This window comes from Notechis scutatus, chromosome 10 (assembly GCF_049901735.1).
Source record: "Notechis scutatus isolate UNSWTSFEM ecotype Mainland chromosome 10, rNotScu1.2, whole genome shotgun sequence".
NCBI lineage: Eukaryota > Metazoa > Chordata > Lepidosauria > Squamata > Elapidae > Notechis > Notechis scutatus.
Window position 1 is genome coordinate 9,661,540 of NC_142018.1, and position 61,902 is coordinate 9,723,441.

The following is a 61,902-nucleotide window of genomic DNA, read 5'->3' on the forward strand; positions in this document are numbered from 1 at the left end:
GCACATTCACACTTAGTTCGGACCAGCAACATAAATACATACCTAAGTGCTGGGGGCCCCCCGGAAAAACTTATTCAGCAGGTCCTACCTCTCTCAGAATCATACCTTCCAAAAAGTGGTGGGATTCAATTGTTCTTTATACTACCGGTTTGTGGGTGTGGCTTGGTGGGCGTGGCAGGGGAAGGGTACCGTAAAGGCTCCAGTCAGAGGTGGTATTGGCCGGTTCTCCAAATTACTCCAAATTTCCTCTACCGGTTCTCCAGAACTGGTCAGAACTTGCTGAATAACACCTCTGCTTCCAAAAGACAGCCTGGGAGGCAGGCAGGATTGGAGCTTACCAACTTTTTGGGAGGGGGGGGGAGGTGCTGTTCCCAAAAGAAGGAGCACCATAGGGTCCTTAGTGCTCTCAGCTTGGTTGTTTTCTTGCAGACATTTCATGACCAAACCAGGTAACATCATCAGGGCACCCAAACTAGTTAACACCCATCAGGGCATCAGCACTGATGATGTTGCCTGGTTTGGTCATGAAATGTCTTCAAATTAATAATAATAATAATAATAATAATAATAATAATAATAATAATAATAATAATAATAAATAATAATAAATAATAATAATAAATAAATAAATAAATAAATAATAATAATAATAATAATAATAATAATAATAATAATAATAATAATAATAATAATAATAATAATAATAATAATAAAAGTTCAGAGAGCACCTAAGACCTCATCAGTCCTGAACTATATTCACTTCTATCAGGAGCAGTAACAGAGGGGAGACACACTTTCTGGCTTCTGCCAGATGATGGGACCTGACCCATGTCCATCTAGAAAAATGGAGAAAGTGATGATAACTACTAGCAGGAACCCTCAAGGTTTCCTAAAACAATCTTGGCCTTATGCCCTACTTGCCTTTCTTTGTAGAATTCCTACAATCCACTGAGATTGTAAGGTAGGTTATTTGTACCTGCTTATTGATACCTAAGCCCAGTGGTGGGATTCAATTTGTTTTTTACTACCGGTTCTGCAGGTGTAGCTTGGTGGGCGTGGCAGGGGAAGGATACTGTAAAATCCCCATTCTCTCCCCACCCCGCTAACCTGCTTTCCAGCTCCATTCTCCTGTGCAGGGCAACCAAAGGAGACCCAGCCGATCAGCTGGGACTCAATGGGAGGCGGAGAAGAGATGGGGTTGGCGGGGCCAGTCAGAGGTGGGATTTGCTGGTTCTCTGAACTACTCAAAGTTTCTGCGACCAATTCTCCAGAACTGTCAATACCACCTCTGCCTAAGCCATGTTTTTTTTTTCCACCTTGTTTTCCAGCTTTATGCAATATCCTAACCCAGTGTTTGTCCACCGTTTAAAACTTTAAGCAAGACTTCAACTCTGGGTATTGAAGTGCACACATCTGCCAAAGTTGAGAAACATTGCCCCAAACTACGAACACACAGACTGGGTTTGCGCAATGTGTGACGGGATTGGCTACTTTGTGTGTTCTGCAAATGGAGCTGTAGAGAAATAGACGGGAGACAAAAGTTGCTTCTTTATGTGGAAATAAAACAAAACCACAGGGAGTGAAGGAATGTCTCTTGGGATTACAATACACCAATTCTTGGTTACATCAAATTGTTCACTGACCAAAAGGCTGAAGATCCAGAAATGGAGCATGTGCTCTAGTGCAGCGTTTCTCAACCTTTAGACCACTTTAAGTTGTGTGCACACAACTCATGTTGGCTGTGGAATTCTGGGAGTTGAAGTCCACATATCTTAAAATGGCTAAGGTTGAGAAACATTGCCCTGTTGGTCTCTTGCAAAGGAGTAAGCAACTGAGAAGCCATAAACTTGCAGAAAATGTGATATCCTACACCTGCAATGCAAAAATTGGAACGCTGCAGATGATAGGTTATGCTGAGATTTTTTAAAATTAAATTTATATGCCGCCCATGTCGCTGTCTGAAGCAATTTAAGTTAACTATTATTTGTAGAGCAAGCCAATCGGTGTTCATACCATGCAGTAAAACCCACAATTACTGTACATGCAGCACTTTAAACCAATTTCAAAGATCTCGTTTGGATGTACTGAATTCTATGAATCATACCTCCGGATGAAGTACATGCCTGGGTGCCATCTTACGTGTGCAGTTTGTTGGACAGCACACACTTGATTTTACATGCTCTGAACAAAATACAAAACAAACTACATTAGTCTGGTATGCCAATCCAGTCAATGTTAACTTACTTACTTAAGGGTGAAATGAATCATGGTTTAATGCAGCATTTCTTAAAACGTGGTCCTAGGACCATCGGGATGCCCTAAGAACCTCTCAGGCCACCTCAAAATCAAAATTACTTGCCAAGCTCTGTTGCAAATAATGCAGCATTAAAATCCCTGCAGACAATCATCACTAGTGGCAGCAAAATCGTTCCATTTTATTATTTTAATATGATAAATATTGACCAACAGACCATATACAAACAAAAGCTCTTGCGGGATGGGGTCCCCTATAATTTTCCAAAGGGGGAAGCAAAAAGTTCAGGAAACACTAATTTAACCCCCAAAGCTCAAATTCAACTAGGCTTCGATTAGGCAAAGCCACAATAAACCAGGTGGTGTATATTTGGAGCATTTTGTCCTTGTAAGCTTGTCTCCCTCCTCCCCCCCCCCTCTTTCTGTATATGTATGTGTGTGTATACACACACACACACATATCTCCCTATCCCTATCTCTGGAGATTTTAAAGAAGAAATTGGACAACCGTTTGTCTGGAATGGTCTAAGGTTTCCTGCTTAAGCAGCGGGGGTTGGACTAGAAGACCTCCAAGGGCCATTCCAACTTTGTTGTTCTGTTTAGTCCAGCCCTTTCCCCAGCCAGGTGCCAACGGGGATGCTAATTCCGGAAGATGGGAATTGCAGCCTGGCAGGGCGGTTGGCTTGGTTCTCGGCCTGAAAGGGGCCAGGGTTGGACTAGAAGACCTCTAAAGTTCCCTTCCAACCTTGTTGTTCGGTTCTGTTGAGTCCAGCCCTTTCCCCAGCCTGGTTGTGTGAACGGGGAGGCGGGGGGATGCTAATTCCAGAAGATAGGAGTTGCAACCTGCCGCATCTCTCCAAAGGCGGGGCCGGCTGGCTTGGCTCTCGGCCTGGAAAGAGGCTGGGGTTGGAGCGCTGGCGAAGCGAATCCCTCCCTCTATCCCATCCGCCGTCTTCGCGGGTTTACTCCGGATCGCAGCCCCCGCTCCCTTTACGGGGGCTTCCTCCGCCCCGCCTTTTGCCACGGCGCGTTTAGGAGACTTGCTCCGCCCGAATCTTCCGGGCTGGGCAGATTGAGAGAGAGAGAGAGAGAGAGAGAAAGAGGCAGCGCGCGAGGCTCAGGAGGTGGAGCGCTCGGCCCGCTGGACCTCGCCCGGTTCTGCTCCGGTTCTCCAGCCTCCCCCCCGCTACCCCACCGTCGCTTGGCCTGTCTGGCGAGGAAGCGCCCTTGCTGGGTCTCCCAGGATGGTGATCAAAGTCTACATCGCCTCTTCCTCCGGCTCCACCAAGGTAAGGGGGACGCCGCCCCCGCCGCTGCCTCCCAACTTTCTTCGCCTTTGTTCCGGAGGAAAGTTGCAACGGCAGCCCCTCCCCCGCCCAGCCCCCTCCCCTCCCCGTAGAGAGAAGACCCCCTCCCGCGTGGAAAGAGCCCCCTTCCCTCCCTTCCCCTTTGCACCGACCCCTCCTCCCAATCCCCCAAATGAGAGCAGGGCTCAAGGTGAGCAAGGCTGGTGCTTTGTGGCTGCAGCCCCTTCACCTGGGACCTAATTCTCTCCCCCCCACACACACCCCACTTCCCACCTTGTGGCAGAGGGTTTCTGGGTTTGGGGCCATGGAGAAAAAATGTGCATGGTCAGCTCCCATGCATTGGAATGGAACTGGGAGCCTATCAGGGTAAAATGAATACAGGCTTGTCTTGCTAACTGAAGGTAGGAGGTGGTGCTTAGGATGTGGCTGTGGCCTCTTCGTTTCCATGAGCAGGCTGGATGGCTGGTCTCCTCTGTAGTAAGGCCCACCTGGTCAGTGCAGTTTACTCCTGGATAAATAAGAATGGCTTTGTGCCTTAGTTTCCCCCTCTGGATATAATAGTCCAGTATATCTTCATTGGATTGATGTCCTTTCCTGCTCAGGGCTGGACCGCAACCATTTCCCGTCTCCTAGGTCCTTGCTTGAGGCTTCACAACTGTGTGCAACCCTTTTTTTTAATTTAGAGAAAGCTTTGATCTAAACTAGCTTTCTGCTTGTCTGGAGAGCATCTGGCTCTGAAGATGTTCGGATTCTTTCTCTGTGCAAGAATTCTTTTTTCTTTTCTTTTCTTAGTGCCTTCTGGGCTCCGGTTGGTATTGCTATTGCTACATAAGAGCTGTAGTGGTATAGTGGTTAGAATACAGTGTTGCAGGCTAATTCTACCAGCTACCAGCAGTTCAATCCTGACCAGCTCAAACTTGACTCAGCCTTCCATCCTTCTGAGGTGGTAAAATGAGGACCCAGATTGGTTTGGGGGCAATATGGTGACTCTAAACTGCTTAGAGAGGGCTGTATATATACCACAAGTTTGCCTGGGAGGAATCAAGTTGCCAGCTTGTCATTTTCCTTGTTTGCACATTCACCTTAAAAAAGAAAAAAAGATTACTAACCAGAGATTATCTTAAACAATAAGCATCCATTTAATCCACTTAGCACCCTGCTTTCACCATTCCAAGCAAAGGTCCTGCTGTTTGAAACACAAAACTCTGGTTTTTGTTTTGATTCAAAGACAAAAGTGTTTGGTGCCCCCACCTCCCACCCCAAGTTGCTTTGCTGTTTGTTCCAAATTTTATTTTCACTTCGAGGTTTTCCCCAAGCATTCTGTCCCGCAGACTGGAGTGTTTTACAGATTTCTCACCTTTCCATTCTGTGTTTTCATCCAAAACGCCTCAGCTATAATTCAGTGAGTACATTAAGTGAGATCTCTGTGACTCAGCATTGATGAGGGACTTGCAAAGCTAGGGAAAGACCGAGGACTATTTCCCGAAAATGCACAGGGCTGACCAAAATACTGCATTGAGCAATAGGGTGATGTACTTAGGGGAGTGGGACGCGATGGCTCCCTGGCTAAGACGCTGAGCTTGTCAATCAGAAAGGTCGGCGGTTTGAATCCCTAGCGCCTCATAATGGAGTGAGCTCCCGTTACTTGTCCCAGCTTCTGCCAGCCTAGCAGTTCGAAAGCACGTAAAAAATGACAGTAGAAAAATAGGGACCACTTTGGTTGGAAGGTCACAGCGTTCTGTGCACCTTTGGCGTTTAGTCCTGCCGGCCACATGACCACGGAGACGTCTTCGGACAGCGCTGGCTCTCTTTGGCTTTGTAACGGAGATGAGCACCACCCTCTAGAGCCGGGAACAACTAGCATGTATGTGCGAGGGGAACCTTTACCTTTACCTTTTACTTAGGGGAGATCTTGATGCAGAAGCTCTGCTTGGTCATCAGACTTACTGAGTTGGTATTTGTCAATTGTCTGACTCACCTGATCTATCTCTCGGGGTCAGTAAGAGCAATGCTATGTGTGAATGACCTTGGGAGACAGGAGAGAGAGCTGCAGACTAGACAAGCAGCAAGCAAAAGACGCCCCTGGCCCACAGAAGGGGGAGAAGGCATGCGAAACATTTCAGAAAAGACCCTCACTGGTTTTCTGGAGAGTAAAAGGAAGGGAGGGAGAAGTGAATTCAGTCTTGCAAGAATCTGTTAATGTTACACTTAACAATAAAGATAAAGTTAGCACTCTCCTGTTTGTGCTTCTTGTCGAGACCATCTGGGCAGGACTATCGTCGCTAAGAAAATAAAGCGAGGAAAACCTTTGCAAAATCCCCGGTTCTTACACTTTAAAGAAAGCAATTGTGTGTTGTTGTTGGACAGACGTTTTAAAGGCCAACTGAAAATGGTAAATCAGCACCACCACGTTCTCACTTGAGAAACAAGCCTTAAAATGAATCTTGGGAGCTGCTTAATACTTTCTGGAGTCAATCGTTTTGAGTCACTCGGCCTCCTCTTGCGTTGGTGACCTTTTCCAAGTAGGGGGTTGACTCTTAAAAGTTCACATGGAAAACTCTTATTGAGCTGCAGCTTAGCTGAAGGCCTTGCGGAGGAGGTTTGAACTCACTGATGGGATTCAGCCAGTTTGCACCACTTCAGGAGAACTGGTTGTTAACTTTCTGAGCAGTTTGGAGAACTGTTTGTTGAAAGAAATCATTAGGGCAGAGAACCGGTTGTTAAATTATTAGAATCTCACCACTGTCTGAATTCCCAGAGGCTAACCTTTGCTCCAGGAAACCAACATAAAGGCCTTCGTGCTGAATTTCTCTTTGTGCATAATTACACACTTATTAGGTTCACACACAGAGTAGTACGCCGATGGATGCGTGCATGTGTGAATGTATCATGGGTGCTCTTACGAGTGGAGGGTTAGTGGGGAGACATCAGTGCTACTGCTTTAAAATGTAACCTGTTTGGGGCAAAGCCTATAATTACAAAAAGCTGTTTTTAAGCCAGGCTGAGACAATGGTATAGGCCAGGGGTCTCCAACAGAGGTGGTATTCAGCCAGTTCGGACTGGTTCCGGAGAACTGGTAGCAGAAATTTTGAGTAGTTCGGAGAACCGGCAAAAACCGCCTCTGACTGGCCCCACCAACCCCATCTCTTCTCTGCCTCCCGAGTCCCAGCTGATCGGCTGGGTCTTCTTTGGTTGCCCTGCCCAGGAGAATGGAGCTGGAAAGCAGGTTAGTGGGGTGGGGAGAGAATCGGGATTTTGCAGTATCCTTCCCCTGCCACGCCCACCAAGCCACTCACCAAGCCATGCCCTCAGAACCCGTAGTAAAAAAATTTGAATCCCACCACTGGTCTCCAACCTTGGCAACTTGAAGACTTGTGGACTTCAACTCCCAGTGTTCCTCAGCCAGAAAAGCTATAATACTTACCTGTATTATATATTTTTCTTTCTTTCCTCTTCAATTGATCACCATTCTGGGGCCAATGTACACGAGCGTATTTTTTCCCCTTTGGGAAGTGACCCATACGGTCATTAAATGAATCCAGTTTCCCTCTCATTGACTTCGCTTGTTGGAAGCCAATGGGAAAAGTTGGAAATGTGATGATCACATGGTCCTGGCTGCAACCATCATAAATAGAGGCTGGCTGTCAAGGGCCCCAGTTTTGATCGTGTGGCCGTAGGGATGCGGCAGTGGTTGTAGCTCTGAGAACCAGTCATAAGTCCCCTTTTTCTTTAGTGCTGTTGTAACTTTGAATGGTTGTAAATCAAGGGCTATCTAGAAGAGCCTGCAAATGGAATGGAACGGGACAACTTGCCACAACTCGCTGCAGCCAACTCTCCAGGACAATTTAACAATTCTATTTAATGATTTAAAATAAAATAAAAAATATTTAATGTTTTCATTCACATTTCATTCTAAGAGCCACAGTGGCGCAGAGTGCAGTACTGCAGGCGACTTCTGCTGCCTGCCGGCTGCCTGCAATTTGGCAGTTCAAATCTCACCAGGCTCAAGGTTGACTCAGCCTTCCATCCTTCTGAGGTGGGTAAAATGAGGACCCCGATTGTTGGGAGCAAGAGGCTGACTCTGTAAATTGCTTAGAGACGGCTGTAAAGCACTGTGAAGCGGTATATAAATCTAAGTGGTATTGCTATTGCTACATAAGAGCTGTAGTGGTATAGTGGTTAGAATACAGTGTTGCAGGCTAATTCTACCGGCTACCAGCAGTTCAATCCTGACCAGCTCAAGGTTGACTCAGCCTTCCACCCTTCTGAGGTGCTAAAATGAGGACCCAGATTGGTTTTGGGGCAATATGGTGACTCTAAACTGCTTAGAGAAGGCTGTATAAGCACGGTGAAGTGTGAATGAAATGTGAATGGCAAACATTAAATAAAGTATTTTTTATTTTATTTTAAATCATTAAATAGAATTGTTAAATTGTATAGGTCTATGTGCTATTGCTATTCTGTCTCTCCTTTTGCACCCTTTAATGTTTCTATTCCCCCATTTCTTTGATATTAGTCGAACTCTTGTCCCACAGTGAATTGTCCTGTGGCAAGTTAGCCGTAGCGATTTGTCTCGTAGCAAGTTGGCTGCAATGAATTGTCCTAAACCCAAAATGAACGCATGCCGAGGTTCCAGCTAGTGCAGATCTTCCTATTATTAGCCTGTAGAAGTCTGATTTTTTCCTTCTTTTCTGCAGAGACTGGCTTGGCCAGTCCTAGGTATTGCCTAGAAGAGAACATCGTAAGAGTCATTTACAGGCTGGATTCACACCCATCTGTTTCCTAGGGCCTCGGTGTGTTTTATGAACTCAAGCGTCATGGTTTGTGTACAGCGTGATTCATCGTTGATTGCAGGCCTGGATGGTTGGGGATCAAACTGAATATTTTTTGAGGACTGGAAATGTGCGGATGAGGCCTGAATGTCCAGTCTTCCTGATGTTAAGATTCTTTTCTTGGTTCTTTTAAATATTGCTTTTAGCTTTATTTTAGGCCTCGTACTAGTGGTTTTCAACCCAACCATTCATCTAGTGGCCATTAAAAGGTATTTATTTCTGGGAACAATTTTAAAGGGAGGGTAAAAAGATCAGTGGGTGAGATCAAGTGTAGTTGAAATGGTTAAGGGTCCAGATTAGCAACTTGTAGAAAGACGTTGAGTTCTAGACCTGCTTTGAGCACCAAGCCAGTTGGGTGACCTTGGGCCGGTCACTCACTCTCAGCCCTAGGAGGGAGTCAATGACAAGCCATTCCCCACCCCCCCCAAAAAAAAAACATTGCCAAGAAAAACTGCAGGGACTTGTTCAGACAGTCACTAAGAATAAGACAGGATTCAACAGAAGGTGGGGGAAAGGCTTAATCCAAGAGTTACCAACTCTTTAAGAGGTTTCCAGGTCTCTGGTTTGCTAATTATATGTTGGAAGTTCCTGCTTCATATGTTTTTGGTTGTATAAGTGAGTTTGGATTTGTGCACGTTGTAGTGAAAGTGGTTGTGCATGGCTAAATGGCTAAAATCTGCCTTGAGCCTGCCTTTTAATGATCATACAAGACAGGAAATCTAATCATGGCACTACTGGATAGCATGAAAGTCTATGAGAGGATGGATGTCATCTTTAAAAGGATGGGTTAGATTTGTATAATAAGTTATAATTGGCAACATCTGTTGTTCCAAACCAAGCTGGAAAATTCAACTGAAAAAGAAAAGCATAGCGAGCGGTCTTTAGGGAGACATAATTCTTTAATTCTGTGGTTTCCGGGCAAGCTTCACCAAGCAGACTTTCTGAGAACCACCTTAAAAACATGAACTTGTCAATTGTTACTGTAGGAAGACTCAGAATCAGTGGCGTTTTAATGGCACAAACAAGTGGAAAGAAAAGTTTGTGTTTCAACCAAACAGCTGCTAGAACATCAACGAAAGGAAATGGGCGGAAAGGTGAATGAAGCTAGCTGGAATATCTTACAGAGGGTCTTTTGGTCGTCTTAAGGACTAGCACAGGGGTCGCCAACCTTTTGGACCTCAGGGACCACCAAACTCATAATTTTAAACCCCAGGAACCACTAACTGGTTCTGTGGGCATGGCCTAATTTGTGGGTGTGGCTTGGTGGTCATGTGACTGGCTGGGCATGGCTTGTATGTAAATATTATAAATATTTATATAAATATTGATTTTTTTTTTACAAAAAAGAGCAACTTTTACCCAAAATCAGGCAAAGCAGGCAGGCAGATTGAGTTGCTCACAGAATCACAGATTCATTCGGAGATCTGTCTATCTGCCATCGGCTAGGTCAGTCTGTCACATAAAATTTGCTTGCAAGCAAACTCACAAAATTAACTCGCAACACACCATGTATGTAAATATTGAATTTTTTTTATTTAAAAAAGAGCAATTTTTACCCCAAATCAGGCAAAGTAGGCAAGCAGATTGAGTTGCTCACAGAATCATTCAGTGATCTATCTGCCATCGGCTAGGTCAGTCTGTCACATAAAATTTCCTTGCCATGAGTCTGCACTGAGTAATAGAACCTTCAGTCCTAAGGGAGGTTCGGCTGTGCTTAAAAGCAGAGCCAAAGATCTAAAGACTAGCTAGAAAGCAAAAAATCCAACCATTTCCTGCTTCCTTGCTAATCTAAATCTCCTGGCACAGCAGAACAGCTGATGGTCAGAAAAAAGAAAAATAGCAATTTAGTAGGCAAGTTTTCTGGGTAAGGAGTGAGTGGGCAGGGAGGGTTCCTGCGAGCCATGTGGGCGGTGCAGCCTTGTGTTTCTGCACAGCCTGGATTAATTGCTTTGGGGGGGCTGCTCTGGGGGTGAGATTTCTCTGTGGCCCACCAAAAAAATTTTGGGGCCCACCAGTGGGCCGTGGCCACCCGGTTGGCGACCACTGGACTAGCAAGTTAATTTTTAACTGCAGAAAAAACAATTACTACCAACCTGCCTTCAATCGAGGACCTGTGTACTGCATGAGTCAAAAAGAAAATATCTACAGACCCCTCACATCCTGGACATAAACTGTTTCAATTCCTTCCCTCAAAACGATGCTATAGAGCACTGCATATCAGAACAACTAGACACAAGGACAGTTTTTTCCCAAACGCCATCACTCTTCTAAACAAATAATTTCCTCAACACTGTTCAACTATTACACAGTCTGCACTACTATTACTGTTAATCTTCTCATCACTCCTTATCACCCATCCCTTCCCACTTGTGACTGTATGACTGTAACTTTGTCAGATGTATCCTTACGAATTATATGGACTGTTTCCTAGTATGATTTGATTGCTTGTTGTACCCTATGACTATTATTAAGTGTTGTACCTGATGATTCTTGACGAATGTATCTTTTCTTTTATGTATACTGGGAATATTTACACCAAGACAAATTCCTTGTGTGTCCAATCACACTTGGCCAATAAAGCTATTCTATTATGTTCTGTTCTATTCTATTCTATTCTATTCTATTCTATTCTATTCTATTCTATTCCATTCCATTCCATTCCATTCCATTCCATTCCATTCCATTCTCTATTCTATTCTATTCTCTACTCTTCTCTACTCTTCTCTACTCTATTCTATTCTATTCTATTCCATTCTATCCTCTATTCCATTCCATTCCATTCCATTCCATTCCATTCCATTCCATTCTATTCTATTCTATTCTATTCTATTCTATTCTATTCTATTCTATTCTATTCTATTCTATTCTATGGGACAACCAAGGCTTCTGTAGTTATGCCAGTTTTAATTTTTGAATGGGATATTGGTTGAATGGAAGCTCCGTTGCCAAAAAAGAAAAAAGAAAAAAGAAGATTCATTTTGAATGATTCTGGCTGTTGATCTTTGAACTGTGGTTGGCAAGTGTGAGATGTTTAAATGCCTTTAAAAATAATAGAGGAAAAATGTGAATCAAACAGTTTTAGGGATGTTCAGCAGAGCTCAGCAGGCAAGCTATGGCTCTTCCCACCTCTCTCCTCAGTTTCCTTGCTGAACCTTTAGCAGTTAATGGATAACCATGTTAGTTGCTGCTGCCCTCCAGCCACTGGAGAGGTTGCCTCTGTGTTTATTTTGGACTATACAAAAGCCATTTTCAGAGCTGTAAAAGTCAAACATTGTTTGGCTGATTTCATAGCCTGCCAAGAAGCTGGGTCTTTCCTACTGAAAGGCAGTAATTGGGTGGCCTCTCGAATCACTGCTGGCCTGCTGCTTTCTGAAGGAGCTCAAACTACGACCATAAGGCATTCTTTTCAGATTTTGATCACGTTGCTTTTTCGCTGGGTGCGTTGCCAACTGAAGTTAGTGGCTAGCATCCAATTCCCCCCCCTCCCCCCAACTCACATTTTCACATTGATTCTGTTCAAAGGAGGTTTCAGTTTTAGCAAACTGGAGCTGCTGCACTCAAGAGAGATAAATATCAGACTTGTATCAGAGTAGGTCTAAAATGGGGACGTCACTTTTGGTGCCTGCAGAGTTAGGATTGACGGGTTTCCAGATCTTAATGTTACAGGCTTTGGTGTGAAAGTAGTCATGGCACTGAAAATCCTACAGGAGAAAGCTGAAATTTTGAGGGGCTGCCACAGAGGGGAGGAAGGGGTCAAGCTATTTTCCAAGGCACCTGAAGGCCAGACAAGGAATAATGGATGGAAACTGATCAAGGAGAGATTCAACCTGGAAATAAGGAGGAATTTTTCTGACAGGGAGAACAATCAACCCATGGAACAGAAGTTGCCTTCGGAAGTTGTGGGAGCTTCATCCCTGGAGGCTTTCGAGAAGATTTGGTTGTTTTCTTGCAGAATGCAGATTTTCTTTACTCAAGTAACATCACCAGCGCTAGTGAGTGTTTATATACAGTAGATCTCAAGATTGGACATTAAATCAAGAAAGATTTCAGTGACAAGAGTGGTCAATGCCTGGAATACGCTACCTGACTCTGTGGTTTCTTCCCCAAACCCCAAAAAACTTTAACCTTGGACAGTCCACTACCCGATTTATTCAAGAGAATTAAACATAGCATCCACCTTCAAAAATAATACACATTTGATTAGCAGTTCCAGGAGAGTAAATCTGGAGTGCAAAAGAGTAAACCTACAGAGCTTCCTAACTTTTTTACTGAGATCAAAAAATGTATAATCTGCTTTGGTTTGGCAGCTATATTTGTTGTTTATTCTTGCTGTGACTGCCAAAATGGGTGGCTTCAACATTTTTAGACTCTCCCCCCTCCCTCCCTCCCTCCCCCTCTGCTCTCTCCTCTCAGCCCTCTCTCTCTTTCTCTCTCTCTCTCCTCTCTTTCTCTCACTCCTCTCTCTTTTTCTCTCTTTCTTTTTCTCTCTCTCTCTCTCTCTCTCTCTCTCTCTCTCTCCTGTCTCCCTCCCTCCCTCTCCCTCCCTCCCTCCTCTACATTTCTATCTCTCTCTGTCTGTCTATCTATCTATCTATCTATCTATCTATCTATCTATCTATCTATCTATCTATCATCTATCTATCTATCTATCTATCTCTATGTCTGTGTTTTTGTGGAGGAGAGTAAGTAGGAGTTAAGCAGCAGAATAAACTTGCTAAATTTTGCAGAGCTTTAAAATACCCGTTTGCTCCTTAAAACCCATTTCCAAAAACTAGACATTTGTTCTGGGTTTGTGGATTGTAAAGGTCATTTGCTAGTGTTTCTGCATGCACTAAATGCATTTGGGATATAATCCTAGATTTAGACTCTCACCCAGCTGTGACTTTTTGTGGATGACTTTGGGAAAAACAACATTTTCTCTTTGCTCTGATTTATTATTTCCAGAACTCACAGTGGTAGCAATCTCCATCACAGGATTATGGAGATTAAAAAAAAAGATACAAAGAAACCCATGTAGAGATTTTTATAAACAAGTAGCAGAATCCCATCATAGCATTTTGCGCTACAGTGACTCATACAAACACACATATGCACAGACAAAGATCAACAGATTTGAGAACAGTTGGAGTATTGTTTTAAATTGTCAGCCCTACTCAGAAGGGTGGGAGGCAAACAATGCGCTTTGTTTACAGGGAAACATTTTACCTACACCTATCATTCAAGTAAACTTGAAGAAAGATCGCAATATTTTCTTCAAATAAATGTCCCGTACAAACTGGTTGCACTGCTGCTAAAGGATTTTTCCTTAGTCTGGTGTCTGGTTAAGGTGCATAAAACTGCCATTTTGGAGGCCCTTTTAGACATCTTTAGAATCCTTCCTAATTTTTTCACGTTTCTAGATTTCCTTCTGTTTTTCAAATTTCAACTGCTTCAAGCTTCACCCTGTCTTACGAGCTGTAAAATTCACGGCCTAAAACTTGAATTATATACTGTTGGCTTCTCAGTCCACCACTGCTGGCTTGTCAGCCTTCCTGGTGTTTGCAGCTTGAAACTACGTCAAATGGGAGGCCCAATTGAGCAAATCCAGCTGCTGTTAGTTTATACCGTCGTGTCAAGTTTTCAGAAGCAGAGCGATTTTTCAGTCTAGGTGGCTGGGATGGCGCACTGATCTTTTCTCCATTTCTTTTCTTTCCTGTCCTTGAGTCAGTAAAAGGTTATTTTCAGAGCTTCCTGGAGAAATGTTAGGAGTTTTCCTAATGCCTACTGGAGAAATAGGAATCCCGGTAATGTTAATAGATCCTTGGCTTTTCTCATTTATGATCCTTGGCTCTGCTCTTTGAAATTCAGGCCTGGGAATAATAAATAGCCTTGTATGCCGAGATTGCGATTCAGATGTGAAAAACGGAAGGAGACTTTGATTCCCAAAATGGACGACGAATGGCTGCAAAAGTGAATGGAGTTAGCAGAAATGGCCACATTGGCTGCTTGGATTAAAAAAAAAATAACCCACAGCTAATTTTGTTTCTACTTGGAAACTGCTTTTGGACTTTGTCCTTGTGATGGGAAAAATATATATATGAAACTTTGACTTCGGATTTTGCTAGTTAGGTATGTGTGATGTTATGGAAATGGCTAGTACATATTATTATTTTATAAAAGTAAAAGGCTGAGGTCGTAATTTATTGCCTTACTCTACAGCATTAAAATGAGTCAGAAGTCAATGGTTTTTTTTCCCATTTTCCTTCTGCCCTGCCCTTTTTTCTCTTCCCCTTTTCCCTCTCTATTTTTCCCTTAACTTTATTTTTCTTCGCATGTTTTGTATTTTATATTTTGTTAAACCAATAAAATTTTTGTTGGAAGAAATATCTACCTGGTTCAGTTCCAAGCTGGGAGAAAGGCACTGGAGACAAAAATGGAGGCTGGAGGCTGATTGGAAAAACGGTTTAATGATGAAGCAGAACCACATAGGTTTATGCTTCTGGGCAGCTGACCACGTGGAGTTGAGAGTGAGGGGTTTCTAATATTTTCTGTTGGGCTTTGGATTTGAACTTTCTGTTCCTGTGCAAGAACATGTATTCTATTGGCTGCTGTCAGACTCCCATGGGGCCATGTACAAGTCCTAGGAGTTTGTCTAAGCTAAGTTTGCTTGAAGTTTGGTCTGCTAATGCAATGAAGGGGCTTGTTGGGCAATAGCTATTGTGGCTGAGGGCTAATCCTACCTTTGTTCGGACCTTGATGGAGGGAATTTTTGCCTATGAATAGAGCTACCTAGATCTCAGGAAGCTCTTTATCTCTTAAATGCTGACATCTGCTGAGGGCCATCAAGAAAGGTGGGGCCTGCTTTCTGTCTCCAAGAGCATGTTTCTTGATTTATCATCCAGAGAAATATAATATTCTGCCTTTTTAAATATTTCCTAAAATATTTCATTCTTCTTGGAGAGGGGTAGATGCTAATACCAGTGGTGGTATTCTACCGGTTTGGCCTGGTTCGGGTGAACCGGTAGTTAAAAATGCTACCGTTTGGGCAAACCGGTAGTAAAAAAACAGCTAGTGGTTTGGCCAAACTGCTATTTCTTTCTTTCTTTTTTTCCTCCCGATGATCAGCTGTTTTGACAAAGCTGTGCTGAAATCCCCCTTGCTGTCTTATTCCTTGGGCTGGAGGCTTCCTTGAGGCCCAGGAGGCAATAAAAACGCAGCGTGGGGGGTGCTGCAAAAAAGGCCATACCTGCCCAGTCCCATGGCCACGCCCACAGAACCAGTAGTAAAAATATTTGCATCCCACCCCTGGTGCTAACTTTCTACAACTTGTAATCTCCAATTTGGATGTGAAGTGCAACCTGCTGGCACCTTAGAAGAGCTAATGGGTGAATTTGGGCCAGGCCCAGTAGTGGGGTTCAAATTTTTTTACTACCGGTTCTGTAGGCGTGGCTTGGTGGAGATGGCTTGGTGGGCATGGCAGGGGAAGGTTACTGCAAAATCTCCAATCAGAGGTGGTATTTGCCGGTTCTCCAAACTACTCAAAATTTCTGCTACCAGTTCTCCAGAACTGGTCAGAACCTGCTGAATCCCACCTTTGGCCAGGCCAGTTCAAAGTAAAAGTGGCAGTTGACATGAAGAGATGTTCCTCCAAAAAGAAATAGCCCTTGTTTAGTGACCAAACTTGACACTGGAAACTTAACTCATTAAATGAAGCAGTCTCTTAATTAAAAAAAAAAAAAAACGAAGCAGAGAACCCAGAGTGCATTAGTGGAAAGGCCTGGAGCGTAATGATTTTTGTTGATAAATAATTGTCTCTTGTCTGCATAAGGATTACTTGAGAAATTAAAGAGATGTTTTACCTCTCTGTGCATTGTGTTTTATATTTCCTGCCTTCTGAAGGAAGCCTTATATGTTGTTGGAACAGCTTAGTTGATGGATGCACAGATTTGACAGAGCTTCTCCAGGCTGCTTCATTTGCCAAATTACTGAACAGTATCAACAGTATCAAAGCAGAAATATCCTGATTGCCTTTTCTGGATCTGGATACAGCCTTTGAATAAATTCTGTGTCCAATCTGAGAAGAGATGCCGCTTTAGAAGAGCCACCCCCCCTCCCCCAATATCCATCTCTGCAGATTTTTTTTTCTCCCCCTTAGAGACTGGATGTATGCATTTCCCCTTTTTCCCTTTGACCCAAGGCATACTCTTGTCTCCCTCTTGTGTCCCTGATTCAATATCCCTGATGCTTCTGTAGATGCTATTGCCTTATATATGACTCTTGGGTTTGTTCGCTTGGTTTTTTTTTGCTTAATGCAACCTTAAAAGAAGTCTTGAGCACTTAGTAATAATTATCCATTTCCCAAAATAGGTTGTGTATTATCAGGCCTCCTACAATGCCGAGCAGTAAGTTGGGTGAATGTTTGCAGCTTTATGCCAGTGATTTTCCAGTGTTCCTTCAATGCCCTGAGCTCTTAAGGAAAGACCCCTACTTGGGATAGCAATAGCAACAGCACTTAGACTTATATGTCACTCTGTAGGGCTTTACTGCCCCTTTCTAAACAGTTTACAGAATCAGTGTATTGTTCCCAACAATCTGGGTCCACATTTTAGCAATCCCAGAAGGATGGAAGGCTGAGTCAACCTAGGGCCAGACAGAATTGAACTCCTGGATGTAGGCAGAGTTAGTCTGCAATATGTAGCAGCACCCAGTTAGCAAGATGGCTGGAAATCCTTGAGAAACAGATAGATGAGCTTCTTATGGCCCTTAAAAACAAAAAAAAAAAGATTTCAGCCTTTACTTAATTGACGCATCATGCCAAACTGTGGTTTCCATTAACCATGACTTAGAACCTAAACTACGCAGTCTATATTGAGAGAGACAAAACTGGTGGAGATCTGCTTAGTAAGATTTTGGTCTGGTTGACCAAATACACCAAGCTTTGAAGATGCTGGATTTGGAGCAGGAGACTCATGTTGAAAGCTCCTCTTGAGCACACAGGTCAATTTCTGTTAATCCTACCTTCCTTACAAAGAGATTGTGAAGATAAAGAAAGGACATCATCTCTGTCCACCAAATTTTTACCTTTGTGGTGCAGAATAGAGGAAGGATAATTTGGCGTCCTACTTTAAGTATCTATTCTGCTACTATCGTGTACCTTATTATGTGACTGGCTTAATTTTGGCTTAGTGTGTTGTGGGAAACTATCCAAATCAGGGTTATCTGATAAATCATTATTAAGCATATGATATGATGATATCATAGTGCCTCCTTACTTATTTGGATAGTTTCACAAGTTGCATTCCCGCAGAGAAACAATCTTTGAAAGTCGAGTTACAGCTGGACTCAAAGCTTGTCAATGCAAATGATAACTATATTAGTGATATTCACACAACAGTAAATCAGGGTCTTTTGCCTTGATTGCTGATCAAGCTATTATAATAATACAGTTTGCCCCAACATGAATTCCAAAATAAGCAAACCCTGTTATGGTTTAGTGCAATGTGTGAAATCTGCGATTGGATCAAGCAACGGTCAAACTTGTTGAACAAGTTTATTATGATTTCTGGATTGAACCAACTTGACAAGATCCAATAAATATATTTCTCATGAATGAATGCAAAATATATATGTCCCAGGATAATGTTGCAAGGTCCAATCTGGCTTGGCTCCCCAGGACCAGAAGATGCACACATTCCGGTAGACCCAAGTTCCTTGAGGGTGGGCTCCAGCACTAGTCTGAAAGCTCAGAAGACTAAACTTCTGGTCCAGATTGGATCCTGCAAATGTTTTTCTTTCCATCTTTATTCTGAAGAAGTTGGAGAAGTGGAGAAGAAAATCCAGATCCCAAATCCGATCAAGCAAAGAGCCAATGTTTTTTTTTTTTCATGGCCTTATTTTAAGCAAGATACCAATACTTGGATTGATGCTGATGTCCTAGTGGTTGACTTGGATCAGTTTGTGGCCAACTTTAGATTAGTTCTCTCTCTTAACCTTTCAGAAGATGATTAAAGCTTGCTCATCTTTGGAGGGAATCCTTGGTACTGGCCTTCTGTTGCCATCTCTTGGCGTTGTAATTCTACTATTTGGCATATATTATTTGGCACTAGATTTTTGAAACTGAGCTGCCTAGAATCTTTCGAGTAGGGTGACACACAAATATCTCGTTGGTGTTTCCTCCCCCCCACACACATACAATGGACCTGATTAAACCTTTTTATGGTTTGGATGACAGTAGATACTATCATTAATTGAGCTGGTTTGGATAAAGCAAGCTGCTGCTTCTTGTCTTACAATTAAAAGAAGGAATTGCTCTATACTGCCATATAGATGATCTATTACGCAATGCTAAATTTGCTATATGTTCCAGAATGTAGCTCCATGTTAGCTTATTCAACTAAAAACTGATTTTGGGAAGGATCTTAACTCTACATTGGTAACATAAGAGTATTATGGTTCTGTTTTATTATTTTGTTTTAAATCTGTTTTGAATCTACTAAATTCAGTGGTTGCTAAATTAAAAAGCAAAAACACTCACACTACCCCAAAATACTATTTTTGGGGGAGAACCAGAATTGGCTTGTGATTTATCAAGACTTTGTCTCCAGTTTCTCACAATGGAATTTTCTGTGACCTGTGAGCCTGATAGACCTGTTTATTAAACTTTTTAAAAGATTTTTTTAGGGAGGATCAGAACTTTTAAAGTTAATAGGCTGTTGAATATATTATTTTGGAGTTTCCAAGAAACCTAAAATTAAATGCACTGTCTTAGAAAAATGTAAAGGATCTCAGTTCCATATTGGGATGCGTTTGTTTAGGCTACAGTCTACATCACCAATGTAGTTAATTCATGAATAGATGAAGCATATCAAGAACCTGGTTGGATTAAACCAAAAGACTATCTAGTCCAGCATTCATCCACAGTGGCCAATAAAAGTTTGTCCAGTAAATGCTGCAACAACTTCAAAATTTAGAGCAGGGGTCTTCAAACTTGACCGCTTTAAGACTTGTGGACTTCAACTCCCAGAATTCCTCCTCCAGTCATGTTAGCTCAGGAATTCTGGGAGTTGAAGACCACAAGTCTTAAACTTGTCAAGTTTGAAGACCCTTGTTGTAAAATACAAAATAAATAGGAAAACAGCAGGGAGGGAAAGGGGAAGGAGAAGTAAAAAAAGATAGGGAAAAGAAAAAGAAGCATTGATTTAGGATTCTCTCTGTTACAGTAAAATAAGGCATTAGCATCAAATCACAGCCTTTTGCTTTTCCATAATAATATGAACAATCCATTTCTATAAAGATCTATCAGTCTAATCGGTAAAACCCAAAGTCAGAATTTCGTTCTTTTCCACCTCAAGCACAAAGTTCAGAAGCAGTTTCCATGTGGAAACAAAAGTGCTTATATTCTTTTCTTTAATCAAAATAGTCAGTTTTGCCAACTCCCTCAATTTCTCCAACCATTCTTCCGTGGTAGATATCAAAGTGTTCTTTCATTTTTGCACATATAATAGTCTTTCTGGAATCAACATATATAATAACAAAGTTCCAAATTTTTTTCTCTAGTTTTTTTTTCCATTAAGCCCAAAAGGAAAAGTTCTGGTTTCCATTTTTATCTCCATTTTCAATATTTTTAGTTAAAATATGAACCGTACTCCAGTGTTTTTTTTTGACTCTATCACATGTCCATCATAGATGATTAAAAAGCCCCCTCTTTATTTTTACATTTCCAGCAGTCTTAATATGAATGGATTTAAATGTTAATCCAAGTCAGCTTTTGCCCCAGTGCCGTTGATTTGAACCTTACCTGCATTCCTGGCCCGTAAACCTTTGTACACCGTTAACAGAAATATAGATTCCTTAGATTTTTGTGTGCTTTGCTTACAGCCAGGTGCGAGAAATGTTTACCCAACACCGGGAAGTCAAGAACTTCCAAAAAGTTCATGCCCAAATAGCCTAGCCTTGGCTAAATTAAAGCAGATTCTTTTAATTCCAAAGAGTTCCTTGTGATTTAATGACCATCAGGTATAACAGTTGCTGGCCATGGATGTTATGCCTCTTTTGGAGCAGGAGGTGGAAAGCTTCTTGGTTGTTTTTTGGGGTGGGTGGGTGGGTTTGCAGCCTACTGGTTGGCTTTATGTCACCCTAACTGCTTCTCTTGTCTTCTCCTCTGAAACCACCGAGTTCTCAGCTGCGCTCTTGCTGGGTGCACTTTCAATCTGGAGCAGTAAGCACATTCCTAGTGTTCTTTTAAATGTCAAACAAAGGCAAAACATGCAGGCTGGCTCAGCTCCCTGCAGATAAATTAATTTCTCCTGGCAGCAGTCCATGGTTCCCTGTTGTCACCTCTCTTTTTTTTCCCCCATTTGAAAAGAAGGCCTGTTCTGAGCTCCATCAGCAGAAGTCCAAGCAATTTGAATGGCTGGATGCCGTAGGCCAGGGGTCCCCAACCACCAGTCCGCGGACCGGTACCGGTCCGTGGAACAAGTCCTACCGGGCCGCTGGCTTGCTGGGCGCCGCCATCTTGTTTTGATGAAAAAGTGCTTCCGGTGAGCTTTTCCGGGTGAAAGCTCACCGGAAGCACTTTTTCATCAAAACAATATGGCGGCGCCATGCCTCAGTGAGCTTTTCGGGTAGAAAGCCATTTCTACCGGAAAAGCTCACCGAGCGCTGGCGCCGCCATCTTGTTTTGATGAAAAAGTGCTTCGGTGAGCTCACGGAAGCACTTTTTCATCAAACGAGATGGCAGCGCCCAGCTGATGTCGGTACCGGGCCGCGCCATAAAAAAGGTTGGGGATACCGGGCCGCGGCATAAGAAAGGTTGGGGATCACTGCCCTAGGCCACAGCCAAAGAAGTTTGAATGAGCCCGTCAGGAACTAGGTGTCATTCCTAAATTTCAAAAAAGGGAGGGGATCACCTGTCTTAAAAACAAGGGTTAGCATAGGTTCGCGTGCGTCAACCCCACTTGGAGAAAGCCAGCATTTTACCTGGAACAAATGGGAGCATCCTTGCTCAACCTCACCTCTAGCTGCTCTGCTGGGAATAAGACTGTCGGAATCCTGGTTGCAAATGTATATGGGAAAGTTTTGGGGGCATTTTCTGCTTGCTGTTTCTTTTCCAGTGAGCTATTTAACACCGTGAAAAATTTGTAGAGATTCTCAGTCATCCAGGTCATGGTTGTCCCAAAAGGTGCTTTTTTCAGGAGGCAACTGGGTTTTGTTCTTGTTTTCGCTTCTCGTCCAAGAAGCTTCTTCAACTCTGACAGGAGAGTAGGGGAATGGAAGGATTTATACTCCTTGCAGACATCTGGACATTTGCATCCTTTTAGAGGGTCGTCGAAGTGGGGAATGAAATCTGCCTTCCTCATTGACTTCTTTTGTCAGAAGGTCACAAAAGTTGTTCACATGACCCCCAGATACTGCAACTGTCATAAATATGAATAAGTTGTCAAGCAATTGAATTTTGATCAAATAACCATGGGAATACTGCAATGGTCTTAGGTGTGAAAACTGGTCATAAATTACTTTTTTCAGTGCCGTTGTAACTTCAAACGGTCATTAAACAAATGGTTGTAATTTGAGGACTACCTGTAGTTTTTTTAATTTGGGTAAGATTACCGTCTCTAGGGGAAAAAAACTTATTACTATTCCTATTAATCTTCTCATCCCTCCTTATCGCCCATCCCCTCCCACTTGTGACTGTATGACTGTAACTTTGTCACTTGTATCCTAATGATTTTTATTGACCGTTTCCTAGTATGATTTGATTGCTTATTGTACCCTATATTCTATTTAATATTATACCCTATGACTATATAACCCTATGACTATTATTAAATGTTGTACCTGATGATTCTTGACGAATGTATCTTTTCTTTTATGCACACTGAGAGCATTTGCACCAAGACAAATTCCCTGTGTGTCCAATCACACTTGGCCAATAAAGAATTCTATTCTATTCTATTCTATTCTATTCTATTCTATTCTATTCTATTCTATTCTATTCTATTCTCTCCTCTATTCTATTCTATTCTATTCTATTCTATTCTATTCTATTCTATTCTATTCTATTCTATTCTATTCTATTCTATTCTAATTTCCTTGTTCTCTTCTCTTCTTTCTATTCTATACTATTCTCTTCTCTTCTCTTCTGTTCTAATTCTATTCTATTCTATTCTGATTCTGATTCTGATTCTGATTCTATTCTATTCTATTCTCTGGAACAATAAAAGAAGCTTCCCAGAAGTAATTCCACAGGTCTTTTCTTGGTTCTTGGGGTGGCTGACATGTTCCCTCTAAATCACCCCAGAGTCTCCTGTAAACTGCATTGCTATTCCAAGTTTCTCTTGCTTGCCTATTGCTTTTCCTTCCAGACTGGCTCAATCTCACTCCTGCATTGAGTTGTTTCCGCTCTAAACTTTCAAGACAATTTGTGACTTAAAGGAATTTTGCCAAGCGCAAATTGGGAGAGTGCTCTGCAGGAAGCAGATAGGGAGTGGAAATGCCCGTGGCTCTGGAACATTGCCTCTCTGGCCCATTAGAGAAAAGGCTGCAGTTATTTCAGTAATAGCCATCAAGAGTCCCCAACGGAAGGAGCATTTATCCCCCCCCCCCCAGAGCAGAGGTGGGGAACTATGTCCCTTCTGGACTTCAACTCCCAAATTTCTTTTGCTCGGGAATTCTGGGAGTTGAAGTCCACAAGTCATAAAGGGCCCATAGTTCTGCCCACCTCTGCTCTAGACAGTGATCAGATTAGTGATCTGTTAATAAGAGCAATAGTCCATTGCATTTCAAGGGAATATCCTGGAGCTGTTTGCAAGGAATATAAATCCTTCCATTCCCCACCATCCAGTCAGAGCTGAAGAAGCTTCTTTGGATGAGAAGCAAAACATCTTCAAAGAAAAACTAGAAAGTAGCACCTTTGGGACAACTATGACCTGGAGGACTGAGAATCTCCATAGGCATATATTGGAGAATGCTATCACAATAAATGAAGCCCAGTTGAAAGTTTTTGTTGTTGTTGACCTTTTAAGACAGGGGTCTCCAAACTTGGCCACTTTAAGACTTGTGGATGTTGAAGTCCACAAGTCTTAAAGCTGCCAATTTTGGAGACCTCTGTTTTTACGATCTTAGAATATTTTTCCTTCCAAAGTCCAGGTTTTGCATTTAGGTTACTTAACTGTGATTCTAGGTAATTATGTGAGTTGTGATACAGCCATTTAAGTATATGTCAGCAGGGTGCCAAAAAAGCCAATGCAGTCCTGGACTGCATCAACAGGGATAGATTCAAGATGTCAGGAAGTGATAGTACATTCTGTGCTGCACAGGTGAGACCACGCTTACAGATTACAGATTAAGTTGGAAGGGACCTTGTAGGTCATCTAGTCCAACCCTCCCCCAAGCAGGAGACCCTACACCATTTCTGACAGATGGCAGTCCAGTGTCTTCTTGAAAGCTCCCACAACTTCTGAAAGCAACTTCTGTTCCATGGGTTGATTATTGATTGTTCTCACTGTCAGAAAATGTCTCCTTATTTCCAGGTTGAATCTCAGTTTCCATCCATTATTCATTATCTGGCCTTCAGGTGCTTTGGAAAATAACTTGACCTCCCCACTCTCTGTGGCAGCCCCTCAAATATAGGAAGATTTCTCTCCTGTCTCCCCTGGTCCTTCTCTTCCCCAGACTAGCCATGCCCAGTTCCTGCGACCGTTCTTTATATATGTTTTAGTCCCCAATCCCCTGATCATCCTGGTTGCTCTTCTCTGCACTTTTTCTAGAGTCTCAGCATCTTTTTTTATAGTGTGGAATACTATACACCTGGAATACTTCATCCAATCCTGGTCACCACAATACAAAAGAAAACAACCCTGTGAGACTCTAAAAAGAGTGCAGAGAAGAGCAACAATGATTAGGGGTCTAGAGGCTGAACCACATGATGAATGATTGAGGGAGCTATGTATGTCTAGTCTATCAAAGAGAAGGACTAGTGGTGATATGATAGCAGTCTTCCAGTATTTGAGGAGCTGTCATAGAAAAGAATGGTCCAACCTATTCTCCAAAGCATCTGTGAATAAGAGAAGTAATGGATGGAAAATCATTAAAGATAGATTCAGCCAAGAACTTAGAAATTTCCTGACAGTGAGAACAATAAATTAGTTGAATGGCTTACCTCCAGAAGTTGTGGGTGCTGCTTCAGTGGAGGTTTTCAAGAAGAGATTGGATAACCATTTGTCCAGCATGATATGGGGTCTCCATATCAGAGATCTTTGAGCAGACCAGAAGACATCCAAGGTCCCTTCCCTCCATATTGTTCTATCTTCCATCTTCATGACCTTCTCCATTTGGGCCTCTATGGTGATACAAAGAAGGAATTTGTGACTCTATTGCATCTAAAATTCCCAGGAAGAAATGATTTGTTTTGTTACCTATTGCCTTGCGGTTGTGAGCCTCACTACAAGCAACATGATTGCAAGGGTTATTTTGTAAAAAAATAAAATAAAAATCAACCAAAATCTGATGCTCCAGATATTCTTATATTGGCATTTGTTGATTGGCTAATGGCTAATTCAGCACTTGCACCATACACTGGCCAGTCAGGTGCATCCAAGAAGCTCACTACTGTAGTAGAATAACCTGTCAATTCCACTTGCAATTCATGATGAATGTATTATGATGACTATGATCATGATTTAACACTTATATCTTTCATGTACACTGAGAGCTTATGTACTGAACACAAATTCCTTGTGTGTCCAATCACACTTGGTCAATAAAGAATTCTATTCTATTCTATTCTATTCTATTCTATTCTATTCTATTCTATTCTATTCTATTCTATTCTATTCTATTCTATTCTATTCTATTCTACTCTACTCTACTCTACTCTACTCTACTCTACTCTACTCTACTCAGCTTGTTGGGCTTAGTGTTTAAGGCATCAGGTTAAAAGGGGGAGACTGAGTTTTAGTCCCACCTTAGGCACAAAGCCTAAGGCTGGTGACCTTGGGGCAATTCCTGTTTCTCAACTCCAGAAAAGAGCCAATGGCAAGCCAGTTGTGAAATCTTGCTAAAAAAAAAAACACCTGCAGGGACTTGTCCAGGCAATTGCGAAGAGTCCACAATGACTCAAAGTGATAAGGAACAGATATACAGAGGAGTACTCTGCAAGATCTTTTACACCATAAGACTGTGTGTGCTTCTAGGGGTTGAAGTGAAGTGATCCCCATCCTTCTACACATCTTTCTTTTTGGCCCTAATGTTCCTCAAATATCCATGGATCCAAGATCGGTCTATTGCATCAGTCCATTGCAAAGCCAAAGAATTGGCTTGCATTTCTTCCTCTCATTTCCTCTTTCAGTTTGTCTTCCTACATACCAGACAGCTCAGCAACCATATTTGGAGTTAGTCTGCCTGTCTGCTGCTCTCACATCTGTTTGGTTGGAGGGCTAGACTGTTTTTGCTTGCCCATATATGGAAAAGTTGCTTGAGAAAAGTCCTGCATCTGGCTCAAACTAGAAGAAATGTCACCTCTTCAATTCTGATTTTCTCATTAGCTTCTAGCCAGCCACTCTTCATTCTGGCTTCCTGGGCATAAGGCTGATCAGGAGGGATCAGGTGTGTATCTTGAAATCCACAGTTTCCTTATTAACAACCAGATTCCTTATAATCACTCATGTCTCTGAAGCAAGGGAAGGAAAGGTTGGAGACCATAATTGAACATTTTTACTCCAAGAGGGAAATTGTTGATGCAAAAGCAACAATTCAGTCTTCCTGTCCAAAAATTGAGTGAGTCACGTTAAGCAGAGGTGGTATTCAGCAGGTTCTGACCAGTTCTGGAGAACCGGTAGAAGAAAGTTTGAGTAGTTTGGAGAACCAGTAAATACCACCTCTGACTGGCCCCGCCAATCCCATCTATTCTCCGCCTCCCGAGTCCCAGCTGATTGGCTGGGTCTTCTTTGGTTGCCCTGCACAGGAGAACGGAGCTGGAAAGCAGGTTAGTGGGGTGAGGAGGGAATGGGGATTTTGCAGTAACCTTCCCCTGCCATGCCCACCAAGCCACGCCCACAGAACCGGTTGTAAAAGAATTTGAGTCTTACCACTGATGTTAAGGTAACTGTAATAAATAGTTCCATTCAGATCAACCAATGTGTGCAGGCTTAAACTCTCTTGGTAAACCCAAGCAAATATGTGTGATTCTCTCATTCTGAGATAAACCGTGTGATAGAATGGGTGTTGAGGTAATTCCCCGTTAGGAGAATGAGCGCATACAGGGAGACGTATTTGAGAGAAGTGTTTGAATAATACACACACAGTACACAGATACACTGTACAGTAAATGTAGGTTTTTACTTCCAGAAAGGTTTGAGCAAAGTCCAAAATAAGCAGTCCAAAAAAATCATTCACAGGTAAAATCAGTCAGTTTTCATCCAGGGATAATCCAAATATCAAATTCCAGTATCAAAAACAGTTCAGTATCAGACTTACATTAAAACCAGTAATATCAGTCAATTAGGAAAAATGGAGCAACGGCAATACTTTCCAACAGAAGGAAACAGTGATACTCACTCAGACACACTCTCTTCTGAGACTAAGACTAAAACAACCCAGGTTTCTGGCTCCATCTTATGGCCGTTTGAGAAACCACACCCAATTGCATGCTCTTGCATTCCCTTAAAGATATAGTACTAAAATGTTTATCCTGGTTTATATATTTCTAACCCAAATACCTGTTAGGTGACTTATATTCCTAACAATGGGCAAGGTATTGGATCAGGATTGGAGATTTTTACTTTCTGTTCAACCTGAGATTAAAGCTCACAACTTGTTGTGGTTGTGGGAAAAATGGAAACACAATGGCTGTGTACACTGCCTTGTGATTGTGTAGGAAATTGTGGAAGACACATGTATGTCCAGGTTTCCTCTCTTGTTCTCTCTCTATATATAGGTTGAGTTCCTTTCAACTCTTAGCAAAATAAGTTTTAAATACAGGTTTAAGGAATTTAAGGATTTTTTTTCTTTTGAAATAAACAGCAAATGGATTATTAGTTTGATTTTGGAAAGTTACAAACAGATAAAGGATCCAGATGGATTTTAAATAAGATTTTGGAATTAATATAAGACTCCTTCCCATGGGAAAATGTTTTTGTTTTGAATTCTCTTTAAAAAAAAATAGGATGAGATTTTAAAGGTTAGACACAAAAGGAAGCCAGAAGGTACTTCCTTTTTTATTCCTGTCAGAACCACCTTCAATTTATAGACATACAACATTCAAAACTGAGCAAGTAAAATAGGTATAAAATAGGTCATAAAAATATAACTTGTTTTAAAAATATATGGGATAAATAGGGTTAAAACTAAATGACATACACCCACTATTGGGCCATATTGACAGCACGCCGACAAGAGCTTTGGTGGCGCAGTGGTTAGAGTGCAGCACTGCAGGTTACTTCTGCTGACCGCCGGCTGCCTGCAATTTGGCAGTTTGAATCTCACCAGGCTCAAGGTTGACTCAACCTTCCATCCTTCCAAAGTGGGTAAAATGAGGACCCAGATTGTTGGGAGCAAGAGGCTGATTCTGTACACTGCTTAGAGAGGGCTGTAAAGCACTGTAAAGCGGTTTATTAGTCTAAAGGCTAATGCTGATTTTCTCTCACCAGCATGAGTTCTGCCTCTGTACATGTTGAAGGACTGTTGTAGTTTTCCGGCAGCCTGCGGAAATGGCAGCAGAGTCGGACAGTGGAGAGGAACATGGGCCAGTCTGGGAGTTTGGGGAGGACTAGATGAGGGTCCTGCATCTGATACAGAGATGGGGCCGGGGACACCTGGGAGTTATGTGCTGATTTGCGAGCCTCCAGAATCTGACAGCAGCAAGGCAGAGGAACAAGGGGAGCCTGTTCCCAGTGCATGTGCACGCAGAGCTGCCAGAAGGCAAGAACAGTTAAGACAAAAGGGGTGACTTGGGAGTAAGGCTTGGAGGTGATTGGCCCCTCCCATAAGACATAAAGGAGGAGCAAAGGGACAGGAATCTTTGCAGGAAGCAACTTTGTTCATACTGGTCTGTTTGAAACCTGAAGTTCGATGTTGAATTTGTATTCTGTTTTGGCCTCGTATAACTAATTGGACATTTAGTCTTTGGCAGCATTTCAAGGAAGATAAAGGAGTGTGCTGATCAGACTTATCCTGAAGGACTTTGGCAGACTTCCATGGGACTATTTACAAACTGTTTGAGACTCCTTACGGGCTGTGAATGAATAAAATTCACAGCCGTTGAAATAAATAAGCATACATGAGATAGATTGTTCTTCTCCCCATTCACACAGAGAAGGGACTAAAAAGTCATTGATTCATATATATGTTTGTCCTAGATTAAAAAGCAGCAGCAAGATGTGATCGGCTTCTTGGAAGTCAATAAGATTGAGTTTGAAGAGAAAGACATTGCGGCCAATGAAGAGAATCGCAAATGGATGAGAGAGAATGTCCCAGAGGAGAGCCGGCCAGCCACCGGGAATCCATTGCCTCCGCGAATCTTTAATGACAGCCAGTACCTTGGGGTGAGCAACGGCCTCCGTTGGTTTTTTTTTTTTTTTAAATCTGTGTTGAAAAATCTTCCAAGAAGCTTTATTCTATATAAGCTTCAAATCTAGAGTCCCTGCCTCAAATGGACACAACATTTGCAAGTAACTTTTGGAGTGGAGTGAGGTGGAAAGTCCCAACAGAGGAGAAAAGCCAGATCTATTTCATTTGAACTGAAAAGGCTAAACGGACATTTTTCTTCCAGGCTACCCTTAGAAGTCTCTGGGCTATAAGCTAACCCAGTATTTCTCAATTTGAAGATGTGCAGAGTTCAATTCCAGAATTTTCAAGCTATTTTTTAAGAGTAGAAATAGAGTCACAAAGGCTTTGTTCGGAACCAAAGACATTTCTAGATGTCGGCTCTTTCTGGATTAATGGGTTCTAAAGATATTTTCATTTTCACATCTGCAAATGGGTGTCCCAAAGGTGCTTTTTCAAGAGGCAACTGGTTTTTCTTTGAAGACGGTTCACTTCTCATCCAAGAAGCTTCTTCAGCTCAAATGTCCAGCTGCTTGCAAAGAGTATAAATCCGTCTATTCCTCACCATCCAGTTAGAGCTGAAAAAGCTTCTTGGATGAGAAGTGAAACGTCTTCAAAGAAAAATCAGAAAGTTGCCTCTTGAAAAAACACCTTTGGGACAACCATGACCTGGATGACTGAGAATCTCTATAGACATTCTTCAAAAAGGTTTTGCTTTCTTTTTCTAAAGATTCCTGTCCTATTCATAGCCCTCTTATATGATGCAACAATTTAAACCAGTTTAAAAGGTGAATATTTGGTAATATATAAGATTCTGCTATCTAGGGAACCACGGTCCAATATATTTGAAATTGGCTGTATTTCGCAATTCAGAAATACTTCTTGAGGACTAACTGAACCTACTCGGTCTAATATTTTTCCAGGAACAATCAGATTCCTTGCCAAACCAGCTGGAGTATATATTGATTTTTGAAGCCAGCAATATGTAACTGAACCAGCCAAGGGAGTTCAATTCTCCAGGGATGAATGCCCTATCACAATCATCTTGTTTCTTACTAAGGGAATATCCTAAGAATAAAGGATGGGCTTATGAAGTCAACTATAAAAGAGTGGTATGGTGGCCTAGAGGTGGAGCTCTCACCTCACAATCAGGAAGCTGTGAGTTCGATTCTAGGTAGAGGCAGGTATTTCTCTCTCTGGGCACCCTGATACTATGTCTGCTGAAGGCAGAACCAAGGTACCTTCTACCATATGTGGTGGTCATGCCCGGAAGCCCAGAAATAATTGGACTAAAATATGGAGTTGGCTACAAGAGATAGTGGAAGAACGAATAGAATTTAAACTGGAATTATTTCTATTGGGAATAGTCAAAGGGAATTATAGAAAGAAGATTAAATATATTTTATTACATATTCTGACAGCTTTAAGAATAATACACGCACAGTGTTGGAAACAAAATAATTTGCCTACTGAGGAATTAATAATTAAAAAAATATTAGACTGTGCCAAAATAGACAAATTGACATTAAAACTTAAAGAGAAAGAAGAGTCAGAGTATTATGAAATTTGGGATAATTGGTATAATTGGCTGAATAATAGAAATAAATATAAAGGTGATAGGAAAATTATAGATGAAAGTAAATGATTATATATAAAGATGTATCAATGTAGATATCTGTATGAGACTGATGTGTAGAATAATTTGTATAATAACGATGACACAATACTGTTAAAATCAAGTTTAATGTGTGTTAAAGTTGAAAAAGAACAATACAAAACATTAAAAAAAGAGAGAAAATGTCTGCTGAACAAAACTCCGCATTGGCGACAGGGAAGGGCATCCGGCCATTAAAACACTCTGCTAGCTCCATTCAGTTGCCCAGACTCCACCCCCCCACAAGGGATTATGGGGTCATTAAAAGAAGATGATTATGAAGTCAAATATAATGGACAGAATAGATTTCATGTAAAGAAAAGTATTAAGATGAAATTCTAGGATGTCTTTTGAAAATAATCATTTAGCCAGCTTCTGTTCAGAGCTTAGCTGAGTGTTGGATAGGTTCCTCTGCTTCCTTGAATACCATGGAAAAAAATGGGAAATATATTCATATTTATAAATAAGCACGATGGGTCTTCATGAGTTCCTTTTCCCCAAAGATCAAAGACTTCAAACTGGTTCCTAAAGGCTGCACTGATATACTGATTTTTCTTTTCTTCCCTCTCCCATCCCAAAGGATTATGACGCTTTCTTTGAAGCTAGAGAGAACAACGCAGTCTATGCTTTTTTAGGCTTGACTGCCCCACCTGGTTCAAAGGTAGGTATTGCCACAGTTGCTTGAACACTGTTTCCTGTGCTTTGAAAGTCTAAAGGCAAGGGTTGGATTTTGAGTTTATTTCCTCTTGTGAAATACTAAGGATTGGGTCCACAGGTAACACTTGGGCTAGCATTCAGTCTCCCTGTAGCACAAACCCCAACGAGACCATCACACACGTGCTTTGATGCTGCCTCTATTACCCATGGAGTCAAGAAACATTCATTCTTCTGTGTTGACACATGGTAGAAAAGCTTTTTTCTGGGTTTTCTCCTCTCCAATAAGGAACTATTTATTATGCGAAACAGTCCTAGATTTTCTCTGGCAGCAGTTAAAATTTGCAAAAAGATACTTAGATATGGTGAATATGGGTAAACTTACCTGAGAATTCACTTTCCTTGTGCATTTTATCTTCATCTGTTTGTTTTTTTTATACATCCTTGTTCAGGGACTGTCCCTTTAGTCTGGTCTTAGGATGAATACTAAGAATTTAAATAGAAATAGTTTAGTGTTCCAGTATATAATATTACATTAAGCATCCTAGCTTTTGATTATCTTTTTGTTCCTTCTTAAAAGCTTAAGTGGTATTACTGAAAAATATGCAATTTTTCTTCCTTGTCTTATCTATTACCAAAATGGATTGCATTGTGAACAGGAAGAATTTATTTGGGATGTTTGGTTTGTCAAAGGCCACACTCTTTATTTGGCCTTGTCCTGCTCCAACAGCTATTGAAACTAATACAGGTAGTCCTCAACTAACAACAGTTCATTTAGTGACCGTTCAAAGTTATGACAACACTGGAAAAATGCGACTTATGACCATTTTTCACAGTTATGTTTGCAGCATCACCATGGCCAAGTGATCAAAGTTCAGATGCTTGGCAACTGGTTCATACTTATGACGGTTGCTATGTCCCAGGGTTATGTGATCGATCCCCTTTTGCAACCTTGCAAGCCAAGTCAATTGGGAAGCCAGATTCCCTTAATAACCAGGTTACTAATTTATCAACTACAATGATTCGCTTAACAACTGTGGCAAGAAAGATGGTGGAAATGAGTCAAAATTCACTTAACCACCGAAATTTTGGGTTCAATTGTGGCCATAAGTTGAGGACTACTTGTACATGTGATCAGATCGTGGACGTGTCTTTTATTTTATTTATTAAAAATAAACCCAGCTAACATTTCTCTCATTGTCTTTCCAGGAGGCAGAAGCACTAGCAAAACAAGGGTTGTGAATCCTTCCTCCCTCCCTTCCTCCCAGCCTCAAGCCTTAAAACTTCTGCAAAGAGAAAAATCCTGCAGCTTTTCTCCCTAAAACAGCAAAAACCAATGTGCTTAGAGGAAAAAGAAACAAAGGGGTTTTTTTTTGTTTTCCCCAAAATTACTGGCTGCTCTCTACAATATTCTGCCATATAGGCTTAACAGGAAGCCACACCAAATAGTATTATCATTATGAATGATGATAATAATAATAATGATAAATACAAAGGTGCCACAGTGAGAGAGAAAGAAATTAAATGAAGCTTCTAGAAACCCTTGATTGAATTTTGACTCTTGCAATGGATATGATTTATTCCCTGGCAATTGCATAAAAGTCCTCAAACCCTCCCCCACCCCACCACCTTTTTTTTGTGAAATTAAAAAAAGCATTTTTGTTATTTTTGCTCTCTGCGACACAGATCTGTAATTATACTTGCAGATGCAGAGAAAATCTAGCTGCAAAAATGTTTATTAATAAACCCCAGTGCCTCTACTGCTTCAAAAACCAAAATGACAAATAGGATGCCCTAAAGTTGACTTTTCTTTTAATGGCTATTTCTAAAGTTGCAATAATTTGATGCGGTTAGGATGTTTGTAGAGTTATTCTTTTGTAGCATAGATTGATGCCACTGATGGAATCAGGGCAGGATTTGCCAGGGTTGTTCAGAACAAAATAACTGTCCTAGGGAAAGGCAAGATTTTTGTGCAGTCGTAGTGAAATGTGCATTTCTAATCCTCTGGATTTATGAAAACAGCAAAATAGTTTTTATTTCTCTAAAATGTGAAGCAAATGTAATATGGGGCCAAAATACTTTTGTTATATTTTTTTTTATTAAGGAACAAGGTCAAGTAATTATGAATTAGAATAAAACTTAGTTTGATATATTGAGCTTGTAAAATGTTTTCTTGTGTAAGATGAGATATGTTAAAATCAAGGGTCCAATATGAAATAAAACTGAATAAAAGTCATTTGCAGGAATGAAGCTTGTAGGTCTCTTATGATGTAGGAAGTTCAACTGATTTTTCAGTCTGGTTTTGCAATGCTGTGTAGTTAATTTCAGCAGTTTGTCAAACTCCTAGTATTTTCACTACGTGCAACAATGATCATAATTACAAGCAAGAACCCCATCCCAAGAAACACATTAGTTACAAGTAATACTGAAAAATGTGTGTGTCCCTCCTATGGATTTGGAAAGTTGGTATTTTCCCACGTCATTGTAGTTGTGCTTTTAAAGTTGTAGCAACGTTTCGGCAGAATCTCATCATCAGGCTTCTGTATTGTGTTCTCTGAGAAGTACTCCGAGAAGCACAAAGCCGAAGACACAAGCCTGAAGATGATGAATGAGACTTCATCGAAACGTCACCTAGATACTTCCAATTTTACGTGGGAGAAAACCTAAATAACCAAAGATCCACATACAAATACCCGCGAAAACCTCATCAGTGAGAATGAGTCTGGGGTTTGCTTTCTGTTGAGATACAGCAGATTGCCCTGCCAGCACTGGTGAGCGGTGGTTTTCTCCTTGGCAATTCTTTGATTAATGCATCTCCTTCAACAGCCAAGAAGTAGATAAGCAGGGATTAATACCAGAGAAACAATCAAGCAGAAAATATTACCCCAATCAAGGAAGTACCAAGGAGAAAAAACCCCAGCCATACTGGCAAGGCAATCTATATAAAAAAGGAGCATTTGATGATATTTAGTCGGGTAACAAATCATAGGCAATCAAATAATCAAGCTCAGGGAATACCAGGAACTCCACAAATAGACAGTTGTATGTTGCGTTTTTATCTCATGAATGTTGTATTCTCAGCCCATGCAGAGGACCAAAGTTAATGTAGATGACTCCAACCTAATAGCCCCTTCCCCACTTAATAATACATGCAGATGAGTACATAAATCAACATGAGGGTTTTTTCTTTTAAATCTAAGATTCTTACCAGTTGACATGGTTCCTTCCAGAATCCAGGTTCTGCAGTAGTTGGCTAACTTTATAATGCCTACATTGTTTTATCTGTTTTAGGTTTCATGAGGCCTTTGAGAGTCAAAGTACAGTAACCGCTTCTCTTTTGGGTGACAGATTGACCTGTGTTGTTTTCTGAAAATGTTTAGTAGGGTGTTTTTCTTTGGAAATCTGCAGTATGTAGAACAATATTTCTCAACCTTGCCAAGGTGAGCAGATTTCAGCTCCCAGAATTCCACATGATGGCTGACTGGGGAATTCTGGGAGTTGAAGTCCACCCATTTTAAAGTGGCCAAGGTTGAGAAACGCTAATGTGGAATGTCTGGTTTTACAAGTTCTGGATTCCAAAATGAAAGAAGGGTCATCTCTGCATAGTTCATACTATATGCTTTTGCACCACTGATCACTCCTAGTTGTTCCTGGTTCTGGGCTCAGAGTGGACAGAGAATACCCTGCAGGTTTGAGATGGATGTTGATGGTAAGAAACTCAAGACGGGACAAATCCTGTATCCAGTGGCCGAAAACTATTCCCAAAACGAAGTTTTCTACTCAAATATATTGATCTAAATATACCTTGGGTTCTTAATTCATTGCTACTGGAAAGCCAATGTTAGACAATCTATTCCATCTTATCTCTTATAGTCTATTGTTTTGTTTCCTATTCCTGTTGGGAGTAATCCTGTGCGCAAATCTCATTAATTTTGCATTAAATTAGCATATTGTAACTAATTTCTTATAAGCAGTCTCTTGTATTATACTTACCCTATAAGTCTATCTTTGTATGATGTCCTCTATATTATCTTTTATACTGTATTTTTTATATTCTGCAATAGGGATGGACAACTCTGTCAACTTTACGGCCTGTGGACTCCAACTCCTATGAATTTTGGGAGCTGAAGTCCATAGGTCTTAAAGTTGCCATAGTTGCCCACATCCTTGCTTGACAACCTACGACCTGCACTTTTCCTCTTAAACGGATCTACTCGGAGAGCCTTGTGGTTTTGGTTCGATTGTCATTCCCAAGAGCCCTGTTAGCGTTAGCAGTTTTCTTTTGTCTCGTTAATCCTGAAGTAGTGCCAATTGCTTGGGCTGCTACGTGGAGCTGTGGTACTTACCAATAGCATTAGGGTTATATACCCTAACGCACTTTAGTCTGGGCAGTTTACAATCTAGCAGCATTATTTGCATTTTGCCCCCAACAATATGGGTCATCCTTCCTTTTACCGACCTCGGAAAGATGGAAGGCTGGGTCAACCTTGAGTCCCAACAGGATCAAATTCCAGCCTGTGGGCAAGGTTAGCCTGCAGTCATGCATTCTAACCACTGCACCACCAGGATTGCTTGCCCCTTTGGGCATCTTGAAACTCTGTGAATGGCTCTGCTGTTGCTGGGGTTCTGCTAGTTCTTCTTCAGGCCTTTGATCACCCACCTTCTGGTCTATCAGACCTTGGCATCAAATCATGACTTCAGCTTTTGTCTCATAATCCCGCTGCGCTTGAGTCTCTTTGGCTGGCAGCCCTACTCCTTTCCCTAACTGATAGCGGTTTGCAACTCCTTAAAACTCTTCTTTTCCCTAGTTCATCATGGCCGTGGGCTCTGAATTACGAAAGTTCAATCAGAAATCTTTTTTTTTTTTAAGTATATGATAGGAATCACACATTTTTGAATAGATTTTCATTTTGTCTGTTACATTGGGCTTAATCGTGGCAATGAGGATGTTATACCAGCTTCCAATTCCAGAAATCTATTAATAAAAGCTGCACATCTGCTGTTTTCTGTTATAATAATGTGTGATTTCATAATAAATTTTTTTCTACTTTTACACTCAACAATCATTGTTATTTTTAACTGCTGCTTTCGCTTCAGGTGTGGCGATCACCCAGCTTTTTAGTGCCTCTTTATACTTTTAACATTTTCTTTCTCTTCAATAACTTCTCATTGGTAACTGAGGTTATAAACGCTAACAGAAATGGGACCATTGAAAACTAAAGGAAATTTATCAGTATTTTTGGATTTTACAGTACAGAAAAGCCTTAAAAAAAACTTTGAGGAAAAAAAATCCCTGCTTCCAAATCAATTCAAGGATTCAACCTAAAGGCAACACATGCATTTGCAGGATATTTGAATCATGTTCTCAAAGGAGACACAACAGCTCTTGAGTAACTTCACATTATTATTTTATTCATCCATCCAGATAATATTGGAATCCAAAGTCACAACTTCAAAAGATAGATTCCATCTGGCATTCTAAATGTGTCAAAATCCTATCTGGCAGGAGAGATTTTAAGTAGGTGTGTTTAACTGTGTGTCTACTCAGCTACCACAAAGTGATGGCTCACTTTTTGTGTTCTCCTACTATCAGAGAAAGGTATTACTGCCTTGTCCTCATAGTAAATCTTATACAAAAAGCTGATACAGCAGACATTGCTTTTTTGCAATTCCCATGACTTTCACAGGGAGCTGAATTTCTTTGACATACAAAATTCCTGTTTTCTTTAAACTTTTGTAAAAAAAAAAATGGCTTAAGCATTGAACACTTATATAAAGGAACATCTTCAAATTGTGGCCACATTTTTCCCCACTCTATCTACAGCTGCTACCTTAAGGAATTTCTTAACTTCTTCATTTTCAGTTGCTTCATATAGCATTTCAAAGTCCTGAAAACGAACACAAAAGACAGAAGTTAACTGAGTTAAGAAACCAGAAAGGCATTGGGAGGAAAGTTACATTTCAGCTGGACGTCACTTTTTTGAACTGGAGTCTGATTATCCCTGGATTCAAATGGCTGTTCCATTCCTAAAATTACTGGATTATGCCAATCACTCATGGACTACAGATTTCACATTAAACCATGGTTTGTTAACAAGGAGATTCTCAGAACATGCTAAACTGAACAAAACCATACGATAGGTTACCATGTTCTGAGAACTCTATCAACTTTTATTTGCTAATTTGAATTGTTGAAAGGAGAAAGCAGAAAAGAAAGCTGTATGGTGGGATAAGATGGTAAAAATATCCGATTTCCGCTACATACAAGCAAGAATATTTTCCAATCAAAAACCAACCAACCGACCTTCTCCAGGGACAACTTACCCTCCTGCAAATCTGATTGATAGGTCAGCCCTAAAAATGGGAAGATTGTTTGGTTCTTTTGTGCACTTTGGAGCACTAAATAACAGCTCACTGATGTAGTTCACACACTGTATTTTCCCTATCCTTCCTCCCCTCCATCCATTTTTCCACTTGGAAATAATAGCATAGTCAATATGTAACCTGTGCTAGGGATGATTGCGACGTTCAAAGAAGAAACAAGCTGGAGATGGTGCCAATGAGGGAAGAAAAAAGCAAGAACGGAAAGAAGTGAATAAATTCCACAATTGTTTTCTTTTTTTTTTTTTGGGGGGCTGGGGAGGAAAGGTTAAGGAGACATATTCACACACAAAATACATTTTGAATAAGTGTGCTTTTATTCACCTTCAGTTGGGGCTGTCCAACTTGTTTTTCCAGTCATTATAACCAGGGGTGGGATTAAAATTTTTTAACAATTGGTTCTGTGGCCGTGGCTTAGTTGGTGGGCATGGCTTGGTGGTCATGTGACTGGGTGGACATGGCTTGGTGGTCATGTTATTGGCTGGACGTGGCCAACTCAACATCACTCACATCGAGGCACACATCTCCTCGCCTGGCCTCTCGTGACTGTGGGGATGCTGCAACAGTTGTAAGTGTGAAAAACGGTCATAAGTCACTTTTTTCAGTGCCATTGTAACTTTGAATGGTCACCCCACACAAGCAAAGTACCAGCAAAGGAGGGGAAAAAAACTCCAGAGAGGTTCCTGAGACAGGAAGTCTAGTCCTGCCAAGAATGTAATAAGGGTTAACGGAGAGGCAGTTTCTGTAAACAATACCAGAATGTTTCCTTCCTGCCTTCCTTACAGGATTAGGCCAGTAATTTCTTCTAACAACCGGTTCTCCGAACTGCTCAGAATGTTAACAACCAGTTCTAGCGAATAGGTGCAAACTGGTAGAATCCCACCCCTGATTATAACTGAATCCATAATTTGGATGCCTCCCCCAGCCTGAGTTTTCTTACCCCGCAATATTCATCTCCGTTAAAGATCTGGGGTGGGACTGCATCAGCTTTGCCAACTTTGTCCCTCATCTCTTGCAGCAAACTGTCACTGAGAGAGACATCCACCAACTGGTATTTCAGGCGGTTTCCGTCCAGAATACGAAGAACCTCAGACTGCCTCTGCTTCACCTAGATATGATACCGACAGTTTTGGTGAAGAGGGAAGGTAGAGATTTCGGGGTGACAAAGATCTGACAGCATCTCTTACACTTCAAATCCACGCGTTACCATGGGGCTGACCTAGTCTTCCGCTTAGAGGACAATTGTGGGTTTTAGTTAGAAGTGCTGGAAGCTAACTTTATGTTAAAAAGAGTTAGTTCAAAAGTGGGTGACTTTAGCTGGGGCTAAAGATGCAGCTTCCTCAGGGTTCGTGCCCACTTTTGAGTATAGCCCTTCAATATAGCTTCCCTCCCTCCACCCACCCAAATTCCCCATCCCTATTTTAGTAATTTTGCATTTCCTTCCTTTCTGCCCTCTGCCAAGGTGAAATCACTATTTATATCACAATGGATTATTTTGCAAAGTAAAAGTTTCATAATAAGATAGAGAACAAGGGTGCATCCATTAACAAAGTCACATATGATTTACAATCCCCTGTATATTTCCTTAAGTAAATTTGAACTTACAAACTTCTTGCAGATCTTTATGCTACACGAAAAAGAATCCAGACAAATGATTAGTATTTTTGAAACTTGTGCAGAATTTTTTTTAAAAAGTCTGTCCATCCCTGTATACTACTTCTACCAACTGCAGATTTTGATGTTTTAATCTGGCCACAGCTTTCTTGTAGTACTATTTCTACTGATTTTTTTGAAACTAATTTATTTTGAGACATAGTTTACGTGTTTCTATTTTTAAGAGAGTGGCAGTTTTTGAACGTTAAAAAATATGCCTTGAACGGAATGCCTATTATTAGGAATTATTTCTGCTTCTAGCAGATGGAAGAGACTGGTGTAAAATTATAGAATAAGATATATATTTTATATTAAAAAGATGATAGCACAACTTGGACTTCTTTAAATCTGTAAACTGCCTAGAGTCCTTAAGAACGGAGGCAGCAGATGAAATGCATCAGATATATACTGTAGATGCCCAGGCACTCTTGTCAATCCAGGTACCAACAGAAAATAATATTTATAGCTCAGACTTGAACACTGTGGAGTTCTTGGTGATCTCTGAGTTTGTTTGTTTCTTTGCAGACATTTCAATACCCAACTAGGTAACAGCATCAGTGTTAGAAGGGAGTGGGGTTTGCTGTTATATAGTCTCTTCTAGCACTAATGTTGGCTGCCCCATTTCAGTGGGTTTGCACAGGATAAGTTTCCAATGAGTATTATTATGTTACTTCATTGGAAGAGTGTATTTGTAGCTCTGCGCTGAACTGTGGGGTCCTTGGTGCTTTCTGAGCTTGGTTGCTTTCTTGCAGACATTTCACTACCCAACTAGATAATATGATCAGTGCTAGGAAGGAGTGAGGATTGCTCTCTGTCAATCAAGGCTCGAGAATGAGGTCCAGGCATGGCAAACCATCATGGATGAAGTGGATCTGTCTCATCCCCATTCTCAGCGGCTCCAAAGAAGCCCAGGGAGAAGGACCTCTTCTCCAGGCATCCCTGCAGGCCCAAGTTTGTGTGTTTCACAGCCCTTAACTCCATCTCATTGCAAGCCTTTTATTGATCTTTTGAATTCAAAGGAGCCTGTCTGAGGGATCCATTTCCCTGACTCTCTCCCCTTACTCAGGATGCCCCCATCCCATTCAGAAGATGCCCTGGACCAGCCTTTTCCCAGCCTGGTGGCCTGAAGTGATGGAAGTTGGGGGTCTCTGGAAGGGGTGGGGGTGTCAAAGGGTTGTTTCAACACTCAATGCAAAGTGCTCAGACACACAAAGGAAGCTAAGGTGGCTGGGAGCGATGGGAGCTGTGATCCCAGAGTCTCTGGAATGCTACCGGGGCTTGTATTCCAGAGACACATAAAAGATGCTACGGTGGCTGGGAGTGATGGGAGCTGTGATCCAAGAGCTTCTGGAATGCTACCGGGGCTTGTATTCCAGAGACACATAAAAGATGCTAAGGTGGCTGGGAGTGATGGGAGCTGTGATCCCAGTCTCTGGAATGCTACCGGGCTTGTATTCAGAGACACATAAAAGATGCTACGGTGGCTGGGAGCGATGGGAGCTGTGATCCCAGAGTCTCTGGAATGCTACCGGGGCTTGTATTCAGAGACACATAAAAGATGCTACGGTGGCTGGGAGCGATGGGAGCTGTGATCCCAGAGTCTCTGGAATGCTACCGGGGCTTGTATTCAGAGACACATAAAAGATGCTACGGTGGCTGGGAGTGATGGGAGCTGTGATCCCAGAGTCTCTGGAATGCTACCGGGGCTTGTATTCAGAGACACATAAAAGATGCTAAGGTGGCTGGGAGTGATGGGAGCTGTGATCCCAGAGTCTCTGGAATGCTACCGGGGCTTGTATTCAGAGACACATAAAAGATGCTAAGGTGGCTGGGAGCGATGGGAGCTGTGATCCCAGAGTCTCTGGAATGCTACCGGGGCTTGTATTCCAGCAACACATAAAAGATACTAAGGTGGCTGGGAGTGATGGGAGCTGTGATCCAAGAGTCTCTGGAATGCTACCGGGGTTTGTATTCAGAGACACATAAAAGATGCTAAGGTGGCTGGGAGCGATGGGAGCTGTGATCCCAGAGTCTCTGGAATGCTACGGGGCTTGTATTCCAGCAACACATAAAAGATACTAAGGTGGCTGGGAGTGATGGGAGCTGTGATCCAAGAGTCTCTGGAATGCTACGGGGTTTGTATTCAGAGACACATAAAAGATGCTAAGGTGGCTGGGAGTGATGGGAGCTGTGATCCCAGAGTCTCTGGAATGCTACCGGGGTTTGTATTCAGAGACACATAAAAGATGCTAAGGTGGCTGGGAGCGATGGGAGCTGTGATCCCAGAGTCTCTGGAATGCTACGGGGCTTGTATTCCAGCAACACATAAAAGATACTAAGGTGGCTGGGAGTGATGGGAGCTGTGATCCAAGAGTCTCTGGAATGCTACCGGGGTTTGTATTCAGAGACACATAAAAGATACTAAGGTGGCTGGGAGTGATGGGAGCTGTGATCCAAGAGTCTCTGGAATGCTACGGGGTTTGTATTCAGAAACACATAAAAGATGCTAAGGTGGCTGGGAGTGATGGGAGCTGTGATCCCAGAGTCTCTGGAATGCTACCGGGGCTTGTATTCAGAGACACATAAAAGATGCTAAGGTGGCTGGGAGTGATGGGAGCTGTGATCCCAGAGTCTCTGGAATGCTACCGGGGCTTGTATTCCAGCAACACATAAAAGATACTAAGGTGGCTGGGAGTGATGGGAGCTGTGATCCAAGAGTCTCTGGAATGCTACGGGGTTTGTATTCAGCAACACATAAAAGATACTAAGGTGGCTGGGAGTGATGGGAGCTGTGATCCAAGAGTCTCTGGAATGCTACCGGGGTTTGTATTCCAGCAACACATAAAAGATACTAAGGTGGCTGGGAGTGATGGGAGCTGTGATCCAAGAGTCTCTGGAATGCTACCGGGGTTTGTATTCCAGAGACACATAAAAGATGCTAAGGTGGCTGGGAGTGATGGGAGCTGTGATCCAAGAGTCTCTGGAATGCTACCGGGGCTTGTATTCAGAGACACATAAAAGATGCTAAGGTGGCTGGGAGTGATGGGAGCTGTGATCCAAGAGTCTCTGGAATGCTACGGGGTTTGTATTCCAGCAACACATAAAAGATACTAAGGTGGCTGGGAGTGATGGAAGCTGTGATCCAAGAGTCTCTGGAATGCTACCGGGGCTTGTATTCCAGAGACACATAAAAGATGCTAAGGTGGCTGGGAGTGATGGGAGCTGTGATCCAAGAGTCTCTGGAATGCTACGGGGTTTGTATTCCAGCGACACATAAAAGATACTAAGGTGGCTGGGAGTGATGGGAGCTGTGATCCAAGAGTCTCTGGAATGCTACGGGTTTGTATTCCACAACACATAAAAGATGCTAAGGTGGCTGGGAGTGATGGGAGCTGTGATCCAAGAGTCTCTGGAATGCTACCGGGGTTTGTATTCCAGCGACACATAAAAGATACTAAGGTGGCTGGGAGTGATGGGAGCTGTGATCCAAGAGTCTCTGGAATGCTACCGGGGTTTGTATTCCAGAGACACATAAAAGATACTAAGGTGGCTGGGAGTGATGGGAGCTGTGATCCAAGAGTCTCTGGAATGCTACCGGGGTTTGTATTCCAGAGACACATAAAAGATACTAAGGTGGCTGGGAGTGATGGGAGCTGTGATCCAAAAGTCTCTGGAATGCTACCGGGCTTGTATTCGAGCGACACATAAAAAGATGCTAAGGTGGCTGGGAGTGATGGGAGCTGTGATCCAAGAGTCTCTGGAATGCTACCGGGCTTGTATTCCAGCGTCACATAAAAGATGCTAAGGTGGCTGGGAGTGATGGGAGCTGTGATCCCAGAGTCTCTGGAATGCTACCGGGTTTGTATTCAGAGACACATAAAAGATGCTACGGTGGCTGGGAGTGATGGGAGCTGTGATCCAAGAGTCTCTGGAATGCTACCGGGGTTTGTATTCAGCAACACATAAAGATACTAAGGTGGCTGGGAGTGATGGGAGCTGTGATCCAAGAGTCTCTGGAATGCTACGGGGCTTGTATTCCAGCAACACATAAAAGATACTAAGGTGGCTGGGAGTGATGGGAGCTGTGATCCAAGAGTCTCTGGAATGCTACCGGGTTTGTATTCCAGCAACACATAAAAGATGCTAAGGTGGCTGGGAGTGATGGGAGCTGTGATCCAAGAGTCTCTGGAATGCTACGGGGCTTGTATTCCAGCGACACATAAAAGATGCTAAGGTGGCTGGGAGTGATGGGAGCTGTGATCCAAGTCTCTGGAATGCTACCGGGGCTTGTATTCCAGCGACACATAAAGATACTAAGGTGGCTGGGAGTGATGGGAGCTGTGATCCAAGCCTTTGGAAGGATACTGGAGCTTGTATTCCAGAGACACATAAAAGATACTAAGGTGGCTGGGAGTGATGGGAGCTGTGATCCAAGAGTCTCTGGAATGCTACCGGGTTTGTATTCAGCAACACATAAAAGATACTAAGGTGGCTGGGAGTGATGGGAGCTGTGATCCAAGAGTCTCTGGAATGCTACCGGGTTTGTATTCAGAGACACATAAAAGATGCTAAGGTGGCTGGGAGTGATGGGAGCTGTGATCCAAAAGTCTCTGGAATGCTACCGGGGTTTGTATTCAGAGACACATAAAAGATGCTAAGGTGGCTGGGAGTGATGGGAGCTGTGATCCAAGCCTTTGGAAGGATACTGAGCTTGTATTCCAGAGACACATAAAAGATGCTAAGGTGGCTGGGAGTGATGGGAGCTGTGATCCAAGCCTTTGGAAGGATACTGGAGCTTGTATTCCAGAGACACATAAAAGATACTAAGGTGGCTGGGAGTGATGGGAGCTGTGATCCAAGAGTCTCTGGAATGCTACCGGGGTTTGTATTCCAGAGACACATAAAAGATACTAAGGTGGCTGGGAGTGATGGGAGCTGTGATCCAAGCCTTTGGAAGGATACTGGAGCTTGTATTCCAGAGACACATAAAAGATGCTAAGGTGGCTGGGAGTGATGGGAGCTGTGATCCAAGCCTTTGGAAGGATACTGGAGCTTGTATTCCAGAGACACATAAAAGATACTAAGGTGGCTGGGAGTGATGGGAGCTGTGGTCCAAGAGTCTCTGGAATGCTACCGGGGTTTGTATTCCAGAGACACATAAAAGATGCTAAGGTGGCTGGGAGTGATGGGAGCTGTGATCCAAGAGTCTCTGGAATGCTACCGGGTTTGTATTCCAGAGACACATAAAAGATGCTAAGGTGGCTGGGAGCGATGGGAGCTGTGATCCCAGAGTCTCTGGAATGCTACGGGGCTTGTATTCCAGCAACACATAAAAGATACTAAGGTGGCTGGGAGTGATGGGAGCTGTGATCAAGAGTCTCTGGAATGCTACCGGGTTTGTATTCCAGAGACACATAAAAGATACTAAGGTGGCTGGGAGTGATGGGAGCTGTGATCCAAAAGTCTCTGGAATGCTACCGGGGCTTGTATTCGGCGACACATAAAAGATGCTAAGGTGGCTGGGAGTGATGGGAGCTGTGATCCAAGAGTCTCTGGAATGCTACCGGGGCTTGTATTCAGCGTCACATAAAAGATGCTAAGGTGGCTGGGAGTGATGGGAGCTGTGATCCCAGAGTCTCTGGAATGCTACCGGGCTTGTATTCCAGCAACACATAAAAGATACTAAGGTGGCTGGGAGTGATGGGAGCTGTGATCCAAGAGTCTCTGGAATGCTACCGGGGTTTGTATTCCAGCAACACATAAAAGATACTAAGGTGGCTGGGAGTGATGGGAGCTGTGATCCCAGAGTCTCTGGAATGCTACCGGGTTTGTATTCAGCAACACATAAAAGATACTAAGGTGGCTGGGAGTGATGGGAGCTGTGATCCAAGAGTCTCTGGAATGCTACCGGGCTTGTATTCCAGCGACACATAAAAGATGCTAAGGTGGCTGGGAGTGATGGGAGCTGTGATCCAAGAGTCTCTGGAATGCTACCGGGGCTTGTATTCCAGCGACACATAAAAGATGCTAAGGTGGCTGGGAGTGATGGGAGCTGTGATCCCAGAGTCTCTGGAATGCTACCGGGCTTGTATTCAGCAACACATAAAAGATACTAAGGTGGCTGGGAGTGATGGGAGCTGTGATCCAAGAGTCTCTGGAGTGCTACCGGGGTTTGTATTCCAGCAACACATAAAAGATACTAAGGTGGCTGGGAGTGATGGGAGCTGTGATCCCAGAGTCTCTGGAATGCTACCGGGTTTGTATTCCAGAGACACATAAAAGATGCTAAGGTGGCTGGGAGTGATGGGAGCTGTGATCCCAGAGTCTCTGGAATGCTACCGGGCTTGTATTCAGAGACACATAAAAGATACTAAGGTGGCTGGGAGTGATGGGAGCTGTGATCCCAGAGTCTCTGGAATGCTACCGGGGTTTGTATTCCAGCAACACATAAAAGATACTAAGGTGGCTGGGAGTGATGGGAGCTGTGATCCAAGAGTCTCTGGAATGCTACCGGGGCTTGTATTCCAGCGACACATAAAAGATGCTAAGGTGGCTGGGAGTGATGGGAGCTGTGATCCAAGAGTCTCTGGAATGCTACCGGGGCTTGTATTCCAGCGACACATAAAAGATGCTAAGGTGGCTGGGAGTGATGGGAGCTGTGATCCCAGAGTCTCTGGAATGCTACCGGGGCTTGTATTCCAGCAACACATAAAAGATACTAAGGTGGCTGGGAGTGATGGGAGCTGTGATCCAAGAGTCTCTGGAATGCTACCGGGGTTTGTATTCCAGCAACACATAAAAGATACTAAGGTGGCTGGGAGTGATGGGAGCTGTGATCCCAGAGTCTCTGGAATGCTACCGGGGTTTGTATTCCAGCGACACATAAAAGATGCTAAGGTGGCTGGGAGTGATGGGAGCTGTGATCCAAGCCTTTGGAAGGATGCTGGAGCTTGTAGTTCCAAGATACAAAAGGGATACTGGGTTGGCAGGCAATGATGGGAGCTGTGATCCCAGAGTCTCTGGAATGCTACTGGGGCTTGTAGTTGTGAGACACCCCGCCCCAGACGGTGTTGGATTGGCTGGGAATAATGGGAGCTGTGATCCCACAAGCACCGGGCGCGGCTCGCAGTTCCAAGACAGGCGAAGGGCGCTGAGGACGACTGGAATTGTAGTCCCCACTACAAAGTCTCTGGCGCGGGAGGGGACCTGCAATCCCAACCACAAGGAAGGCGCTGGGGATGATGAGTCCTGTAGTCTCCGCACTCCCAGAAGGAGACGGGTTGCAGAAGGGCCCGGGGTGGCTCGCCCTCCCTCCCAAGCAGCTCGGCTTGTAAGGGGGCTTTCGCCTCTCGGGCGCGGTCGCCCACCCCAAGCTGCCCCTCACCTCCCTGGAGCCCGTCACGCTGGTGTAATACACCCGAAGGGCGGCCATGCTCGCCCGGGACCCGCCGTTGCTATGGGAACACAACCGCCAGCGAGGCTCGGGCGTTCAGAATGGGCAGTCGCGCTGCCATTCAAAGAGCAGCCCGCCCCCCTCCCTGGTCTCTCCTTTCCCCTGGTTATTGCTCTTCTGCGCCCCTTGCGGGCCGGAGGGGAACTGCGGTGACGGCGCCTAGAAAGACCGTCAGACGGAAATAGACTTTCTTGTCGACCTTTGAGATGGGTCGGTGTTGCGATGCTTGCGCCTCCCGGCTGGCAAGATGATAGGAGCTGGAGTCCAGGCACCGAGACTGGCTGGGGGTTCTGGCTAATGCAGGAGGGCGCAGAAGATCTGGGGTTCAGGGAGGGGTGGGGAGACTTTGTGTCTTTGTGATTGATGGAATAGAATAGAATAGAATAGAATAGAATAGAATAGTTGGAAGGGACCTTGTAGGTCATCTAGTCCAACCCCCCTGCCCAAGCAAGAGACTCCACATCATTTCTGACAGACAGCAGTCCAGTCTCTTCTTGAAAGCTTCTAGTGACTGTATAGAATAGAATAGAATAGAATAGAATAGAATAGAATAGAATAGGAATAAGAAGCAGAGAATAGAATATAACAGAACAGAATAGAATAGAACAAGAAGCAGGGAATAGAATAGAATAAGGAATTAGACTAGAATAGAATAATAAGAATAGAAGAATAGAATAGAAGAATAGAGCAGAGCAGAGTAGAATAGAAAATGGAATGGAATGGAATAGAATAGAATAGGAATAAGAAGCAGAGAATAGAATATAACAGAACAGAATAGAATAGAACAAGAAGCAGGGAATAAATTAGAACAGAATAGAATAGAATAAGGAATTAGAGTAGAATAGAATAATAAAAATAGAAGAATAGAATAGAAGAATAGAGTAGAGTAGAGCAGAGTAGAATAGAAAATGGAATGGAATAGAATAGAATAGAATAGAATAGAATAGAATAGAATAGAATACTGCATTGTCACGTTGAATGTACACTAATCATACATTAAAATGAAATTATGCTGCATATAGCGCTCAAAGGGTCTCCACCTCTAATATAAACATGACAAGATAACTGAATAAATATAAAATTATGCGTATACCTACATATATTATATGACACGGAGAAACAACGCAGTCTAGTTCGGATGTACACATGTACATGGTGAGAGAAACGAATATTGCGAGTTTACCAGACGGATGACCTAAGGAACAAAGCTGTTGCAGAATCTGGTAGTCCTGCTAGAAATACTTTGAAACCTCCTCCCAGAGGGGAGCAACAGAAACAGACCATGAAGTGGGTGTGTGGGGTCTCTAACAAGGGTTTGAGCTTTAAGCACATAGCACTTATAAGCAGTATCCTGAATGACAGGAAGTGAGCTTCCTATAATCTTCTTGGCTGTCCTTACCATTCTCTGTATGGACTTTCTGTCTTTTGTCATCTTTCACCCCTTTTGTCTCTGAAGGATCTCAAGACTCAGTTCTAAGTCTATTTTTCTACCATCACTATTATCACTACTCCAGAATTCCTACTATAATGCTAGTAGAACTAAGAAGAAAATTCCTGACACAACAATTAATCAGTGGAACAACTTTGTGGGTGCTCCATCACTGGAGGTTTTTAAGAAGATTGGACAGCCATTTGGCTGGAATCCTATAGGATAGGGTCTCCTACTTGAGCAGGGGTTTGGACTACTAGAAGACCTCCAAGATATCTTCCAACTCTGTTATTTTGTTGTTCTTCTGTAGCCATTCCATTTTATCATCAGGACAGCCCTGACAACCCAAGTGAGAGAATCTGGCTCACAAATAACACTGACCTCTAAGATGGTTTGTTTGCTTCTGGGCCGAGAGTCACTTGTAAAATCCATCCAGAATGAGGTAGTATTATGTATGGCTTGGTCGCCTATTATAAAGTGATTAAATCCTTCCTCAACAAGATGTGTCAACCAGGTCAGATACTGACCCTGAACATCGAAGTAGTAATCTTATATTTGCACAAAATACTGGTACACGAAAGTGCTGCTTTGCTTGGAGTCTTTTTGTACACCCAGAAGAAATGAATGAACTTCCCCTGGGAGATAACTGAAACTTTCCTAACTATGTATCTAAAGAAAATTCCTTACAATTGCTATGCTGGAAAAATGTCTGTAACTCTAAAAAAAACCCACCACGATTTGTCCTAAGCAAAGCTTGTTAAAGTAAACCTGGTATTAAACCATGATGAATAAAATGGTGAGCTATCACTAAGGTGGTATGGTATGGTCTACAGGCAAAACCACACTTGGAATACTGCATCCAGTTTTAATCAACGTGATGCAAAAATATGTTGAGACTCTAGAAAGGGTGCAGAGAAGCTCAGACATGATGAATGATTGTAGGGTCTAAGTATGTCTAGTCTAACAAAGAAAAGGACTGGAGTGAAATGAAAGGAGTCTTCCAAAATTTGAGGGGCTGTGAGAGAGAGAGGAGGGGGTCAACCTATTTTCCAAAGCACCTGAAGGCAGGGGAAGAAGTAACTCATCAAGGAGATAATCAACCTAGAAATAAGGAGAGATTTCCTGGCAGTGGGAACAATCACCCAGAAGTTGTGACAGCTCCATCACTGGAGGCTTTTAAGAAGAGGTTGGACCGCATTTTGTCAGGAATTGTATAGGGTCTCCTGCTTCAGCAGACAGTAGAAGGCCTCTAAGGTGCCTTCCAATTCTGTTATTTGATTAAATCTATCATAAGAATAATTCAAGTGAGATCTAGAATGGGCCAAGGTAAAGATCTGTAAGGAATGTGGAAATTCATTCTGAGGGTCTATATTTTCCTCATCCACACCTTATAATAACTCCGAGATTCAGCCTGCTCTGTGTGTCCTGTAGAAAAGACAATATAACCTCTGCTTGCTAACAATTTTCATTTTCCTAATTAAGTTGTTCTTCCTCTTTCCGATGCAGTTCCGCAAATCGTATCAGTCACAAGAGAACCGCGCTATCTGCCCTATTACACAATATAGATTTTAAAAGTCAGATCCTTTTTTTGGATTTACTATGGCAGGAGGGGTGACCACAGAGTTTCTTTTTCCCCTTCGTTGGAAGTGACTTGTTGTTAAATGCATGAACATTGCAGAATCCCAGAGATTCAAGCATGGCTTGTGAAGAGTAGCACATTTGAGCAGCCTCTGGAAAAAAAATCAGAAAAGAACCATCCTCGTGTCTATTTGTGGCTGTTTTCCTATTTGATCCCACAGAGCATGTAACCAGCAAAGGTATGTTCATTGCAAACACTGGAAGATTAACATTTAAATATGTCCAGGGCATTTGCTGTAAACCTCTCAGAATTGCTCCCTAGGGTAGCATATACATTTAAGAAATAAATACCAAAAAATTTAATTGTTTTACTGAAGGGGCTCCAAACTGTGACAATTTGAGATCCAATTGCTTAATGTAGTTCATGGCAGGATTTGCAAGTATCACTGACATTTTGGAATGAACGTTTTAAAATCTTTAAAAAAAATATTATTTGCAAAGTAATATATACAGGCAGTATCACATGGATGCAAATATAAATCTAATCTTATCTGCAAATCATAATCTTACTAAGCTATTCATAGTCCTGCTGGCTTACCTTGTTGGATTATATTATTTTAATATTGTACAAAATCTATGTCTGCGCCCTGTCTCCTATAGATTACCTGGAGTAAACTGTAACGTGGAGAGATGCCACGTTAAATCTTTTGCCATCAGACAATACTCTAGAATTTCTTGCAATATTTTAGGGATGACCTACAGTCTATGGCTTTATTGCTTGAACCATTGGTAAATTCAGGAGAGATTATACACCATCCTCCCACCTAGACAGTATAATAAAGAATATTCAGTACTCACCTTGAAACAAAACGGGGACTTAGTCTGCCCCCATCTTGATGATATTTCAGAAAGTGACAAAAATAAATCTCTTCAAGAGACCCTTCCAACTTGTTTTTATGGCAGCTACACCTTTATTTATAGATTCTAATAGACTCAGAATCAGAACAGAGCTGAAAGGGACCTTGGAGGTCTTCCAATCCACCCCCCTGCTCAAACAGGAGAACTTATGCCATTTAAGACAAGTGACTGTCCGGTCTCTTCTTAAAAACCTCCAGTGACAGAGCATCTACAATTTCTGAAGGCAAAGCTGTTCCACTGGTTAATTGTCCTCACTCTTAGAAAGTTTCTCCTTAGTTCTAGGTTGTCTCTCTCCTTGATTAGTTTCCATGCATTGTTTCTCGTCTTGCCTTCTAATGCTTTGGACAATGCGTTATCCAATAACCCTTCTCTTTGTGGCAGCCCCTCAAATCCTATCATGTCACCCCCTCGTCCTTCTTTTCTCTAGACTGGCCAAACCCAAATCCTGCAATTGTTTTTCATATGTTTTAGTCTCCCAACCTTTAATCATCTTGGTTGCTCTTCTTTGCACTTTTTCCAAATAGTTTTGTACAAAAAAAAAAAAACATTTATTAATGTTATCGATCTTTTAATACATTTTTATACACGTATTAAGTGTTTCTATTTTATTTTAAGTTACCTAGAATCGAAAGAATGGGCTGTGTATAAAATTGGGCTAGAAAAAAATAATTCATTGTGGTTGTTTAACTTGCACAACTTTACATAAATTGGGGTTCTTCTAAACTGATTTCAGAACAGGGCACCAAGTTGAGAAAGTGGTTCACCGCTGTTACGCACGTGGAACATGGTTTGGGTGAGCCTCATATGCTCAACCACAATTTCCTGTTAACCTTTTTTCGTTTTGAAAAATGAGAATCACAATACACGAGTTGTGAGAGTTAATAATAGCAACTTATTAAATGTAAATGCTGCCCCTCATAGCAATTCTGGACTGAATGGACACATTTGACCTGCTTTCATAAATACCCAAAGGAAATTATTAAAGCAAAGAAGAAATGGTGGGGTCATTGATGGTCTCTGAACTTGGTTGTTTTCTTACAGATTTTTCATTACCAAACTAGGTAATCTCATCAGTGCCAAAGGGAGTGGGATTTGTTCTCTTTTTATATACAAATGGTTTGTCCTGTCAGTGTCAGTATGAATGTTTTTGGCCGTTCCTTGTTTAGGCTGTTAACGCGGTGGCTCAGTGGCTAAGAAGCTGAGCTTGTTGGCGGTTCGAATCCCTAGCGTTGTGTAATGGAGTGAGCTCCTGTTACTTGTCTGAGCTTCTGGCAACCTAGCAGTTCGAAAGCATGTAAAAATGCAAGTAGAAAAATAGGGACCCTTTGGTGGGAAGGGAACAGCATTCCGTGCGCCTTCGGTGTTTAAGTCATGCCGGCCACATGACCATGGAGACATCTTTGGACAGCGCTGGCTCTTTGGCTTTGTAAAGGAGGTGAGCACCGCCCCCTAGAGCCAGAAACGACTATGCAAGGGAAACCTTTACCTTTACTGTAGTTACTTGAGTGGAATATTGTTTACTTCTCGTTTATTAGTCTAGTATTAATCTTGGTGTTAATCTGTCCTTATCTGGGTGTTGATTGTTGGTGGGAAAGTGTTTTGTTTCCTATTTTGTTTTTTTGACAGTGCAAACCACTAATATATAAAGAGAAAGCAGCTCCCCACTTCCTTCTAGCATTGATGATATTACCTAGTTTGGTAATGAAACATTGTCGGTAAGAAAACAACCAAGTTGAGAAAGCGTAAGTTCACCCTTGAGCTACAACTCTTCTCTTCTACAGAAGAAACTGTAATTTGCCTGTCTGGTACGGTTTGCTGATAAAAGAAATTGATGGACCAACTTTCTAATTCCTTTAAAAAGAAGAAGAAAGAGTTATATGTGCAATAGGAACCCAGCTAAGGAAAATGAATCAGAGGCTAAACATCATATACATTGCATCAAATGTTACTTCCTTAATCAGCTTTTCTTGAACAAGCTGCAGTCAGATGGATGTCTGTGTGGTAGACTAATATGTAAAATGCAATCTACAAATCATAACATGGATTCACAGAATGCATTGAGCTAAAGCAAAGCAAACATCTTTGTAAGAGTTTTCACCCACCTAGCTAAGCCAGTTGTGATCCAATTTAAGAGCAAATCCTTCTTGCTTAGGGTATACCATGTCGTGTGAATCCAACCATTATGCTCTGCAAACCATAGTTCATGGTTTAGAATGAATGATCTCAGCCAATTATGAATTAGGATTCGATATCCACAGACCGATATTTTTTCATTTGCTTGCTTAACTACAAATCATTTTCAGTGTTTGTGGAGCCACTGAGTAGCTTTCGAAGTGTTTCTTCCGAGTGACTTAGAACACTCTGGTTCTCTAATGTTTTGCAAAGCCTTGCCAAATTAATGGGATTATAAAATATGTTTTGCTTAGCATAAGGGCAGCACAGAAAAAGAAGAGCAAAAAATTAATCGCTGCAACATTTCCAGATGTTTTAGATTACAAATACCAAAATTCCTACATACCGACCATGCTGGTGTGGGAATTCTGGAATCCAATAAACCAGTGATCCCCAACCTTTTCTACGCCGCGGCCCGGTACTGGCATCAGCTGGCCGCCGCTGCCCGGCATCGGCATCAGCTGGGCCGCCATCTTTTTGATGAAAAAGTGCTTCCGGTGACCTCACTGGAAGCACTTTTTCATAAAAAGATGGCGGCGCTGCGCTCGTGAGCTTTTCCGGTAGAAATGGCTTTCACCCGAAAAGCTCATCCGAGCAAGCGCCGCCATCTTTTTTGATGAAACGTGCTTCCGTGAGCTTTCTACCCAGAAAAGCTCACCGGAAGCACTTTTTCATCAAAAAAAGATGGCGGCGCCCAGCAAGCCAGCGGCCCGGTAGGACTTGTTCCGCGGACCGGTACCGGTCCGTGGACCGGTGGTTGGGGACCCCTGCAATAAACCAGGAAGATCTTGGTTTAAAGAAGGCTGAGGATATTTTGCTGTTATCTTAACCGAGGGACAATGAATTAAACAAAACTGAATGTGTTTTCTCTTTCCTTCTCTAAATAACTTCTCCGTGTATTTTTTTCTTTTAAAAGGCATTTGCTCTGCGTAGTCTTTTTGAAGATTTGTCTCCTGAGCCACCATGCTGGCAGAAAGCTTCCTCACTATCTTTGCCTATAAACACGAGCTTTTGGACTCCCGTCAAGGCCAGCTGCTGAAACCTGTTGGACAAGAAACTTGGCAAAGCCAGTTTGCAAATACAGATGAAAATGAACAGCTCTTTACGGAATCCAATCAGGCAGCGGCTGAGAAGATGGCAAGGATTCATGGTGGTAACATGGGCTCCAAAGGTCCTCAGCAGATCCCTGGAGAAGATGCACCAAGGAACAAAACCCACAAAATATCCCTGTCCGTTCCTCAGCGCATAGCAGTTCAAGAGCCGCACTGTGGGAAAGATCTGGATTTGTACAGATCTTGGTCATGCCAAAGTCTTTATCAGAATTATCCCGACCTTCATATCAGAGGAGATCATATTGCTGACCATACACCCGATTCCAATCGCGTGGTGGACCAGACTTACAACACATTGTCTGGTCCCATGTTCTCCTCCACAGATCTCCCCTTAGATACTCCCTTCCCATTACAGAAACCCAGGGTGCTAAAGTTGGGGTGTGGTGATGAGGTTGGCGAGAACAGCCTGGCTATCCGTAAGGAGCCCCTTTCTAACTCATTGCTTAACAAACACATGGAAAAGGAAATCCAGGAATTCTATAAACAGTTTTTGGAAGAGAAGTTGACTCACTGCAATTCCATCACCCACTGCCTGATGTCGAACGGTCTGATGAGTAACCTTGGTGAGGCCCACCACCCATTGTCTCATGGACACCAACAAACGCTCAAGCACTCTCTGGCTCGTCTGGGCTTGCACAACACTAGCAGTGGAAACAGCAGTGAACTTAGCACGCCAAATTTGCAAATCTCCGCCCCGCTTTGCAACAGAAAATGTCTGTGATGCAACGTGCACCACGAGGGAAAGCAATAGATCCTTTAAGACACAAACAAACGGGACAGTCTTTGGTTTTAATACTAGAGTGGACAAGCTTTGATGGGCAAGCTTTACACCTAAAGTTTCTGGAAGTACAGCATTTAGCAGGGCAACAACCTATATACAATGGAACCCTATCATGTATATAAAAAAATCTGAGAACTTCTTGAAGGAAACCTAGGCATTACGAAGCCTATTTTAGGGTTTATGTTGCATTGTTTTCTGTGTATCAGTGATTTTTAGCTATTAACAAAACAACAGATCAACAGAATAACAGAGTTGGAAGCGACCTTGGAGGTCTTCTAGTCCAACCCCTTGCCTAGGCGGGAAACCCTATACCAGGAGTCGCCAACCTTTTGGACCTCAGGGACCACCAAACTCATAATTTTAAATCCCATGGACCAGAGACCCTGAGAAAATCTAAAAAAAAAAAAAAAAAAACCTGCAGGAAAATTCCCCACCCCGTTTTCCTACCGATCGATCATTCTTTATTTGGGATCACAGGATACCGTCTCCAGCTCTGTTCTCAAGGGGGAGAGAGAGGGAGAGAGAGAGACTTTTGGCTTCATGCAAGGAAAGCAGCAGAAGCAGCAGAAGTCTTTCTTTCTCTCCCCCAAACCCCGCCAGAAATGAGTCTTTGTGAGTATTGTTGCACCGGCGCAGCCACTTGGAGCAGGATGCCTTCCAGGGTCCCAAAGATTCATTTCTGGCGAAGTTTGGGGGAGAGAAAGAAAGACTTTTGCTGCTTTCCTTGTGTGCAGCCAAAAGCAGAAGAAGAAAGAAGCGGAAAGAAGCAGCCCGGTAGCCGGTTAAAAAAAATAGGGGAACAGAAACAAACTGGATTTGGTAATGAAACATCTGAGAGAAAACAACCAAGCTGAAGAAAACACCAAGGACCTCTCAAACACTACAGGGTTACAAAGGAAAAATAATGAAGCCCTAAGTGTACCATGTTTTCTCCGTACTTGTCTGTTTCCATTTTTCTGCCTCCAGATGTAAGGGAGTTCACTTAGCTGTAATTCTTAGAATTTTTAGAAGTTTAAAAGTATGCCATAAAATGGAGATGGAAGCAGTTCAAAGACAAGACAGATACCTTTCATCTGCTTCAGGATCACAGATGCTGACAAATATCTCCCAATTTATCAAAACAAGAAACTGGATGCATTTTTTTCATTTCCAATATTATTATGCTAGCCATAATAATATTAATTCCTAGGATGTTAGTCCAGCAATAAAAAATACCACATGAAAAGTATGCCTTCCGTTTAGTTGTATCTCTTCCCTGTTTAGAATTCCTTTTGTTCTGTTATAAACCTGGGGAAAAGGAAGGCATGCGTAAAGTACAATGAGTAAATAATCTAGAATGGTTCATAGATTATGTTTTAAATCTCCAGCACGTTTGGTCTTTATTAGAAAAACAACATGACTGCAGTAGAATAGCCTCAACTCCTGCACTAGGGGACCGTTTGAAGGAACCTTGGAGATCTTCTAGTCCAGCCTCCTGCTTTGGCAGGAGCCATTTTGAACAAAAAAACCTGTTCAATCTCTTCTTGAAAACATCCAGTTTTGGAGCAGCCATAACTTCTGAAGACAAGTTGTTCCACTGGTTAATTGTTCTCTCTGTCAGGGAATTTCTCCTCAGTTCTAAGTTGCTTCTCTCCTTGATTAGTTTCCACCCTTTGCTTCTTGTCTTGCCCTCAGGTGCTCTGGAGAATAGCTTGGCTCCCTCTTCTTTGGGGCAGCCCCTGAGATACTGGAACCTCACCTGGCCTCTGTCCCTAAGCCTGTGAATGGATGAGATGAGAGGGCTCTCAAATTCTTTGCTCCTTTTGTAGCAATTCAAAGGTCAGATTTTAACAAATGAAATAATGTCTATAATTTAAACTGCTGACTGTTAGAGGCATGGCAGCCTTTGGCCATCTCTTTGAGAAACAGGGCAATCTCACAAGGTTAAACAAAATGAAACTTTCTTTAAAAAAAATAAAAAATATCAAACACCCTTGTTAACTTGGAACAATGTTCATTTGTGGAAGAGGTGCAGTTACACAGAAAAGAAAGGGAAACACGCACAGACACACGAATATGTTTTTCTACGCAAACAACAAGATGGGGCGGTTCTGTTACTGTCTGCTTCTACAGATCCAAGTGAAATTTTTTTGCTTCTCCAGATTTCCAAATGGAGAGATGTTCAAATTATTAGTGGTGGAAAGTTGGGATGGATATAAGTCTTCATGAAAAAAAACCAATGCTTGAAGTTCTACCATGTTTCTTAATTTCTAAAGAATCTTACCCTCACCCTATACTGCAAACAGAGATCAACATGTAAATTCCCTGCTCCAGACAGTTTTACCTATTTTCTACCAAAGTAGAAACAAAAATATTTTATCCATTGCTACAGTTCCTTGGAGATTCCAATTTTTTCTGGTTGGATGATGAAAATCTGTGTTCCTTTTTTTGACTCATTCTCCAGCTTGTCGAGAATTCTGTTCTCGTTTTTAAATATCTCTCTCTCTCTTCCTCTCCCTCCCTCCCTCCCCCTCACTCTCTTGCTCCCTCTCCCTCTCCCTCCTCTCTCCCTCACTCATTCCCTCTCTCTCCCTCCCTCTTCCTTCCCTCCCTCTCCTTCCCTCTCTTGCTCCCTCTCCCTCCCTCCCTCGCTCTCCCTCCCTCTCTTCCTCCCTCCCCCTCCCTCCCTCCCCCTCTCTCGTGTGCTCTCTCTCTCCCTCTCTCTATCTCTTTCTTCCTCTCCCTCTCTCTCCCTCCCTCCCTCCCTCCCCTCCCCCTCTTTCTCATAATTTATATGTGGCAAAGAACATCTCTTCCCTGTGATTTTCTATGGAGCCTCTGAGCCTCTCTGGCAGTACCTTACATTCATAACACGTTATTCATTTTCTTTCATGCTATAAATTCAAAGTGGCTTGCAGAAAAGAAAAAGAAAACCTTAACCAAACACAATGAATAAACAATGCAGATTGTTCGGAACAGATGTTTCATTCGTTTCAAGCGTTTCTAACCCATGTATTTCTCCACAGGGGGTTGTTTACACAATAATAAATGCAACGTGGAGACAGTTTGGTGTTGCGGTTCAAGGCACCAGGCTAGAAACCAGGAGATACCAAGTTCTAGTCCTGCCTTAGGCATGAAACCAGCCGGGGAAGTCCCTGAGCCCTAGGAAGAAGGCAAGACCAAATTTCTTTCAAAAACCTTACCAAAAAAACTTCAGGGACTTGTCCAGGCAGTCACCAAGAGACAGTAGTAACTTAAAGCCCCCATCCCACCCACCCCCAAGAGAGAAGAGAGTAAAATTTAAATAAAAGCAGAGTGAGGAAATTGGGTTCACATTAAAAACAAGGTGGATTTTTTAAAAAGAAAAACCTTAGTGATTCCCCCTACATATTTAAAAGGAACATATTTGCAGCTTGGAACAGACCTGTAAAAAGGTGATTTTGCTTGGGTAAAGAGCTATTAAAGATAAAGGTTCCCCTTGTACATATGTGCTAGTCATTTCCGGGGGCAGTGCTTATCTCTGTTACAAAGCTGAAGAGCCAGCACTGTCCGAAGACGTCTCCGTGGTCATGTGGCCGGCAGGACTAAACACCAAAGGCGCATGGAACGCTGTTCTCTTCCCACCAAAGTGATCCCTATTTTTCTACTGTCATTTTTTACGCGCTTTCGAACTGCTAGGTTGGCAGAAGCTGGGGCAAGTAACGGGAGCTCACTCCATTACATGGTGCTAGGGATTCGAACCATTGAACTGCTGACCTTTCTGATCGACAAGCTCAGTGTCTAAGCCGCTGAGCCACTGTGTCCCTATAAAGAGCTATTACCAGAACGATTACAGCTTTAAAAATATATGTTTGCCTTTGAGTCAATCTTGACTCCTGGTAACCTCATGGACAAGTCCCTGCAGTTTTCTTGGCAAAAGTTTGGAAGTCTTCTTTTTGGGGCTGAGGGAGAGGGGCTGGCCCAATGTTACCCAGCTGGCTTCATACCTAAGGCAAGACTCAAACTTATGGCCTCCCACTTTCTAGCTTTCTCCTTCCAACCACAACACCAAATTGGCTTTCTTTCTGGTGTTATAGTTCTCCTTCCCCATCTCACATGCATTTTTGTGTGCCTGTCAAAAGAAAATAATAATTATATTCATTATTATAATTACATTAAACCATTAACACTTTGCTAGTGCCAAAAAAAAGCAGCTATCAGGTTCTGAAATCAATTTCTTTCATACCATAACAGACTCTTCTAACGAAAGAGAGAATTCCGTATTTTTGGTATCAATATCTCCATTGTTGTTGGAAGAAATGTCCATCTGGTTCAGTTCCAAGCTGGGAGAAAGACACTGGAAATATGGAGGCTGACTGGAAAGATGGTTTAAGGGTGAAGCAGAACCACCAAGCACATGCTTCTCTGGTGCAACTGACCACATGGAGTTGAGAGTGTGTGTGGGGGGTATTTATACCTTCTCTTGGGCTTTGAACTTGAGCTTCCTGTTCCTGTGCAAGAACATGTATTCTATTGGCTGTTGTAAGGGTCATAGCTGGCTGTTGTAGATTGTCTGAGCTCCCAAGTTTTGTTGAAGTTTGGCTGATGTAATGAAGGGGATTGTTGGGCAATCCTATCCTATTGTGGCTGAGGGTTAATCCTACCTTTGTTCAGACCTTGTTTTAGGAAATTTTTGCCTATGAACAGAGCTACCTATCTCTTTATCTCTTCAGTGCTGGCATCTGCTGTAGGCAATTAAGGAAGATGGAGGCTGCTTTCCAAGAGCATGCTTCTCCATTTCTCATCCAGGAAAATGTAATATCCTTCCTTTTTAATGTTTCTCAAAATATTTTATTCTTCAAGGAAAGGGGTGGCTGCTTAACTTTCTACATTGTCTTGGTTGCCTGTTAGCCCTTCTCTTCAAAAAAGTTACGCTTCTCATCCGAGAAGCTTCAGAACTTCTCCAGAACTGGAGAAGCTTCTTTGACGAGAAAGGAAAGATTTTCAGGCGTAACAATTTTTATTAGTTCGTAAGGTAGCATACAAAGAAAATACAAAATAATAGGAAAAATACGGAAGTAAAAAAAGGGAAGAGAGAAAAATAGGAGAAAGTAGTGCTAAAAAAGCAGCTGATTCTGAGATTTATTTCTTTCATACTAAAACAGGCCCTGAAGGCAACTTTTCTAATGAAAGAGAGAGTTCTGTATTTTTGGTATCAACATTTTCATTATTGTCTTGATCGGCTTTTAGCTCTTCTGAACATGGTAAGCACCTCCGCTGGGAAAGCAGAATTGTCTAGAAAGACACACACCTCCTTCTTCCCTCTTTCCCAAGGGCCGATCCCCCTTTTGGGGACCTGCAAGGAGTGTCTCCAAATTTCAACCACGGGTTTGTGGGGAAAAAAAAATCACCCGAAGCGTTTCCCCATCATTTTGCAGGAGGCTGGAAACACACCAACAAATGTAGCGAGAAGAACTCTAGAGGCTTTTCAAAACTCTCCCAACCTTTTTCAAAAGAGAAAAAGCTTAATCTGCTCCAAGAAGATAACGAAATACCCTACCCGCTATCCATATGTGTGGGATGAACTCATTCATGTTGTGTTGGCTTTTGTGTGTTCTTCCCCACCACCTCTCAATAGCTGCTGTTTCCAGCAATGGGATCCTCCTGGGAGCTGAAAGAAATTCAGTTGAGAAAAAGCTGAATAGACCTTTTTATCCCTCCCTGCTGGCCTGAAATCCTTTCTCCATTCCTTCACGTCTGGGGAGGGTTCAGAGGCTAATCTGCTTTTCCAAACAGATTTGCCACACTCCTATTATTTTGATCCTTGGGTACTGTTGTGAAGAGCTTGTTAGTGTTGCATGGATGGCTGTGAACACGAGAGGGCAGCACAGGATGCAGAACTCACATAAATTGCCTTTGTTGTATGTTTTCATAGAATCCAAGGGTCTGGGAGATCTTCTAATCCACCCCACTGCCCAAGGTGGGAGTCCTTATACCACCCCACACAACTGGCTGTCCAATCTTTTCTTAAGACATTTTCTACACATTGGTAAAAAAATAAAAATCAGTACACCAAATACAAGCTAGGTGGCTATGACCTCATTGACGACCCTCACTCTGTCAAGGACCTTGGAGTACTCATATCTAATGACCTGAGCGCCAGAGCTCACTGTAACAGCATTGCCAAAAAAGCTTGTAAATCTAATCTTAAGAAGCTTCTCCTCCGGTTAGTATTGAATTGCTAACTAGGGCATACAAAACCTTTGCTAGACCAATACTTGAATACAGCTCATCTGTCTGGAATCCGCACTGTATATCGGACATTAATACAATTGAGAGAGTCCAGAAGTATTTCACGAGAAGAGTACCACACTCCTCTGCTCGCAACAGAACGCCCTACACCACCCAGGCTTGAAATTTTGGGCTTGGACAACCTTAAACAAGCCGCCTACAGTTGGACTTAAGCATAGTATACAATATTATCTGCTACAATGTCCTATCAGTCAATGACTACTTCAACTTCAACCGCAACAATACAAGAGCACACAACAGATACAAACTCAATGTAAACCGCTCCAAATTTGATTGCAGAAAGTACGACTTCAGCAACAGAGTGGTCAATGCCTGGAATGCACGACCTGACTCTGTTGTTACATCCTCTAACCCCCACTCCTTTAACCTCAAAATAACCACTATTGACCTCACCCCATTCCTAAGAGGTTTGTAAGGAGCGTGCATAAGTGTACAGTTGTGCCTACCATCCCTGTCCTATTTTCCCCATTTATTTATACCTATTTCCTGTATTCTTACTCATATTTATACTTATTCCTATTATCTTGTAAGCGATTGGCAAATCAAATTAATAAAATAAAAAAATAAAAGAAGGAAGGAAGGGGGAAAGGAAGGGGAACAGGGAAGGGGAAGGAAGAAAGGAAAGAAGGAAGGAAGAAAAGAAGGAAGGAGAGAAAAGAAGGGAGGGAAGAGAGAAAGAAGGGAGGGAGAGGGAGGAAGGAAGGATGGAAGGAAGGAAGGAAAGGAAGGGAGAGAATACCCATTCCTAAGAGGTCTGTAAGGAGCATGCATAAGTGCACAGTTGTGCCTACCATCCCTGTCCTATTTTCCCCATTTATTTATACCTATTTCCTGTATTCTTACTCATATTTATACTTATTCCTATTATCTTGTAAGCGATTGGCAAATCAAATTAATAAAATAAAAAAAATAAAAGAAGGAAGGAAGGGGGAAAG

At 42.3% G+C, this 61,902-nt stretch overlaps 3 protein-coding genes across 3 annotated transcripts; 2 read left to right on the top strand and 1 right to left on the bottom strand.

The window, feature by feature from the left end:
• Nucleotides 1-3,313: 3,313 nt before the first annotated feature.
• SH3BGRL (SH3 domain binding glutamate rich protein like) lies at nt 3,314-33,466 on the top strand. The gene is made up of 4 exons (XM_026674664.2): nt 3,314-3,542; nt 28,726-28,911; nt 31,147-31,227; nt 32,430-33,466. Exons 1-4 carry the CDS (start codon nt 3,498-3,500, stop codon nt 32,460-32,462), a joined length of 345 nt encoding a protein of 114 aa, XP_026530449.1. The 5' UTR covers nt 3,314-3,497; the 3' UTR covers nt 32,463-33,466.
• A 3,146-nt stretch (nt 33,467-36,612) lies between these two features.
• LOC113416587 (SH3 domain-binding glutamic acid-rich-like protein 3) lies at nt 36,613-46,708 on the bottom strand. The gene is made up of 3 exons (XM_026674599.2): nt 46,639-46,708; nt 38,542-38,709; nt 36,613-37,108 (listed from the first exon to the last, which is right to left on the bottom strand). Exons 1-3 carry the CDS (start codon nt 46,684-46,686, stop codon nt 37,007-37,009), a joined length of 318 nt encoding a protein of 105 aa, XP_026530384.1. The 5' UTR covers nt 46,687-46,708; the 3' UTR covers nt 36,613-37,006.
• A 7,044-nt stretch (nt 46,709-53,752) lies between these two features.
• LOC113416588 (TLR adapter interacting with SLC15A4 on the lysosome-like) lies at nt 53,753-57,124 on the top strand. The gene has a single exon (XM_087972093.1). It carries the CDS (start codon nt 53,768-53,770, stop codon nt 54,635-54,637), a length of 870 nt encoding a protein of 289 aa, XP_087828219.1. The 5' UTR covers nt 53,753-53,767; the 3' UTR covers nt 54,638-57,124.
• The last annotated feature ends 4,778 nt before the right edge of the window (nt 57,125-61,902 follow it).

What these genes read in the sequence shown, in the direction of transcription:
- LOC113416588 (XM_087972093.1), top strand. Translation starts at nt 53,768, where the DNA reads ATGCTGGCAGAAAGCTTCCTCACTATCTTTGCCTATAAACACGAGCTT.
- SH3BGRL (XM_026674664.2), top strand. Translation starts at nt 3,498, where the DNA reads ATGGTGATCAAAGTCTACATCGCCTCTTCCTCCGGCTCCACCAAG. An exon ending in ATGACAGCCAGTACCTTGGG is followed by an intron (nt 28,912 to 31,146) that starts GTGAGCAACGGC and finishes CCCATCCCAAAG; the next exon opens with GATTATGACGCTTTCTTTGA. An exon ending in CTGCCCCACCTGGTTCAAAG is followed by an intron (nt 31,228 to 32,429) that starts GTAGGTATTGCC and finishes TTGTCTTTCCAG; the next exon opens with GAGGCAGAAGCACTAGCAAA.
- LOC113416587 (XM_026674599.2), bottom strand. Translation starts at nt 46,686, where the DNA reads ATGGCCGCCCTTCGGGTGTATTACACCAGCGTGACGGGCTCCAGGGAG. An exon ending in GCGTGACGGGCTCCAGGGAG is followed by an intron (nt 38,710 to 46,638) that starts GTGAGGGGCAGC and finishes TATCATATCTAG; the next exon opens with GTGAAGCAGAGGCAGTCTGA. An exon ending in ACGGAGATGAATATTGCGGG is followed by an intron (nt 37,109 to 38,541) that starts GTAAGAAAACTC and finishes GTTCGTTTTCAG; the next exon opens with GACTTTGAAATGCTATATGA.